The 72,089-nt window shown below is 39.5% G+C and overlaps 3 protein-coding genes across 4 annotated transcripts; 1 reads left to right on the forward strand and 2 right to left on the reverse strand.

Moving 5' to 3' along the window:
* Nucleotides 1-4,337: 4,337 nt before the first annotated feature.
* LOC114253601 (acyl-CoA Delta-9 desaturase-like) lies at nt 4,338-34,309 on the reverse strand. 2 transcript variants are annotated; one of them, XM_089728416.1, is made up of 5 exons: nt 34,099-34,309; nt 8,318-8,448; nt 6,978-7,183; nt 5,457-5,642; nt 4,338-4,589 (listed from the first exon to the last, which is right to left on the reverse strand). In XM_089728416.1, exons 1-5 carry the CDS (start codon nt 34,223-34,225, stop codon nt 4,340-4,342), a joined length of 900 nt encoding a protein of 299 aa, XP_089584542.1. In that variant the 5' UTR covers nt 34,226-34,309; the 3' UTR covers nt 4,338-4,339. The 2 variants fall into 2 exon arrangements, with proteins under 2 accessions (XP_089584542.1, XP_089584541.1); XM_089728415.1 differs by lacking the exon at nt 34,099-34,309 and adding an exon at nt 8,936-9,071.
* Nucleotides 34,310-36,274: 1,965 nt separating this feature from the next.
* LOC114253602 (acyl-CoA Delta(11) desaturase-like) lies at nt 36,275-42,911 on the forward strand. Its single transcript, XM_089728417.1, has 5 exons — nt 36,275-36,595; nt 37,809-37,939; nt 39,769-39,974; nt 40,306-40,491; nt 42,468-42,911. Exons 1-5 carry the CDS (start codon nt 36,460-36,462, stop codon nt 42,715-42,717), a joined length of 909 nt encoding a protein of 302 aa, XP_089584543.1. The 5' UTR covers nt 36,275-36,459; the 3' UTR covers nt 42,718-42,911.
* A 5,713-nt stretch (nt 42,912-48,624) lies between these two features.
* Nucleotides 48,625-56,340, reverse strand: LOC149502860 (acyl-CoA Delta(11) desaturase-like). The gene is made up of 5 exons (XM_089728217.1): nt 56,193-56,340; nt 55,485-55,615; nt 54,147-54,352; nt 52,803-52,988; nt 48,625-51,986 (listed from the first exon to the last, which is right to left on the reverse strand). Exons 1-5 carry the CDS (start codon nt 56,326-56,328, stop codon nt 51,737-51,739), a joined length of 909 nt encoding a protein of 302 aa, XP_089584343.1. The 5' UTR covers nt 56,329-56,340; the 3' UTR covers nt 48,625-51,736.
* Nucleotides 56,341-72,089: the final 15,749 nt, after the last annotated feature.

A 72,089-nucleotide genomic window follows, 5' to 3' on the forward strand; every position in this document is an offset into this window, starting at 1 on the left:
AGACTCTCAAGATTTGCTGGATCTTTTTGTTAAACGTAGCTCCATAAAGGGGCAAATAACTAAATTTCGGAACTATTTAACTCAAACAAGCTCAAAAGAAACACTATTTTCTCTTGAACTTGCTGAATTGACACTTAAGCTTAGCAAATTTGAGTCACTGTCAAATCGATTTGACGACTTGCAGACTCAGATAGAGGTTTTGAATTGTAGTGATTTGACAAACGAGGTTGATGAGCGAGATGACATTGAGCAGTTATTTATGTAATGTAAACATGACGAAAGTAATTACAAAGATCTTAACTCTAGTCAGTCATCAGCTCAGTGTAATATCGATCATCATGATGTTTTAGGATTTAAATTGCCCCAAATACAGATTGCTAAGTTTGACGGATCATACTTCCGTTGGCTTGAGTTCCGTGACACGTTTTTGAGTTTAATTCATAACAATGAGCGAATTGCTCCAATTCATAAGTTTCATTATTTAATTTCATACTTAACGGGTGATTCAGCACGCATTATTACTAACTTCGAAGTTTCTAGTTCCAACTATAAAAATGCTTGGCAATTATTATGCAGTCGTTATGATAATAAGCGTCAATTGATAAATCATCATTTAAATTCATTATTAAATGTTCAACAGACAACTCGTGAGTCTGATAGATCTTTAAGATTTATGGTAGACCACATCACTAAAAAATTAAGGGCATTGTCTAGCCTAGGTCAGCCTACCGACAAATGGGATGTCCTCATAATTCACATGCTCAAAGCTGGACAGCCACACTCTTTTGAAATGGGAGGAGTGTCGGGGCGCGTTGGATGATGTACCGAATTTGGAACAATTTTAAATTTTTTTAATTAATCGTGCTGACGTCCTTGAGTCTATAAATCGTAATTCTTATAAATCAATACATTCTAAGTTTACTACTTCTAATACTAATAATAAGCAAGATAAGCCATATACAAAATATTTTGCTTGCACTAGCAATAAAACCACTGCTCCTGAAAATCTTATATCGTGTGTAGTGTGTCAACAAGGTCATCGAATCTACAACTGCCCTACCTTCATTAGTAAGAGCGTAGAGGAGCGTATAGCCGAAGTACACAAATTAAAACTATGCACTAATTGTTTGAGGCCAGGTCACAAGGTACAAGCTTGTCGTCTCGGTCCGTGTCTTAAGTGCAAAGGAAGACACAATACTCTCATACATAAACCAGTAGATACTGTACCTAACAATATATTCACTTCCAGTGCCTTGTCCGTGCCAGTTCTAAACAAAATACAAATCAAGTTTTGTTATCTACAGCCTTAATCGAGGTGGCTAACCAGACAGAAAAGGTTCGCGCCCTATTAGATTGTGGAAGCCAGTCTTCATTCATAACGGAGACACTTAAACAGAAGCTGTGTTTACCGTCAAACTCAAACTGCCTTGTCAACATTATGGGCATAGGCCATCATCATACCGGTAAGGTCACAGAGACTTGTGTGGCGCAATTGAGGTCAATAATCAACCAGTTCAACGTCACATCAGGCTTTTTAGTATTACCACAAACAACAGGTCACATACCTAAATTACCTATAGACACTACACAAATACAAATACCTAATGGCAACCAATTAGCAGATCCAAACTATCACCAACCAGCGCCGATTGAAATACTCATCGGTGCCGATCTTTTCTGGGAGATTCTTGGCCGCGAGACTCACTTTCTCGGTCCTAATAATCCAAAGTTAAGAAGCTCTGAGTTTGGTTGGATTATTTCGGGTCCTATGACGACAATCACTACATCACACAAAAACAAAACAGTACAATGTAACCATTCCATAATATCAAACAGACTTAATGATGACTATATTAAAATTCACAATGACCTTACTAAATTCTGGGAACTTGAAGAAGTTCCACTAAGATCCAAATTGAGTGAAAGTGAGAAGGCATGTGAACCTCATTTTCTATCCCATACTTTCCGCTTAGAGTCCGGTAGATTCTCAGTGAGTTAACCTCTAAAGGAATCACCCGACTGTCTTGGACAGTCATACAACGTAGCCAAATTACGATTATTGAATTTATAAAGACGCTTTCCTCATGACATTTCGCAGATTCGTGTCACGCTGGAGCAGGCCAACTGAGGTGTTCTGTGATAATGGACGCAATTTTGTAGCAGGCTCTAAAGAAATAAAGCATTTTTTCAAAATAAACTCTAAATCTTTATCTGATTCTGCAAGTGAGGATGGAATAAAATTTGTATTTTCTCCAACTTACGCTCCTCACTTTGGCGGAATCTTTGAGGCCGGAATAAAATCCGCAAAATTTCGCATCAAGCATGGGTAATTCACACTTAACATTCGAAGAAATATCTACTCTTTTCGCACAAGTAGAGGCTATATAGAATAGCCGTCCATTATGTTCTATGTCACCCTCTCCTGATGACCTCCTTTGCCTGACTCCTGGGAGCTTTCTCATTGGCTGGGCTCTCACTGTTCTTCCTGCGCCTGTGGTGGAAGACTGCAACTACAATAATTTGCAACGCTACGCTCGATTACGGCAAATATATCAACATTTTTGGCAGTGCTGGCAGCGTGAATATATTGCTGAGCTTCAAAAACGCCACAAGTGGAAGACCAATTCTTCAAAACCAAATGTAGGAGATTTAGTACTGTTGCAAGAAAATGATGTTTCTCCTCTCTGCTGGAGACTTGGACGCATATCCAGACTATTTTATGGTCCAAATGATGGAGTACCTCGAGTCGCTGACGTCAATACTTCTAGAAGCTGCGTGCGCTGCCCTGTGGTTCGTCTGTGTGCCTTGCCTACCGCAGAAGAACTAGAGGGTTGAAACCCGAAGAATCGACTTTCAAGGGGGGGAGGATGTTAACGCCTACGAAATTTTACTGAGCAATATTGAAATTTTATTTATGTTTACCTACACCACACACTTCAATTAATGGCCGTGCCAAGCTCACTTGTTCGCAACGTATTAAATTAACAAAAACCTGTATAAAGGAAATACAAGCATAAAATCGATTATGGAAGTTTTATTGAAGAAACCCAAGCATCCAACAACATCTACAACGCAAATGCTCCACCCACCTTGAGATATAAGTTCTAAGGTCTGAGTATAGTTACAACGGCTGCCCTAACCTTCAAACCGAAACGCATTACTACTTCACGGCAGAAATACGCAGTGTGGTGGCACCTACCCGCACGGACTCGCAAGAGGACCTACCACCATGCTCCATGAGTCCAAGCATAATAGTATGCTTGGACTCATGAAGCTAAAACAAGCTAGAGGACAGATGGGGTTCCTTAGAAATTTGGTTATAGTATTTATGTAATGGAATCTTAGGCATGTGGTGTGGGCAGAACACCAACCAGATGGTCAGATCTAGTAAAGAAAGCGATTGGTGGTAGTCTATGCCATGCGGTCCATACCATACATGACCGAACACTATGAAAAGTCAAATGCGGTCGCGATCCTCAACAGTGCTGGGAAAGATTGGACACGGAAGGCGAAGGATCGTTCATTGTGGCGGACTATGGGAGAGGCATACATCCAGCAGTGGAGAGATACAGGCTGATGATGATGGTTTCTCTACTATACTCATGGGAAAGGATTGAGCACTGTCTTTAAATGAAGTAAATGTTATATCAAATTAATTGTAAGAATACTGATAGTTATTCTATTTAATAACTAGCAGATCAATACTATCACTCCTCGAAATACCAAGCGTTAGCACTGGGAAGACCACAATTGTCCGCCTATGATGCCAAAACGATTATATGATAAATTTATAGCTAATTTGACTTTATAATGAGTTTCAGTAACTTAAATTTAAAATATCTTTTATTTTATTTTTTGAAGTTGTAAATAATGTTTGATGTAATTAATATAATAACATCACTTAAGCTTAATAATAGAAAATTTACAATTTGTCCCGTTAATACAGAATTGATGTAGGATTTGTACTGAATTTCTATACTTCTTTGTGCTTCTACCGTAACTACAGGAAGTCGGATATTAGAAAGATATTTTTTTTTGGCCCCAACAATTTTATAATATTTTATATTAATTATTTTCAACAAAAATAAAATAAAAAGGTTTTTGGAAAAAAAAGATTTAAAAGTTGAACCGGCTCAATGCTTTATTAAATAATAAATAGATACCATTAAATATTATTATGTCTGCTTTTTTTTTTCTACCTAAGCTGATAGATAGCCTTGAGAGGCTATGTATGTTGTTTGCTTAGTCACAAGTTGCTACGAAGGATGTTCTGCGCAAGTTAGAAATTTCTGAAAATGCCATATATAGTTTTGAAAATCACACAAAAATCGGTCAAAGTTTAATTGTGAGCTTTAGACCCATCACCCCCTAGCTTGTCTCGAGCCGCCTTGATCATTTCAGGACTGGCTTGCTTGAGGTCATACGTCCAACCAATCTTCTCGAATGTTCTGATTATCTTTGTGGATAGATTGAAGAAATCCATAGTCTCTGCTGCACGAAAGTCGAATGGGAAGACATGATGAAAGTTATGATAGCCCTCGCCGTACGTCAGGACCGAAACTAGAATATTCTCTGATGCTTCAATATTTCTGAGGAAAAGTAATATAATAAAAATACTGCTGAATCGGTATTATCGTACGATTTTCATCTAAATTACTAATGTAGTTATTTTACATTGAAATGATTCAGATTTTTTCTTTAATTATATGAAAACTAACTGAGGTGTAACTATACGGGTAGATACCATCCCGCCTGCCGCAATTTAATCGTGCCTTGAGAGGTCTGAAGGGTTTTTCAGAAAATCGACTTTGTCTCAAGCTGAGTGGCGGATTTGACGTTGTTATGTCTATGGGCTCCGATAATCAGTTTGTATCAGGTGGGTCGTGAGCCCGATCACCTTTCTCCTCCGCCAATTGTGTTCCTCATCCTGTATCGGATGGTCCTGACTGCCTCCATCCGTGGCCTTCGTCCTCACGATGTTCTTGCATCTCATCCTGTCATTGGTGGACGTGGACGTGGACGAGCTCAGGACCCACCTGATGTTAAGTAGTTACCGGAGACATCTACAGCGTAAATCCGCCACGCACCTTGAGACATGAGTTGTAAAGTCTCACGTACAACGGCTGCCCCACCCTTCAAACCTAAGCGAATTACTGCCGAAATAGGCTGGGCATTTGTACCTACCCGTGCGGACATACAAGACGTCCTTAGTCTTGAGTTAATACGCAAATTTTAATTTTGCAGGTTTGATTTTTATTACACGATTTTATTCCTTCACCGTGGAAGTTAAACGTGAAAATCGAGTACGTGTTTCATTTGAAAAATTGGTATCTACCGGCGGGATTCGAAGACCGATGCATCGCTACATACGAATGCACCGGACATCTCATCTTTTATGCCACGGCGACTTCAAAGCTACAACGAATTAATATTTGGTTAAAGGTAGGCTTACTCACACATTGTAAGGTTTATAGCCGTACATATGAGCCAAACTGTTAACAGTCAGTTCAGAATGTAGCACGTAGAGATACCGCATGAAGCATTGCCAGGCAACAGCGCACTTCCAATGTTCCCCGATCAAGAAGATGTTCATTAATGTTGGTATCAGAAAACAGAATAGGATTGTTAATTGATTGTGGTATCTAAAAAGAAAGAAACACCTTTATCACATTTGCGTTTATGTACTATGCCTGTATGTATTTTTTTACATAAAAAATAAGTAATGCAACTTCGGCTACTCCCATATAGTGCATGTTCATAGTGCATAGTATAATATTCTAAATAGTTTTAAACAAAAATCTCGTTATCGTGTTGTAGAAGTACCGTGTTATATGAGGGTTTGGGGAGTTTTTTTTTTATTGCCGTGCCGGCAGACGAGCATACGGTCCACCTGATGGTGAGTGGTTACCGTCGCTCATGGACGTCAGCAATGCCAGGGGCAGAGCCAAGCCGCTGCCTACCGTTTAATACTCTCCACAAGCCTCTTTTGAAGAAGGACATGTCATAGCGCTCGGAAAACACCGTGGAGGGGAGCTCATTCCATAGCGGGATGGTACGTGGCAAAAAAGACCTCTGGAAATGTACTGTGGATGACGTAGTGGCTCCAGGTAGTATGGATGAACTCTACTCCGGTGGCGGGCGGTGCGGTGGTAAAAGCGAGATGTCGGTATCATTTCGAACAATTCCTCAGAGCACTCCCCCTGGAACATACGGTACAGAATTCAGAGGGAACCGAAGTCCCTCCACAGACCCAGAGGTTCCAAACGATCCGTAAGAATGAGATTATCGACAATCCGAACGGCTCTTTTCTGTATGGAGTCAAATGGAAGTAGCTGGTATTTGGGAGCCCCAGCCCAGAGGTGGGAGCAGTACTCAGTACTTCACGCGAGGCCGGACTTGTGTTTTGTAAAGCAAAAGTCTTTGTCCAGGCGTGAAGTACCGCATCGCTCTATTGAGGACTGCCAGCATTTACCCCTTACTTTTCATGTTAGAGTGGAACTGTGTTGTAAAATATCGTGTTAAAGGAGGGCTACCTGTATTTTGGAATATTCAAACTAAACCTAAAGCAGGCTTTCGCACGAAATCCCCAAAAACCATTTGTGTCTTCTTTCATGAAATGACATATTTTGGTATATCCAAAGCCAACATTGGCTTGACTCTTGATCTTGTGGCGACTTTTTCATACCACTTGTGTCATAGTTTGTTAGTGTATATTTGTATCTACAATAAACTATTTAAAGCAGTACATATTCATACTCACTGTGTAAACCATCCTTCGTGTCAGCGCCTACCTAATACAGCTAGAAGCAGAATTAATACAACTACTTCTACAGTGGTACTTCTACAATCTTTTTACTGGAAAATTCTCCTAATTTCTATCTATCTTTTAAGTTTATTGGCAAACATATTCCTTATTATTATTATAACATCCAGGACACAGGTTATATATAAATTTAAAGGTAAAAGTAATATCATACTTATGTTCAAACATCAAATGAGAATCCCTCTCTATGTCACTCATGTCAATCAGCTTTCCCTTCGTAAGGACACTTTCGTTCTTCTTCATCATCAGCCATCCTATGTGAGAGAAGAAGAAGCCTCGGTTCACGTTGTGAGGGTCGGCATCGGTGTCGGCGAACTTGTGATGGAGTCTGTGATCCCTCACCCAGTTGTATATTGAATTCTACGGTGGGAGACAAAATTGAATATTACTTACTTACTTTTAGCATACATATACGAAGTTCCACTGTAATTAAATGGAATTAAGAGCCATGGCTATCGAGCTTAAGTTCATTACAATTATTTATTTGCAGTCCATTGTACACACAATCAAATTAATTATGAATATGAAAAAACACAGTTCTCTTGTCACTTTCACAGAACTGCTGATGAAAAGGACATTAGAAAATATCCATTAAAATCTATATGCATAGAGATCCACTAAAAGAAAGGTCTGCAAAATTATAAAACAGCATAAGATATATCAAGAATGATGCTACTGTAATGAGTTGTAATAATACTTATTTATCTGAAGGATTGTGGGCATACCAGACGAGTAGCACACGAGTTTCCAAATCATTTAACAACTATTTAGCCACTGAAAGAGCTCGTCTAGCTTATATTATTCTTGTTACAATAACTTCAACAATTGATTTTGAAAACCAATAAACAAAAAAGCACACTATATTGCTACCCGAGTAAAAGGATGCCGTAGTAAAAATCAATAAATCTTATTTTCAATTTGGTGACCGCTGTTAGAATATGAACTGAAGAAAACACTAAAATTATATTTTTTCAATTCTTTTTTCTATCAGCCCACAGACGTCCACTACTGAACATAGGCCTCCCCCAAGCCTCGCCACAAAGACCGGTCCTGCGCTGCTTGCATCCAGCGGATCCCCGCGAACCTCAATAGATTGTCGGTCTATCTTGTGGGAGGCCTACCCGTGCTACGTCTTCCCGTACGCGGTCGCTACTCCGTATCGGACGTCTTAATGTTAGAAGATTCTATACCTCTTCTTCATTGTTCCCTCACTGTTGAGGATCGCGACCGCATATGACTTTCCTCCATAGTGTTCGGTTATGTGTGGCATGGGCCGCATGGCATAGACTACCACCAATCGCTTTCTTTACCAGATCTAACCATCTGGCTGTTGTTCTGCCCACACCACATGCCTAAGATTCCATTACATAAATACTATAGCCAAATTCCTAAGGAATCCCATCTGTCCTCTAACCTGTTTTAGCTTCATGAGTCAGGTTTCAGCTTAGGCACTCTATTATGGTTCAAATAAGATAAAAACTAGATGGCAGTTACCTGGCCACTGCTGCAGAAGCAAGCCATCAAGAGAAACTTCATGGGTGCTTTGGCTTTGTACGATCGATGCGTCCACAACCTATGCACACCGCAAGTAATACCTGCTCCAGAGACAATAATCATAGAGTAGGCTGAAACAAAAAAAATACGTTTGTTGCTGTGAAAATTAAATCTTTGGGAGAAAGAAAAATAGTCTATAAGGCATTACAGAGAAATTAAGACTTTATGCTTATAATATTTTTTGTAAGAAATTTCTTAATATTATTATTTAAGGTTTAAAAATCATAAAAGGTTTTTATTTGAACTTTAAAAAAAGCAAGGATGCCGGTCTTGAATCACGAAATATTGTGGGTACTCTTTCCTTTTTAAATTAAAACTTTGATGATACTGATGAAAGATGTCTGTTTATATTTATATATATATATATATACAATAACAATAAAAAAAAAACTTTCTGAATAAAAATGTTTTTTTTTTCGTATTTTCAAATTGACGACTGATCAACCTCTTCTAAGAAAAATAAATAACGAAATCGTACAGCGACATCAGCCGTATTTGCACATTGCGTTGCCCAATCCACAAACGAATTGGCTAAAAAATAAATCAAGAAACACTTACCAAATAAAAATGTTCCTAATTTTAGGGGAAATGCATATTTGCTACACCAATAAAAACCAAAAATATGATAGAACGAAATCACTAATAATGAATCCCATTTAATTTTATTTTTGAAGACAAACATTTTCTTGAACATTTTGCTCCAAAATTCTCATTCTGCGTTTTGTTTCACGCATTTTATACATAATTTAACTTGCATTAGGGTTCCACAGTGCGAACATACTACACCGTCTAACACGTACGTGAAACGCTACACACTATATAGGTATATAATCCATTAAATCATTCATAGCACGCTACAATGTACATATCTGTCAATTGTTTCTATTAAATCCATTAGTTTGTATTTAGCGGTAGTGATTCTAAAGCATCCTAAAAACATCATCATCATCATAGTCGGTTGCTCTTGGCAGAGCAGTCGTGGTCATGTGGAATTCTTGTTTATTAAAGCCTTGACAGATGTTATCCATAGTTTGGGAACTGAGGCTTGGCGCACGCACTCGTAAGGTGGGGTTTCAGTAAGGTCTTTCACCTGATCAGTCCAGCGCATGGGGATTCGTCCACGAGATCTCTTAGAAATCTAGTCTTTAAAATACAGAATAATAATAATAATAAACTTGACAGAATGAATTTGACTCACTCGTTGGTGCAGTATTTAGCGGCCCTGAATATTGTGCCGAGGATAGCGGATTCGAGCAAATATTGTGTGCTGAAAAAGCTTGTTTGCTCTTTGTTTGGGAGTTTATTATCTATATATATATCGGCGCAACCCTGCTATTATAGTAAAGAAAACGATTGGTGGTAGTCTATGCCATGCGGCACATGCCACACATAACCGAACACTATGGAGGAAAGTCATATGCGGTCGCGATCCTCAACAGTGAGGGAACAATGAAGATGAAGTATAGAATCTTCCAACATTAACAGATCCGATACGGAGTGGCGAACGCGTAGGGGAAGACGTAGCACGGGTAGGCCTCCCACAAGATGGACCGACGAGCTATCGAGGTTCTTGGGAATCCGCTGGAGGCAGCAGCACAGGACCGCTCTTTATGGCGAGTTATGTTCAGTAGTGGACGTCTGTGGGCAGATAAAAAAAAGAATCGAAAAAAGAACTAGACCAAATTAAGGACCTCGGGTTCGGGCAACCAAGTGAGTACAGTAGTTAGTTAAATTTCTATTTATTTAAATTAATATAGGTAGTGTAAATAGTCAAGTTATTTAATAACCACTCAGTCAAGTTTCTATAAATAATTTAAATAAATTAGCGTCGTAATTGTATCAGCCAATTGGAGATGTGTAATACAGATTATAGTTGTGGACACGTTTAATTACCTCACTCATAGGATTAAATCCTTTTAACTCAAGTAATTATAACAGATTAAGTAAAAGATTAGATAATTCATTATTTTTGTATTATAGTGTGGAAAATCCTTAATTTATTTTATTTTTCCTCTTACAATAGTTTAGAACCATATTTTTATTTAGTTATTATACCAAGCCATTACGAATGATTTGACTAGTAATGTTACAACATTTTATAATGTACATTTTATTTTTGACATTTTATAATTTACAGTTCCTGTAATAAAATACCTTGTGAATTTAAACACACTTTATATTTGCACAATTGGACAAATACCCACCAAGGTCGGTTGTGTCGCTTACGGTAGAAGCCGATAGAGCACAATCACGTAACTGCTAGTCAAACATCCGAATCCGAAACTGAGTTCGACGCATTATATTCCTTCGGTTCCTCCTCCTCGAGAGCGGAGGTCTTAACCCTAATGATCACGGTGACATCATAAATATGTGCCGCGTATTCGATAAGATTTAGTCTATTTCATCTCTAGTCTTTCCGTCTGGGCTTTGCCAGGTCCATATTCTGAGGAGCCCTTTCTTGAAGAACGAATTAATCAAGAAAAGTCCCCGCGACTTGAGAAAATTTACTAGCATTCGCCCTCGGGTATTTCTAGAGCCAACACCATGGGGTCCTAATACAGGTTCTCTGCATTCTCGTATTCCTACTTTCACGTTGAAATCCCCCTTCACTATTGCATAATGGGTCTTGGTGGTCCGTTCAATGGATTTTACGATATCGTCGTAAAGACCCGTAGAACACCTGGTACATCGCTCAACATGAATGCACCGGACTTCTTATCCGTTAGGCCACGACAACTTCAAAAGTGGAAAAGTGAGTCTTAATTACTGTCACTAGGGACGACAATAATGTTGAAGAGAATGTCGTCAGCGTCATTATTTTAAAAACACCATGAAATCAGCCGTCTATCCGTCATATCTGATCCCTTTGTACATGCGTCCACCATCGATGCGATAAAAATTAAAGAAGTTCTCTTTTGTCTAAGTTCGTGCCTTGCTGTAGTGCATGTTTTATTGGCTGCAGTGCTCCCACTTTACATGCTCGGGACACGAGAAGGAAATGGGCGGTGTGACCGCAGCAATACGTTATCAGAACATTCGGAAACCGCAACGTTTCAAGCTTTGCGTTTTGTAAACATGTTTTCGGGGAACAATGCTATTTAGTTATTTTGTTTTCTAGGTGGAGATGCCATGATGAAATTTGTATTAATGGCGGTCGAGCATATTATGAGGTAGATTTCATTGCTCTGTTTAATTCTCTTGTAATACAAATATGCGTTCCTCATTAAATGGTGAGACAGTAAATTAATAATACAACTGAAGGCTACACCTCATTCTTCAACGGTTCATATGGCATTAATATGATATCAACGAAGTTTGGTAACCAAATAGTAGTAGGTACCACCACCGTGCCTATTTCTGCCGTGTTGCTGCAGTAATGCGTTTCAGTTTGAAGGGTGGGGCAGCCGTTGTACTGTTACAAGTGAGACATTAGAACTCATGTCTCAAGGTGGGTGGCGGCATTTACGTTGTAGATGTCTATGGTCTCCGCTAACCGTTTAACATCAGATGGGCCGTGAGATCGTCCTCCCACCTAAACAATAAAATAATAATAATAATAAACTCGTGTACCCATTTAGAGGAGCAAAAAAAGGATGAAACCCATCCTTGTACAAAATTCCGTTAAAAGCTTCCTACTTCACGATCGTGTGCTACCAGAATATCATTAAGACCATTTCTTTGAAGTTCATTCTAGTGATTCCCAAATTGAGTTCATTCACACTCGTGTCCCGCCCGACTTTAATGTAATATCATTGACAAAGTTACTCTTGGACCTTTGCTTATTGGATTTCTTCATGACCTAGTTTTAGTTCGCTCTAAATCGGGAATATACGACTGCTTAGTATACTGGGCACGGGTTATAAGGGCCATATAGAATTTTGGGGGCTATTTGATTTGCAGGGTTTTAATAAAAATCGTTTTTTTTTGAATATATATATATTGTTAGAAGATGATGATGACATTGGAGGCGTGGCCTAAGTGACGTCAAGGATGGTGTGATGTCAGGAGGGCGCGTGGCGAGATGTTGTTGGAGGGGCGCGTTTGGGCTCGAGGCGCGTTGGCGCAAGGCATCGTTCTCTTTTGCTTGCGACAGTCGGGACGGACGGACGTTCACATCGTTGCACAATCGTTGTATTTTATTATTCAAAGTTATTATTGTCAAAGTTTAGTTGTTGTCAAGATTTAGTTGCATTTTGTTAACCTTAGTTAATTTACATTGTTGGTTATAATTAAAGTGATTTCTGTCTAGGTTATATCGTTTATATTTTTTTTTAATAGTAAAGTTAGGGTGTTGATAATATCAGAAGTGGGATACGCATAAAGTTTTCATATCTTTGTGTGTATCCTTAAGCCTACTGTGCTATTCTGAAACATTGTTCTAAAACAAAGTCGAAATGTCAAAGTCAAGTACAGGTAGAGGTAAAAATAATAAAACACGTGAACGTTCTCCGAATCCTGGACTGTACCAACAACTTCAAGCGATTGTATCTCGCCTGAATGCGTTGGAAGACAATTCAAGGTCTGGTATAGCGACTGTTGTTGAGAGGCAGCCTGCGGTGGAGTCATCGGGATCGGCGGGCAGTGCTGTGGTGCCGTGCGTGGTTCTGGCTTCTGAGCAAAGCACGACACCGCCATTGGTGCCTACGCCGGTTCCACGAGTTTCCGCTGACGATTGCGTCGCTGCCGAGGTAGCCGGTAAAATTGTAAGCGCAATTAATGAATTGAATCTGGTAAGGCCGAACCATATTTATATATCAAACTTTGATCCCGATTTAAATGATATTAATGTTTGGTGTGATGAAGTTGATCATGCACGTGTCATTTATAGGTGGACCGATAGGGAGTGCTTATCTCATATTGGTAATTGCCTTATAGGCGATGCTCGTGTGTGGTTAAATGAATGGGTCACCAATGACCGTAGCTGGTCTAATTTTAAACGCGAGTTTAAGCCGTTGTGTCCCCGTCGGGTAGATGTTGCAAATATCCTTTTTGATGTTATGAAAACCGATTCCAACAACTATCCTACATACGCGGAATATGTTAGGCGATCTTTATTGCGTCTTCGCATAGTAAATGGACTTAGTGACGAATTAGTTTCAGCAATAGTGATCCGGGGTATCGTTGATCCACAAATTCGTGCGGCCGCTACAAACGCGAGGTTATTGCCTAACGATTTAGTTGAGTTTTTCTCCATATATGTAAAACCTACACCTCAAACAAAAACAAATCATAATACTCGTACTGTCGCTGGTCGCTTTCATAATACACAATTCTCATCACGTAAAAGAGAGCATAGTTCTAGTAGAACCGGTTGTTACGTATGTGGATCATTTGGCCATAGACAAGTGAATTGCCCTAAGCGAACGAGAAAACGTTCGCCTACTGTGAATGATAGATTCACATCTGTACCTGCTGCCAGCTCCTCTGTGCAGAAGCCTGAACCTTGTTCTTTTTGTAAAAAGCTGGGCCATAAAGTAGAGCAGTGTTTCTTTAAGCAGCGTTCTGAAGCTCGTGGAAAATCTAACGTGAATTTTTGCCGTGATACTGTAAATGACTATAGAAAAAATGATATAGCTACTGCGATCGTACAGGGTGTACCAGTCGATATCCTGATAGATAGTGGATCCACGGTCTCGCTTATGTCTGAATCAATTGTAAAACATTTTCAATGTAAACGAGTACCCTCATTTTGCGTGTTACGAGGAATTGGTGACTGTGACACTGAATCTCGCTATTTTACTACTTTGACAGTTGAGTTTCCCGAAATTACGCTAGAAATAGACTTTCAAATTGTTAGTGACAAGTTCATGAATACCCCAGTCATAATCGGTACTGACGTTTTGAATCGGGAAGGTGTCACGTATATTAGGAAAAAGGGCATACAGCGCTTAACTCGGGTAGAAAAGGTTTTTACTGCTGAGACAACTGAACTTAATTCAATCCCTACCGTGAATACTTCATTAACAGGTGAAGAAAAAAATAAATTATTAGCTTTGGTACGAAAATTTTCAAAATACCTTATAACTGGTACCGCGGCCAGTACTGTTACAACTGGATCCATGCAAATTCGACTCAGCAATGAAACTCCTATTGTTTACAGACCTTACAAATTATCATTTAGCGAAAAACTTCGCGTTAGAGAAATTATTAAGGATCTTCTTGATAAAGGTGTGATTAGGGAGTCTGAATCGGAGTTCTCGAGTCCGATATTGCTAGTTAAGAAAAAGGACGGCAGTGACAGGATGTGCGTGGACTTTCGGGCTCTTAATGCGAATACTGTGAAGGATCGCTATCCATTGCCGTTAATAGACGATCACATTGACCGGTTAGGTAGCGCAAAATATTTTACAAGCCTCGATATGGCCACTGGTTTCCACCAGATTCCTTTAGCAAACGACTCCATTCACAAAACCGGCTTTGTGACACCCGAAGGTCATTTTGAATACCTTAAAATGCCCTACGGGTTAGCCAATGCCCCGGTTGTTTATCAACGTATTATAACTAATACTCTGAAAGCCTTTAGTGAGACAGGGAGGGCTTTAATATATATCGATGATGTTTTAATACCTAGTCAGACCATTGATGAAGGCCTAAATACTCTGCGTGAAATCTTTGAAACACTAACTAAGGCGGGCTTCTCGATTAATTTAAAAAAATGCAAGTTTCTTGCTAACGAAATTGAATATTTGGGCAGAACTATCAGCAATGGTCAGGTTAGGCCGAGTACGTATAAAGTAGAAGCATTGACAAGAGCCCCGAAGCCTGGTAATGTTAAACAAGCTAGACAATTTTTAGGTCTAGCGGGTTATTTTCGGCGCTATATTCCTGCATATTCGTTGCAGACAGCTTGTATTTCTAATCTGTTTCGTAAAGGTGTTGAGTTTAAATGGGGTGATGAACAGGAACAAGTACGCCAGTATATAATTACGCGTTTAACCAGTGAACCTGTCCTCAATATATTTAATCCATCATTATTAACAGAAGTACACACTGATGCTTCTTCTCGAGGGTATGGAGCTGTTTTACTTCAGACTCATGGGAATAATAATAAACGCGTGGTGGGATATTTTAGTAAAGTTACCCAAGGCGCCGAACCACGCTATCACTCCTATGAGCTGGAGACACTCGCTGTGGTCAAGGCTCTGCAGCATTTCAGGCACTACCTCATAGGTATACATTTCAAGGTAGTTACAGACTGCAACGCTTTGAAGCTTACCCAACGTAAAAAAGAGTCGCTCGGTGGTGGATCTACTTACAAGATTATGATTTTTCGTTAGAGTATCGTAAGGGCGCTGTGCTATCTCATGCCGACTATCTAAGTCGTAATCCTATAAATGTTTGTGAAATTGGTAGACCGCATAACTGGGCACAGATAGCACAGAGTGCTGATGAAGAAACTCGGAATTTAATACAAAAGTTACAAAACGGTGAATTAGATGAGACACGCTATGTAACTAAAAATGATGTTCTTTATTATAAATTTGATTCTGTTGGCCAACCTAGTAAATTATTATGTTATATTCCAAGAGGACATCGCCTCAGTTTGTTACGAATCTTTCATGATGAGCATCATCATATTGGAGTAGATAAGACGCTTGATCTAATATTAAACCATTTTTGGTTTCCTAGTCTAAGACAATTTGTTTGTAAATATGTACGCCATTGTATAGTATGTCTTTCACACAAAAAAATACCACGTCAACCCTTGCAGCCGATCGAGTCGTGGAAGAAACCGGACGTACCCTTTGACACGGTACATAGTGATGTCTTGGGTCCTCTTCCCGAATCGAACGGTTACAAATTTGTTGTCTTGATAATTGACGCTTATAGTAAGTTCTGTCTACTAAATCCTATGCGTAAGCAGGATGCAACAGAGTTAAAATTAGTATTTGAAAACGCTGTATCTTTATTTGGTGCACCTAGGCAGATTGTAACCGATAGGGGTAGAATGTACGAAAATAGATCATTTAGACAATGGGTATCAGACGTAGGTAGTAATTTATTCTTTATAACGCCAGAGATGCACCAGAGTAACGGTCAGGCTGAGAGATATTGCAGAACAGTTCTTAACATGATTCGTGTGGAGGTAAATTTCAGAAACGAAAATTGGTCAGAAGTTTTGTGGAAACTGCAGCTCACCCTGAACGTTACGAAACAAAAGTCCACTCAATATTCACCTTTATATTTGTTAATTGGTAGCGATGCTGTGACGCCCGTCATTCGTTCCGTTGTACGCGATGTGGCTCTAGAAGGAACAAGTGCCAACAGAGAAACCTTACGCGAGCTTGCCCGACAAAGAGCTTCTCAACTGCTGGACAAAAACCGAAAACAGCAGGACACTCGAGTAAATGAACGGCGCAAACCCCCGCGTACTTTCCATGAAAACGACGTGGTCTTCGTGCATAAGACTAGCCAATCTGTTGGAAAGCTGGATTCTGGTATGCGTGGCCCGTACAAAATAGTGCGTGCGCTGCCACATGGACGTTATGAACTGAAGCTTCTTTCTGGCTCACTTGGGAAGACCACGGAAGCTGCTGCCGAATTTATAAGTGCGTGGCACGGAGAGTGGACGCCGGATGTGTGCACCGCATTTTTCGAGTGTGAGCATAATTTGTAACAGTAATTGGGTTTGTTTCTTTTTGTCATTTAACTGGCATAAATGAAGCCGGTCTTTACTACTTGTTGGTCATCCTGAGGGCTCTGACAACTATTTTATTTTGAGATATACTGCGGTCACTGTCTCGGGCAACCTGAGGGCTCTGCCACTGTATACATTAGCTTATTATGAGATATACTGCGGTCACTGTCTCGGGCAACCTGAGGGCTCTGCCACTGTATACAATAAGACATTAACTTATTTTGAGATATACTGCGGTCACTGTCTCGGGCAACCTGAGGGCTCTGCCACTGCATAAATTAACTTATTTTGAGATATACTGCGGTCACTGTCTCGGGCAACCTGAGGGCTCTGCCACTGGAAGAATTTGTGAAGACATGCTACGGAAATTGTCACTGAACAACAACTTCCCAACGGTCAGCAACATAATATTGCATTTCTGTGTGTCATTTTTAATGCAAACAATCTATTTTTAGGTGATGAGAATAGCTCTGAGGAAGGTATTGTCGCCGGTCCATCACACCACCATGACGACATAGTACCTCTAGACGGACCTATTAATGCGGGCGAGGACGCTCCGCCGTCAGGAGAGGCCGTGTTAGAAGATGATGATGACATTGGAGGCGTGGCCTAAGTGACGTCAAGGATGGTGTGATGTCAGGAGGGCGCGTGGCGAGATGTTGTTGGAGGGGCGCGTTTGGGCTCGAGGCGCGTTGGCGCAAGGCATCGTTCTCTTTTGCTTGCGACAGTCGGGACGGACGGACGTTCACATCGTTGCACAATCGTTGTATTTTATTATTCAAAGTTATTATTGTCAAAGTTTAGTTGTTGTCAAGATTTAGTTGCATTTTGTTAACCTTAGTTAATTTACATTGTTGGTTATAATTAAAGTGATTTCTGTCTAGGTTATATCGTTTATATTTTTTTTTAATAGTAAAGTTAGGGTGTTGATAATAATATATATACTAGCTTTTTATTATTGTTCTTGGATCTTGATCTCTAGAAATATAATTATTTAAAGAAATTTATTGAAACAGGTTTACAAATACATTTATACAAGTAATAGAACTTCGCCCACTAGTTGTCGTGCTGAGTGGTAGTGTGTAGTTTGCTGCTCGTAGTTTATATTAATGTAATTAAATTGTTTAGTGTTATTAAAGTTTAGAGTTTGTGTCTGTTGTGTGGGGCCTTGGTCTTCAAACTCGGGCCCTCTCGTTTCTGCTTGGGTCTACGGCCATTTAGCTTCGCGGCCATTTTGAAAAGTATCGGATCTCTCGCTTTCGGATTGATGCTTTTGTTGGCTGACTGTGAATTTGGAACAAACTGTGAGTGTGTTGGACTTATTCTTCGTCCTAATTCTTACACAATAAGTGCGCGGCGTGTAGTGTTCGAACTCTGGAGCCTGCGCGTGGCGATTGTGTGATCCGCTCGACGGACTGCGGTGCAATGACGTACAGTAACTAAAATTATGCATCTTACTGCTTATTTATTTGTGCTACTTGCTTGAACATTTTGCATCAATTGCTTATTGAGCTATATTTGGGAAACATTTAACAATGCATTGTGAGGGTTGCACTACAAAATTATGCAAGGAAAAATTTAAGTGCAATAAATGTGCTTCAGAATACTGCTTTGATTGCCTGAATATTGCTCCCGCTTCAAGGAAACAATTAAGCGCTAAGCAAATTGCGTCTTTAAGCTGTCCTTCTTGTCAAAACGTTACGAAACGTAAAACTAACTGCAATACTCCGATCCACAAACGTCCTGATTTGAATGACACTGTCAATGCTTCTTCCTCTTTTACTTCCTACGACTCGACTGCAGTGGATGCTTCCTCGGACATGGAATCGATCAGCGGACAAGTGACCTTGGAGAGCATAGGGCAGCTTCTCGATATGAAACTAGCGCCTGGCTCTTCGTTCATGACTCATTTGCGATCCTCGCTTAGGAAGGATATCACAGAAATGGTGTCTCAGGAGGTTAATCGTGCTGTTGAGGGCTTGAGAGTGGATTTCTCGCAAACGACGGATTTCATGTCTGCTGAGCAGAAAAGTATCCGATCCAAAATTTGTGATAAGGAAAAAGAAATCGAGTTACTCAGACTACAACTTAATAAAACCGGGGAATCTTTACACAGGCTTCAGAATCGAGTTTCTATGGTGGAGAAAATTTCTCGAGACCTCAATATTGAGATTCACGAAGTTCCGGAGAATAATCATGAGAACCTTAATCACTTATTTAAAAAACTTTGTGAGTGTTTGAGTGTCAACATATCTGATGCAGATATCAAATCTTGTCGTCGAGTTGCTAAAATGAATCCTGACTCGAGAAGGCCAAGAAATATACTAATCTCACTGTCATCCCAGCGTCTTCGTGATGAGGTTCTATCTGCAGTTACTAGGTATAACAAGTCTAATTCAAAAGATAAGCTTGGAACCGCTCACGTCGGCTTAACATGCGCGGTTTCAAGGATATATGTATCTGAGCATCTTTCTCCTGAGGCTAAGGAACTTCATAGCATGGCTAGAAAACTGAGCAAAGAGAAAAATTATAAATTTGTTTGGGTTCGTTTTGGTCAAATTTATATTCGAAAGGACGAGAAATGTCCCGCAGTTCATATTAAAAATATTGAAATTATTAATAAACTGAGAAACGAGTAATTGCAAATAATTGTGCTATTGTATTTAATTATTATTATTTTTTCTTTCTTTAAAAACTTCTGTTATATTGATTATTAAGTATTTAGTTAAGTAGTTATATCTTTATTAATAATTAATTAGTGTATAGCTTTAATATTAACATAATTTTAATTATGCTTTCAATATATTACCAGAATGTATATAGGATGCGCAGTAAGCTTGTAGACTTTCGTTTGAATCTACTTACCAATAAATACGATGTAGTATGCCTGACGGAAACGAATCTTATTAAGTCAGTGTTTGACGGAGAAGTGTTCGACTCGCGTTATGCTGTCTTTAGGAGAGATCGTGTGGATTCCTCCTCTCATAAAATTGAGGGAGGTGGTGTTTTAATAGCAGTCCAGAAAAAAATTGAGGTTATTCGTCAGGCATCTTGGGATAGTAATATGGAGGATGTCTGGGTAACTCTGTTTATGAAAGGATCTTCGTCGCATCTTAACATATGCGTGTGTTATTTGCCTCCAGATTTAAATTATGATAAGCTGAATGAATTTTATTCTAATTGTCAGAAAATAATCTTGAACGATCATCCTGATGACGACTATTTGTTATTGGGAGATTTTAACCAACCAGATTACATCTCAGCCATGCGTGTTGCTTCTCCCTCAAAACTTAATATTTGTGCTGGAGATCAGCCTTGTACCAGTGGGAAACTCTGCTTACTGGAAGAGTTTATGATTTCTTGCAACTTAATACAGTTTAATTACATACAAAATAATATCGACCGCATTTTAGACTTAGTGCTCTCACATCTTATTAATGTTAAAGTTGGTGATGTAGAATCAATGAGTAGGTTGGATAAGTATCACCCAGCGATCATAATAAGCTTATCAGCCCAGCCAGTCTCAAGAAGTTTGGCAAAATGCAATAATAAACAATTAAATTTTAACAAATGTGATTACAATAAAATAAAAAATGACCTACGTTTCGTGGATTGGAGCATGCTTTTATCATCGTCATCGGATATTAATAAAAATACACAAATATTTTATGATATGTTATTCGAAATAATTGCTCGCCATACACCTTTGACCTCGTATAAATATAATACTTACCCTGTTTGGTTTAGTAAACCTCTAATTAATTGTATAATAGAAAAAAATAAGTATCATAAAATGTACAAAAAATTTGAAAATCCACGTGATTATGATGTGTTTTCAATGTTACGTCATCGTTGCAAAATGTTGACCAAAGAGTGCTATAAAAGATACATTGCAAGTACAGAAGAATCTTTACAGAAGGACACTAATGCATTTTGGAGATTTATTAACAACAGGAAAGGTCACGTTTCTATACCAAATGTGGTTACTTATGCTGGCGACTCCGCTTCTAACGGTCAGTCAATAAGTGAACTGTTTTCACGGTATTTCGGCTCTGTTTTTGTTAATGATCACAATCAAGATGATTTTCTCAATCATAGCTGCACGGAAATCGATAACCATATTTCTTCCATACTAACTCAAGTTTCAATAAGTGAGAGTGACATACAACGGAAAATTAAACAGTTAGATGGAAAGAAGGGTCCGGGCCCCGATAAACTTCCTCCTTCTTTTATTAAAACATGTGGAAAGGAACTTTCTGTTCCGCTTAACATTATTTTTAATAGTTCTCTTAGATCTGGTACTTTTCCAAGTTATTGGAAAACTGCGCACATTATTCCTATACACAAAAGTGGTGATAAATCTTGCTGTGAAAATTATAGACCCATTAGTATATTGTCGTGTTTTGCTAAACTGTTTGAGTCGTTAGTATATGTTTATCTTTACAACCATATGAAACCATTGATCTCTAGCCGGCAGCATGGTTTTGTTAAGAACCGATCTACGATTTCCAATCTCCTTGAGTATAAGCATTACCTGTGTCAAGCTTTTGCCACTAGAGGACAGGTTGATTCTATCTATACGGATTTCTCTAAGGCTTTTGATAAAGTTTGTCATCGATTACTTTGTCGCAAGTTATTTTCATACGGTGTTCATGGAAATTTGTATCGATGGATTTGTTCGTATCTGGAAAATCGAAGTCAACTGGTGGCATTGAAGGGTTTTGTTTCTGCTCCGGTGCAGGTTGGTTCTGGTGTTCCCCAGGGATCCCACTTAGGACCCCTCCTTTTTATTATTTTTATTAATGATTTGATTGAGAAATTATCTTGCAGTTGTCTTTTGTATGCCGACGATCTAAAGGTCTATAATGTTATCTCCCAGACATCCGATTGTCTCGCCTTACAAAAAGATTTGGACATTGTATCGGAATGGTGCAAGGTCAATCACATGCATTTGAACATAAATAAATGTTCCATAATTACGTTCACTAATAAAAAACATAAAATCATTCATACATACACAATTGAGGGCGAGACACTAAAAAGACTATTCATAGTTAAAGATTTGGGTATCTACTTCGATGAAAAACTTTCATTTAGGGAACACTATGAACAGATTACTTCTAGGGCAAATAAGTTATTGGGGTTTGTATTGAGATCAACAAAAGACTTTAAGAATCCTCGGAGTGTTTTGTATCTGTACTTCAGTTTAGTGAGAAGTGTATTGGAATACGGCAGTCCAATATGGTCCCCTAATTACAGAGTGCACATTAACACTATTGAGCGTGTGCAAATGAAGTGTTTAAGATTATTAAGTTATCGTATACAACCAGGCCGCTCTGAACTTAAATACGAGCAAAGACTATTAAACTATAACATGCAGTCACTAGAAGATCGACGTACATGCACTGATCCGATATACTTATATAAGATAATTCACTCTCTGTTGGATTCGCCTGAACTGTTATCTCAGATTTCACTAAACATTAAATTTAGTGCTCGGAGGGTCAACCAAAACATTTTGTTTGCATTGCTAATTTACAAAAACAATATATCTTACTATAATCCCATTACCCGAATGTGTCGTACCTATAACGAACTGGCAAGGTCGTCACCTGAGTTAGATATTTTTACTTGTAGGTTAGTTTCGTTTAGAAAAATGTTCAAGGGCATCCTCCAATTGATTAATAGGTAGGTTAATGTAATTGTTTAATGTATTATATTGTGATTTTTTCTTTTTTTCCTTACATTATTCGTTAGATTAGTTTTTGTTATTGTGTTGTTTTGTCATAATTGTAAGGAACATTGTTATACAAATTCAGCACTATATGTCTTGTTTTGTCGTGCGCACATAACTTATGTTGCAAGCCAGATTTTGTTTCTTTTTATTTGTGTTTTTTATGTATCTTTAGCTTGTGATGTGTATTGTGAGCCTAATAAAATAAAATAAATAAAATAAAATAAAAAATAAATACTTTAAACTGTAATATTTACATTATAAAAACATGACTATCAACATTTTTTTCCAGATGTTTGCCTAAATAAATATTTTCATAAATGGACTTAAAATAACTCCTGGTGTAATATTATATAAAAATATACTAGTTTTATTATAACTTAACTTTGATGAAACAGCAATTTTTGGAACGATTGCTCCAAATAAACAACATTATTACTTTTTTACGAAATATGAAATAGCAGTGGATTTTAGCGGTAGGTACCAAATTAATATTTTCTTCAAAACAAAGACAAAATGATTAGTACGGTTTCGAGTGATTCCCCGAACCCTAAATGTTCGATGTCTTAGAGGTTAATTTTTGTAACTAACTGACAAATCAGTCTGCAATTAATTTTAAAACATACCTCAGACATCTTGCACAAGTTAGTTTTTTTTAATAATATTTATTTAAATATTTCAAACAAATATTTAAAAGTAGTTCTTCTGACTAATATGGTGTGTCCGTAACCCAGTTTCTTGAACAGTAGTAACAATAACATTATTTCTTATTGATAAATTGATGTGAATTATAATTATTACGAAAGAATACTAGTTATTTCTTTACACAAAAAAAATGGTACTAATATTTACGATGGTTTATTTATAAATAAAAAAATAATGAGTGTCCGGCACAAAAGTCTGATTCATATTCACGCGCTTCACTCGAACGTACCCAGCGAAATACGAAACATCAGGCGACCCCTCCCCGCGCTGGCGGTAGCCAGTGGCTCGGCTGACGTGGTCGCGACGTGACGTGTGGCTGGTTCGTGTCGTCGCGAAGATATAAAGGTAAATATCTGATTCATATAGCCTTGGTACACCTGTGTTTCTGATTAGGATGTTCGTTTTTATAATTAAGGTAAATGGTTTTCAAACTTGAATCTGCGGGAAATATAATGCCATTGGGGAACAGAAACCTCTGTATAAATAACAATCCTTAATTGCATACGTGTGATGATTTATCGATGTTAATGGGCAAAATTCTGAATGATATGTGTCTGATTCCTAAGGTAAAATACCATATTAATCAGAATGTCACACATATTGTTAATGAAACGTTACATTGGCACGCTACGCTTGTAACAAGTCATTTCGTATGAACCTAATGTTATTTACATGTCTAAAAACAGTAGCTGTAAATTTCGCAGCAGTCCTAATAACCTCAAATATTGTGATAATTGATATTGTCAAGTGCCATATCATGCCGTGATTGACTAGATTTAGATGTTATGATAAGCATCATGTGCATTTACTGTGATTTTAATAAATAATTGACTGATTTTTCTAACTAGAATTTCATTTATATCCCTGATTCATATGACCCCAAAAAAATTAAAGTTAATTATCTCGGAAACCATTTTATCAAAAAGTGTGCCTTTTTCAGACATTGTATCTTAGGTTATCATCTTTCGTAAAAATGTGTTTTATAAGCTTAAAAAAAATTAGGCCATATGAATCAGACAAATAACGCAATTTCGGAGAATCACGCTTTCCTCCTTTTTTGTCAATAGATTTTCCTTTTCTTCGCTTTGTAGTATTCAAAATCTATTTTTTTTTCAAAAATCCAGTTTGTTCCAGAGTCACTAACAATAAAATGTAAATCTTCAGTTTCTATTGATTATACATTACTCAAATTTTGTTTATGGGTTATTGGTACAGTAGTCATTAAGAGGAATTTCTACAATAGCACATAACAATGTCATGATTTATTCAATTTGTTCATACTTATAATGTTACTGTACAATATTGGCGGACTTAATGACTATTCAGTTCGCTTACTACGGAATTCTATTAGTTTATAGGGCTTTGAACCTATGAAGTTGCCGTTGTAGCCGTTTGCCGTTTCAAATTCAGTCGTTAATTTAATAATCAGTGTTTTGTTTTCACTACATTGGTTTCTTTTCGTCGATATGGACACGATAAAAATACAATAATTATGAGAAATACTAGCTGACCCGGCAGACTTCGTAGTGCCTCAATCGATAAATAAAAGACCTAAACTTTGGTATAAAATAAACTTAAAACAAAGTGAATCGGACCGACGAGGGACACATCAAAGGAAAAACAAAATTGTTATTTTTATTTAATTCCGAGCATTTTCATATTTATCTACCTTTTAAACCTTCTCTGGACTTCCACAAATAATTCAAGACCAAAGTTAGCCAAATCGGTCCAGCCGTTCTCGAGTTTTAGCGAGACTAACGAACAGCAATTCATTTATATATAAGTATATATAGATGACGAGTTCCGTAACGGTAGTAATGCTGCACAAGCGGCTCATAACACTAATGAACTAAACGGAATGAACACCACAAGCGAACGCATGATTCGTTATTGGTTTGAAAGCTTCCGATGTGGAAATTTTGATTTAAAAAATCAACCTCGTGGTTTCCGGAAAACTAAAGTCAACAACGTCAAATTAGGGGCAATTTTTTTTTTTTTCCTACCTTTGCTGATAGCCTTGAGAGGCTATTTCAGCTTCACCCTAACGTTAGTAGGTGAGCTTGCGGGGCTCAACCGGAGAGTTGCTAACATTGACCCTAGCAAGAGCAGTGCTTCGCAGAATCTACCACCGGATCGGAAACGCGACCCACTGAGAAGATCCGGCGAGAAACTCAGTGGGCTGTGTCTATGGGTTAGTTCGCTCGTCGAGCCCTTCGTCGCAAGCGACGGGTTCGACGAGGACGGTGACCGGTGCTTGTGGTGCCTAAAAGCACCGTTAATGGATCAGGAGGATCCGTAATAACGTGCTTTGGGCGACGTCGACGGTTTACCATTCGGTCTACTGGGTCGGGTATGTAATTTCCAGCGGCTACGATGAGAGGGTTCTCATGTCGTGCCGCCTTCTCAAAATGGCGCAGCGATGCCGACTGCAGATACTTACTAACTGAATCGAGCTCCAGGTCATCGTGGAGATCCACGTTCCTAAGGAACCAAGGCGCTCCGACGGCTATCCTGCAGAATCGGGATTGAATAACCTGAAGGGATTTCAAGTGGGTTCGGGCTACGTGAGCGAACACTATGCTTGCATACGTCATAAACCGTTGTGCCAGACTTTGTCGAACGCCTTCGCGATGTCGAAGAAGAGGGCGCCGGTTGGAATTTGTTTACGCCTATTTAGTCCTATCAGAATGTGCTCCGTGAGGCGGTGCACTTGTTGTACGCACGAGTGTTTAGAGCGGAATCCGAACTGTTCGTCTATGAGAATTTTGTTCGCGGTAACAAAGTCCCAGAGGCGTTTCCTAAGGAGCCGTTCGTAAATTTTACCTATCGTCAGGAGGAGACTAATCGGACGGTAACTAGAAGTTTCGTTTGTCGGTTAGCCCGGCTTATGTATACCGATAACGTCCGCTTCTTTCCACACCGCGGGAAAGATGCAGTGCGTCATAGCGGCATTTAAAATTGTAGCCAACATTACTATCAGTTGGACTAGCAAGAGTTTTAGCGCGCGGTTGCGGATGCCGTCGGAGCCGGGTGCCTTCCTAGGTTGGAGGTTGTGGATCGCGTCTCTAACTTCGTCAGTGGTAATGGGGGGTAACGCGTCCGAGGGCGGCAGGGAAGCTCTGCGCTCGACCTCCCTGTCGACTAACTCGGTGTGTTCGGGGTCCGCGTGTTGAGTGCTGGTGGTGCACTGCTCTTGCAGTGCATCGGCCAGCAGCTCAGCCTTGTCATCGTCATCGAATGCCGGTGGTTGGCCTGAGGGGCCTACGAGGGGAGGCATAGTAGCGGTAGTTTCGGATTTGAGAGTCCTAGCTAGTCGCCAGTATGCTTAGTGGGAGGGCGCGAGTTGTTCTAAATAACTATGCCAATTATCGTTTCGCGCGTCGCTTAGGCGGGAGTAGACTTCGCGTTGTAGACGACGCATCCGAATCCGGTTTGAATGCGTGGGAAGACGATCGTAGGCCCGGATTGCCGCGTTCCTAACTCTTAAGAGATTCCTAAGATCGGGGGACAGTCTGATGCGGTGGAAGCTGTCCTCCACATCGACTTCTTTTGAAGATCTAATGATCGCGGAAGAGATGTGATCGGTAATGATGTTTATGGGTTCGACGGTGTCCTCGGGGGATAGATTCGAATCCGGGCCGTAAGGGAGGATTGGCGGAGCGGCTTCGGCTAGGCACGTGCCCAGCTTATTCCAATCCACCATGGTCCTCGTAACAGAGACTGGGTTGTGAGGGCGATCGAGCTGCATAACGACAGGTCGGTGGTCTGAGTCGAGCTCTGACAGTGCTTCGATGGAACGTAAGCGCAGAGTTACGTTCCTAAGCAATGCCAGGTCTATAGTGCTCGGACGGAGCGCGATGTTATACGGATAACATGTTGGAGTTGGGGGACCGACTACTTCAAAGGTGAGGTCGTCTATAAACGCGTCGAGACGCCTACCGTTAACGTTTGTACGATGGCAGTTCCACCTAGTGTGGTGGCAATTTAAATCGCCTGCCAGGATGACAGTCTCCCATGCCGAACAGTGACTCGATGTCACTGCTCAGTAGGGGCTTGTCCGGGGGGAGATAAACGGATGCTATGACAATCGGCTGGTGTCCCGTCAGCGAGATACGGCACACTGACGCCTCGATATGTGAGAGCGAGGGAGTATCGAGAGGGACAACGTGCAGGGCCCGCCTATAGTAAATGGCAGTCCCGCCTTTGGAGGCGGTGAGTCTGTCATTCCTAACCATGACGTAATTCGCGACATTCGGGCCACGATGCGAGGGCTTCAGGCGGGTCTCCTGCACTAACAAGATATCTACAAGATTGTCGCGGAGGCATTCGAAAATTTGATCGCGTTGCCGCGCGAGTCCGTTAGCATTGTAGAATGCTAACGTAAGGGAATACGGTTTTTCTCTACCTTTTTGCGCCATTGGTTACCGGTAAAGATTTTTATAACGTGCGGGACACGGACCCGTAGACGTCCATGTGATCGAAAGCGGCCGTGAGCCGCTGTTCGGGGGTTACCGACCTACGTATCGCGTCTGCGAACGATTGCAGACGGTCGAAGATAACCGCGGTGACGAAGTCGCGCACGAGCGCGAAGTCGTTGACGGCAGAGGGTTGCGGGGGACGGAACGCGGGCGCGGGGCGAGGTGCGAGCAGGGGCTGGGGCGCGGGGCGTGTCGCGAGCGGGGGCGGGGGTGCGGTTTCCGTTCCCGCCTTCGTATACGGCAGCGGTTTTTTCCACGCTGAGACCGTGGGAACTGCAGCCGGCACGAAGGCGGGTTTCGGCACTGAAGGCGCCGAAGTCTTTGGGCCTAGGGGCAATTGTGGAAGCTAACGGTACTTAATCTAGCGCTGAGCCGGCAATAGCTATCAACATCATCATCATCATTATCCTGCCCTTCTCCCAGTTACCTGGGGTCGGCGCAACATGTTTTCTCTTTCCATAATCTTCTGTCATATAACATTTCTTCGTTCACCCCCCTCTTACCCATATCGTCTTTCACGCAATCCATCCATTTCTTCTTAGGTCTACCTCTTCCTTTATATCCTTCCACATTCATAGTGAACATTTTCTTACCAACCTCATTTTCATTTCGTCTCATCACATGTCCATACCATGACAAACGCGCACTTCTCAGCTTCTCTGTCACAGGTGCCACTCCACTTCCTTCAGACTTCCTCTATCTACAGCTATCAATATAAGCCTCAAAACAAAATTGGGCCATTTACATCAATATGGCGGGTTAAAAAAAAAGCTTGATTAGTGGTTATGACAAGATAGAGCCTTCGATTCGCCTCGAAGGCTCCGTCGGCTGGACGTCCTTGGGGTGAGCCGCGCCGTCTGGTTGTAGTGTTGACCGCGGTAGCCCCCCTACCTCATCCGGGTTCTGACCTCGGAGGGGATCGGACGTCGGGTGTAAGAGTGCAGGGAGTCGTTTAGTGGGTGGGTCCTAAAATCCTTGGGCCCGCGGTCTGCTCACAACACCATGCAGATCGTTGAATCTCACATACCCCGCGCGCCCCTTTTGCGCGGGGACCTCGTAGGAGGTTCGGCCCTCTTCGATCGATCGCCAGCGCGACGAATACGTTAAGGTAGCTCTTCCATTGCGACACATGAACTAAGTGATTTTGAGCCTCATTGCAACATTTGGTGAAAAATTATTTCTTTTAAATCGTAATCGTATGCGGTGGTAGTTAGACCCTGGTTCAGCACCTTGGCACCATCCCAAACGAAAATTTTCCCCAAAAAGGCTGGATCACAATCCTCCGTGTCCTCCACACTATGCCCGGTTGTGTCTGTAGCGTACTTCTACGGATAACATGACACCACCCAAGCTGTGTCCGGTAAATCATCATCTTTCCTTGACAGCTTTACCAAATACCACATCAAAAATGTATTATTATTCAATGGTCCATGGTCGGAAATTTTCACTAATTACAGTAGCGTTTCCGAATCGATCCCGCGGGATGGTTTCTTTGTTAAGTAGACGTCATCGGAAAATTTTGCGTTGACCGACAATGCTGAATTACTCATTCGCTTAGTGAACGTCTAAGATTTATATTTTCATTATTATAACATCTATCTCTCTTTCATTACAATCCTGATATCCTCCTCCTCCGTGCGTTGTATTCCTCAGTTCTGAGGGTCGTGACCTTTACTGAGCACTTTTGTTAGGACTATGTTCCTCCATTCACTTCTGTCCTCCGCGCAGTGGATAGCTACATTGATGCTGGAATCCAAAGTCGTCTTAATCTGATCGGACTTCCACTTTGCCGGTGATGAGAAGTCTTTCGAGATTATCATCCTTTTTCCTCGCAACGTGACCGAAAAACTCTAAATCCTACGTAGGCAAATTGTGGAGAGTCTTAATAAGACACCTAGTTCTTCCAGGATTGATGCGTTTGTCCGATGCGCCGTCCAGAAAATCCGCAGCATTTTCCTCCAGCACCACATCTCAAACGCGTCGATCCGACTTCGATCAGCCTTCTTCAGAGTCCATGTCTCCGCCCCATATAAGAAAATAGAAAACACAAGACTTTTTACAAGTTTACGCTTGGTTTTTATGGAGATGTTTCTATCGGACCAGACGCTATCAAGCTGAGACATGGCACTTTTTGCTATCCCGATACGTCTTCGAATCTCAGGCTCGCACGATCCAGTATTCGCAATCCTGGAGCCTAGGTATATGAATCTTTCCGTTGTTTCAAGATGCAGTGACCCCGTGTGCTCCAGTTTGTTCACACGGTCTATTACCATCACTTTTGTTTTGGATCGGTTAATGGCAAGACCAAGTTCGAGGCTAATTTTTTCAAGCTTGCTCATGAGAGCAGCCATCTCGCTTTCATTAGCCGCGAGGAGAATGGTGTCGTCGGCGTATCGGAGGTTGGTCAATTTTACTCCACCAATGGTAACTCCACCATCCCAGCCTTCACAAGTCCGTCTCATGATATACTCTCCATAGATATTGAAAAAGACTGGAGATAATATGCAGCCTTACCTTACGCCCTTCCTAAATTTAAAGGGGGCAGATATTGTTTCCTCCACTCTAATGATTCCCTGGTTATTAATGTACAGTTTGTGTAACAGTAGGACCAGATGTTGCGGTACTCCCAAATCTACTAGTATTTTCCACAGGTGATCCCATTTGACGCAATCAAAGGCTTTACTGTAGTCAATAAAACACATGACCATCGGGGTGCCAAACTCATACGACCTCTCGATAAGCTGCCTAATATTGAGGATTTGTTCACGCGTTCCCTTCCCTTTAACGAAACCGGCTTGCTCCTGGGGAATTTGCCAATCTAGGAAGTGGCGCAAGCGGGTGTTGAGAATGTACAGTAGAACTTTGCTGCGATGGGAGACAAGGGCTAGCGTGCGGTAATTGTCGCACTTCCTAGTTGACCCTTTTTTATGAAGCGGCAAAATGATCGACTCAGTCCAGTCATTGGGCCACTCGCCATGTTGCCATACGTAATTGCAGATGCTATGCACTGCATTCACACCCCTATCTCCCAGTGATTTAATTATTTCTGCCATGATGTGATTCGGTCCTGGAGCTTTATTACTCTTTAGTCGAGAGATCTGATATAAAACCTGATATCCTGATATAAATATAAATAGATATAAATAGAATCCTGATATAAATCGATAATACATCTATACATAAATGATAAAATGGATGTTGATATCGTAGCTTTATGATGCTTGGGCATGGAAAATTTTTAATGAGGTTCTCGAGGATAGAGCAAGATGTAGTAGAAAGTAAACAACAGAAGTGTAAGAGGCTCAATTCTCCCAAGATGTAAATAGTATTAAATAGTAATGAGAGTAGAGACAGGAAAAAGAATGTACATTCGTGTCATCATGTGCCTGTATTTCGGACGCGAAGCCATCGTGTTTTTCTATCTGATGGATATGATATTATGTAGTATTTTGATAATGTGAATATTTCGACTGGGCGCTCAGAATGACCATTACAAAGAAATTAGCTAATTGAGAAGAAAAAATGTATCATATTTTTTTGTCAACCATTCGTGAGTGGTCACGATCGCTCATAGATGACAGTAATGCAAGGTAGCCAAGCCACTGCCTGCCACTGAGGATTGACCTCATTCTCATTTTGACTTAGCACATGACATCATCTAGTAGTGCTTGTTCATAACACGTAACCACCTCAATAGACCGCTAACCTGGGCTGAACGCTTTCAATAAAAACATTATTTGGATTCACAAAAGCACGGGAATTTGTAAAGTTATACCCAACGCACCATCATTGGCTGATAAAAATAACAAACAGAGTATAATTCGAATGGATTTTTGAAGCAGTACATGTTATTCGCGTAACCCTTACCCGCTTATGTTTGACACGGGCGCCAGAGCAAATATGGCCGCCGATCGCCATTAAAACTGTTTGTTTGGGGCGCTTTATACGTTATTGTGGTTTTATTTTATAATTTTTTGCTACTGTTCTCAGCATCCATATAATGGCTTGTGCTGTGTCGAACTATTGTTTTATTTTTTTTAATATAATTCATATAACGGTTCGCGCGTTGAAGATTTCAAATAAAGTATTAAAATCAGGTACTATAACACAACGATATATGTTAAGTGGTTACTGGAGCCCATAGACATCTACGACGTAAATGCTGCCACCCACCTTGAGGTATAAGTTCTAAGGTCTCAAGTATAGTTACAACGGCTGCCCTACCCTTCAAACCGAAACGCATTACTGCTTCACGGCAGAAATAGGCAGGGTGGTGGTACCTAACCGCGCGGACTCACAAGAGTCCTACCACCAGTAATTACGCAAATTATAATTTTGCGGGTTTCTTTTGTATTACACGATGTTATTCCTTGACAATAACACAACTTATTAAGAACATACAAGCTATGGTCTGTTTCTGTGCGACGCTAAAAGAGTTGTTTTCTGCCAAGTAGTTTTGATGAATAAAACAAACAATATTCTAACACAATTGAGTTTTCAACTTCACTGTTCAAGAGGCCTGTAGTATTTATGATTTGACAGCTGCATAAGACAGGTCATGAGATGATCTATCCATCAGCATTAAGATAGCACTTGAACTATAAACAAAATACTCCCTATTATTACAAAGAGAACCTACTGGTATAATGATAAAAGATCAACTGACAACCCTTATTGAAAGTGATCGTTTCAAACACAGCTACTTACAAACAAAAGAGTCACATTTGTGGCTATTAAGAATTCGCGTCACAACCCTAGCCACAACATAGATATCATAATAAAAGTATGCGGTATGTGGACGTGTGTTTGTTTCGTGTACACGATCTTTATACGTAGATGCGTAGACATTTTTACGGTTTACTTGGCATTAAGCGTTTGCTAAAACCTTGAGAATATTTTTCAAACATTCATTGTCACAGCACAAATTACTCGTAACATACTAACAAAGAAAAAAAATTAAATTTAAATATTTTTTTCGATTTAATAAAATATGAATATATAAGTATGGCCTGGAATTGTTTTGTAATGAGAGAAAAAGAAACTAATATCAGTTGTTCTAGTTACGTAACACGGATAATATGGAAGATTAGGAAAAAATGAGAAGATGATATACCTATATTATGTTGAACTGTTTGAAAAATGTATAATGTAAAAAACATAGGGAAAGACAACCAGTGTACTGTGTGGAACACAACAATCTTATAAGATAAATATTATAAATAGCAAAGTCCAACATTAGACGCAAGAAAATATATTTCCTTTGATTATCTTCGAGCTATAATAAAATCTTTCGACCAATATTTAAAGAGAATGGTTATGCATAGATGAAGCCGTTAAATGTATTGCGCAATTATACTCATGTGTCATAACCGAATATTAGGTAGGTAGATCGTGGGCTCATCTGCACAGGACATGGGCCACTCTTCATACATTGCACGGCCCACTAAACGAAGTTCAAGGACAGTAATGAAATTAAGTTTAAATAACAGACTATATATCCCTTTTATTATAAACAAATTAAAATCAATATTGTTCATGGGAAAACAGAGATATTTAAAAAATAAGATAAGCTAAGATAATATTAATAAAATATAAATGATTTATTCTAATCTTTTTCTATTTGAAGTCGGTTTTTGTTAAAGCATGTTTATTTATATAAGGTAGAATCATTATAAAAATTTAAAAAACAAGGCTGAGAAGCCGCAGCTTCGACATATTTTAGGCAATTAAACGTGGGAATTGAAGATAAAGAAACAGATGGCGAACTACGATAAGGGAAAAAAAACTGTTTGTCTTGAGACGAAAACAAGATTATGATTCTTATAGAGTTGAAATTAAATTAAGGCAATCAACTATGTGAAATAATACACATTAGATTAACTAAAATTGGATTAAGATTGAGTAAAATATAGCGGGTGCGCAGCACCAAAACAACCCACCACTCGCTATTCCTTTGAATTGCCAATTTGGGATAATAAGCAGCCCCGCCAACCCCTAAGGACTGCAGAGGTAGGTACTGGGAAAAGACATCAGTGACCAGACTCAATGGCCCGAATGTACGGTCTGACTTTTATTAATCAACTAGAAGCGGGCACACAGGTAACAGAGGTCGCGCGACGCCGTCCCGTAATTAAGTAGGTTAAGGATAGGAATGTCTCTCACTTACTTGTTGCTGGCTTCCGAATTATCGACAGCATGCCGATACAAAAATTCGCAATGAAGCATAGCCGCAACGAGGAAAGAAATTGGTCAGCACTATCACAATACACACGCCTGTCGCCGGCATTCGTCATTTGTGTTGTGATCTAACGGGTCGTCGCTTCCCCTTGCGGGATGGGCCTCGGAGCGACCCCCTCTACCCGGGCTTGAGACCGCCTGCCTAACGAGGCAGGGGTGAAGAATTTACTGGTGTGGGTCCATATATGCAGGTTTGAGTAGTGGACGGGTCGATTTCTTCTTCAGTCTTCCGTCTTCTTTCTTCTGTCTTGAATCATCATCTTCATCGGATTCCGCAAAGCACGAACACGCTAAGGATCCACGAAGCACTAGTGAACCGGGCTCGTGTGTTGTGCGGGTCAGGTCGGGTCGTCGCGTCCCCTTACGAGAGCGCGGAATGGGCCTCGGGGCAACCCCCTCTGCCCGGGCTTGAACTCCCTGCCAACGAGGCAGGGGTGATAAGTTGCAGGTTTGGATGTATAAAATGATCGGTAATAGTTTGACGGGTCGATGAACTCTTCTCTTCAATTCTTCTTTTTTCTATTCTCTTCATTTTTTCCTCCTCCGGCCTTTTTCCTTGATGCACAAAAGTAGCTCGTATTTATAAGTAGTAGAACAGCGAGGCAGTTTGTTCATTAATTTTCTTGAATACCGTCTTAAACAAGTGTTGACTTGCGTTGGACTTATAACCTTTCAACAATAATCTTAACATTGAGAAAACAGTTCACTTTAACTAACTAAGTAGAAGGGGTGCGCCGATTTATGTATATATAATATATATACAGATAATAAAACGAACTGATAACAGAGTTGGATGAAATTTCTGAAACATAGAAGAGCTACTGTCAATTGTTATTCCAGTATTTACAGAAGACGCTTATATCAGAACGGAACGGCCTCGGTACGCTCGGATGACGTTCTCTCTAGTAACTTCTATCCAAGTGCTGGGGTTCGACAAGGTTGCGTTGTATCGCAGCTCTTATTCAATGCCTACACAGAGATCATAATGCGCATCACTTTGGAGGATGCGACAGATGGTGTAAGGACTCGACAGATGGTGTAGCAATTGGGAGGTATAGGATTGCAAACTTGCGATACGCGGATGATACCACATTGTTTGCAACTAATGCGCAATGCATGAGGGAGCTACTGTTGAGAACGGTACGTGTGAGCCTTGAGTTTGGATTGAGGATTAACCGCAGTAAGACCAAGGTGATGATTGTCGAACTCGCCGTATCTGAATCAAATGGCGGATTGCGATGTGGTCCAATCCTACATATATCTTGGGGCTTTAATCTCAAATAATGGCGGATGCGTGGACGAAATCAAAAGGCATGGCTGTCACGAGGTCGGCGATGGACGGGCTGAGGAAACTATGGAGAAATAGAAACATAACTAAAACCACAATGATCGGGCTCGTTAGAACACTAATATTTTCAATATTTCTATATGCTGCTGAGACGTGGACCGTGCGAGATATGGAAAGGAAGAAAATAGACGCTCTGGAAATTTGGTGTTGGAGAAGAATGCTTGGAGTTTCGTGGACCGACTTTCGTACAGATGTCTCGACACTTCCGGAACTCGGCATCAAGTAGCGTCTATTTGCTATAGTACAGTCTCGAATGGTAGATTTCTTCGGACACGTTTCGCGACGATATGGCCGGTCCATAGAACGCCTAGTTATACAGGGAAGGGTTGATGGTACAAGACCACGCCGGAAGACACCAATGCCGACCAAATTTAAACTGCAGTGGAAGGTCCCCTAAATGAGTGCAATAGAGTGGCCTCAAGCAGGGAGAGATTGCGGGACATCGTGAGATGCATCAAATCTGCCCCTTCCAGCACTACATGACGATCACGACCACTCTGTCAAGAGTGACACGATTGAGAAGAAGAAAATAGATAATAAGCTCCTAAACAAAGAGCAAACAAATCTTCTCATCACACAATGTTTGCTCGATGTAGGAAAAGAACCCACGACCCTCGGCTCAACCGTCAGAGCTGCTAACTACAGCAAGCACCACCGAGTGATTCAAATTCATTCTGTCAAGTTTATTATTATTATTCTTTATTTTGGGATGCTTTAGAATGACTACCGCTAAATACAAACTAATGAATTTAAAAGAAACAATTGACAGATATGTACATTGTAGCGTGCTGTGAATGACTTAATGGATTATATATATTGTGTAATGTTTCACGTACGTGTTAGAAGGTTTAGTATGTTTGCACTGTGGAACCCTAATGCGAGCTCAAGTTAATATGTATAAAATGCGTGAGATCAAACGCAGAATGAGAAATTCAGAGCAAAATGTTCAAGAAAATGTTTGTCTTCAAAAATAAAATTAAATGGGATTCATTATTAGTGATTTCGTTCTATCATATTTTTGGTTTTTATTGGTGTAGCAAATATGCATTTCCCCTAAAATTAGGAACATTTTTATTTGGTAAGTGTTTCTTGATTTATTTTTTAGCCAATTCGTTTGTGGATTGGGCAACGCAATGTGCAAATACGGCTGATGTCGCTGTACGATTCCGTTATTTGTTTTTCTTAGAAGAGGTTGTTCAATCGTCATTTTGAAAATATGAAAAAAAAAAACTTTTATTCAGATGAGAATTACAGGTCTCAAATTATAATGTATTTTTTTTATTATTATTGTAATTGTATAAATAAAATATAAACCTACTGAACTGCAAGGGTATCTGGACAGCATTGTTCAATATTGATACCTGTCTGAATTTTTATATAGTACATCAGATAGTAGTAACATGTCTAAAAGTACTGCTACAATGTATAAGAAATAGTTTATTTCTGGATCATACCTGGATATATCATATCCTCTGACTTAAATAAAAACAGTCATCTCTCATTATCAAAAGTGATAAAGTTTCTTTTGAAAAAGAAAAGGTGACCACAATATTTCATGATACAAGTCACAGGCCTTGTTTATTTTAAATATTCAAAGAAAAAATGGTGTGCGGAAAAGAAGTGAAACTTCTTCCGCACTCTCTATGGTCGAGTGGTTCGCAAGACGCTTTGTCTATTTTTTCACCCTCGTTCTTCCGAAATTGTATCTTTTCTTTTTAGCCGTAACGAATCTGTCTGAATTAAATTTTACTCTTAACGCACCTAAAAAAATTTCACTTCAAAAACATCAGAAGTGCATTTCTTATTCTCCTACAGAAGAAAAAAAAATCATAATTTTTAAATATTGGAAAACTATTAAAAAAATCTTTCAAAATAATATAATAATCTATATAAATAAAAATGAATTGCTGTTCGTTAGTCTCGCTAAAACTCGAGAACGGCTGGACCGATTTGGCTAATTTTGGTCTTGAATTATTTGCGGAAGTCCAGAGAAGGTTTAAAAGGTAGATAAATATGAAAATGCTCGGATTTAAATAAAAATAACAATTTTGTTTTTCCCTTTGATGTGTCCCCCGTCGGACGGATTCCTTTTGTTTGTTTGACGTTTATTTTATACAAAAGTTTAGATATTTTATTTATCGATTGAGGCACTACGAAGTCTGCCGGGTCAGCTAGTATGTTATAAAAATTTGTTCACGTAATGTCTTTCTTTCTCTGTGATGTTTAAACGCCTATTTTCCTTTCTCCTAGAGATTTCAATTGACAGCAACAAACTTTTTTTTTTGTTTCAGCCTACTCTATGTTTATTTTCTCGGGATTAGGTATTACTTGCGGTGTGCATAGGTTGTGGACGCATCGATCGTACAAAGTCAAAGCACCCGTAAAGTTTCTCTTGATGGCTTGCTTCTGCAGCAGTGGCCAGGTAACTGACACCTTGTTTGTTTTTTTTTATTTGGATCATAATATGCTTCGACTCATGAAGATGAAACAGAGGAGAGATGGGGTTCCTTAGAAATTTGGCTATGTTATTTATGTAATGGAATCTTCCAACATAATTTTAGACAAACATAACATTTTTGAAGTCGTCGTGGCCTAAAGGATAAGACGTCCGGTGTATTCGTATCTAACGATGCAACGGTACTCGAATCCCGCATGCGGGTACCAATTTTTCTAATGAAATACGTACTAAGCAAATGTCCACGATTGACTTCCACGGTGAAGGAATAACATCGTTTAATAAAAATCAAACCCACGAAATTATAATTTGCGTAATTACTGGTGGTAGGACCTCTTGTGAATCCGCGCGGGTGGGTACCACCACCCCACCTATTTTTCCGTAAAGCAGTAATGCGTTTCGGTTTGAAGGGTAGGGCAGCCGTTGTAAGTATAGTGAGATCTTAAAACTTATATCTCAAGGGTGGCGCATTTACGTTGTAGATGTCTATGGGCTCGAATAACCACTTAACACCAGGTGGGCTGTGAGCTCGTCCGCCCACCCATCTAAGCAATAAAAAAAAATTTAAGACGCCCGATAAACTTAGAAATTTGCATTTGATCACATGTCAAGGACCGATGACAACTATACTCGTAATAACTATATTATAACACGTTTAGTGCTTTCTTCAGTTTTTATTCCTAGCAATAATCAAAGAGTCTAAAATAATAGGACGACAATAAAAAAACCTGATCTTAAATCGTAAAATTATTTTTAGTTGTATTATTACACTTTCGTCTTATATTCTAATCAAGATCACCAAAATGAAAATAAGATTAATTGATTTTTACTTCGGCACCCTTTTACTCGGGTAGCAATAAAGTGTGTTTTTTTGTTTATTGATTTTCAAAATCAATTGTTGAAGGTATTGCAACAAGAATAATTTAAGCTAGACGAGCTTTTTCAGTGGTTTAATAGCTGTTTAATTAATGATTTGAAGACTCGTGTGTTCCTTTTTTTTTTTTATTGCTTAGATGGATGGACGAGCTCACAGCCCACCTGATGTTAAGTGGTTACTGGAACCCATAGACATCTACAACGTAAATGCGCCACCCACCTCAAGATATAAGTTCTAAGGTCTCAGTATAGTTACGACGGCTACCCCATCTTCGAACCGAAACGCATTACTGCTTCACGGCGGAAATAGGCGGGGTGGTGGTACCTACCCGTGCGGACTCCCAAGAGGTCCTACCACCAGTGATTACGTAAATTATAATCTTGCGGGTTTGATTTTTATTACACGATGTTATTCCTTCACCGTGGAAGTCAATTGTGAACATTTGTTGAGTACGTATTTCATTAGAAAAATTGGTGCCCGCCTGCGGGATTCGAACACCAGTGCATCGCTTCATACGAATGCACCGGACGTCTTATCGTTTAGGCCACGACGACTTCGTTCTGTCTAACATCCTTGAGATAAAGAAGTATTATTACAACTCACTACAATAGCATTATTCTTGATATGTCTTATGCTGTTAATTTTGTAGACCTGGCTTTTAGTGGTTCTCTATGCAGATTTTAATAGATATTTTCTAATGTCCTTTCCATCAGCAGCTGCCTGTCTGGAAGTGACAAAATTACTGGGTCGTTTCATATTGATAATTAATGTGATTGTGTGTACAATGGACTGCAAATAAATAATTCTAATGAACCTAAACTCGATAGCCATGACTCCTAATTCCATTTAATTACAGTTGAACTTCGTATATGTATGCTTAAAGTAAGTAAGTAAGATTCAATTTTGTCTCCCACCGTAGAATTCAATATATAACTGGGTGAGGGATCACAGACTCCATCACAAGTTCGCCGACACCGATGCCGACCCGCACAACGTGAACCGAGGCTTCTTCTTTTCCCACATAGGATGGCTGATGATGCAGAAGAACGAAAGCGTCCTTACGAAAGGAAAGCTGATTGACATGAGTGACATAGAGAGCGATTCCCATTTGATGTTTCAACATAAGTATGATGTTACTTTTAACTTCGACCTTAGATTTAAGTTGTATCTTGGATGTGATAATAATAAGGAATATGTTTGCCAATAAACCTGCAAGATAGATAGAAATTAGGAGAATCTTCAAGTAAAAAGATCAAGAGTCATGCCAATGTTGGCTTTGGATCTTCCGAAATATGTCACTTGATGAAGGAAGACACCATTCAAAAAGATTTTGTGAATTTCACGCGAAAGCCTGCCTTAAGTACAAATAACATAGTGCATTATTTAGGGGAAAAGTAGCTTATAAGATTTTCCCTACATAAACGCAAATGTCATGAAGGTGTTTCTTTCTTTTTAGATACCACAATCAATTAAAGATCCTATTCTGTTTTCTAATACCAACATTAATGAACATCTTCTTGATCGGGGAAGATTGGAAGTGCGCTGTTGCCTGGCAATGCTTCATACGGTTCCTTTGCGTGCTACATTCTGAACTGACTGTTAACAGTTTGGCTCATATGTACGGCTATAAACCTTACAACGTGTGAGTAAAGCTATTTTTATTCGTTACATTTTGAACAAAACGATTTTAATATAATAATATTGCATATATTATTATGAGTGAAGAAACTATTGCCAAAGCGGAAGGAAAAACATCGCGGGACCGTTTTAAGACTACGCTATAATATAATAGCATATAGTATGTAGCTCATAACACAACAATATCGCACACCATACATTGTAATGAACACGTTTACATTGTAGTGTACTATATATTATTGGCTAAGTATTATATAAAATACCGAATACAACAACTGAAATGGAAATAGACTAGACATTTAATTCGAGATAAAACAGAAAAATGACCCAAAGGAGTGACAGAATGGTATCCAAGATATAAAAAGCGAAATAGAAGAAGACAGCAACGTAGATGGGAAGATGACATCAAAAAAGTGGCAGGAACGACTTGGATGAGAAAAGCGCAGGATAGAATATTATGGAGAACCCTTGGATAGGCCTATGCTGTACAACAAGACGATCAAGAAACCGGTGTCAAATAATAAAACTAGAGAATAAGTGTATTAAACATGTAACTTATAGCAATGCTACATTTTACCTACAACGCTGCACTGTGACGCGCTCACTCACGCAACAATAACCACGAGAAATCTACTATCGCCACCCCACTACAACGTCAACGATCACTATTTAAGAGGCCGCAGCGCGCCAGTAATGTTGCCCACTGAGTTTCTCGCCGGATCTTCTCAGTGGGTCGCGTTTCCGATCCGGTGGTAGATTCTGCGAAGCACTGCTCTTGCTAGGTTCAGTGTTAGCAACTCTCCGGTTGAGCCCCGTGAGCTCACCTACAAACGTTAGGGTGAAGCTGAAATAGCCTCTCAAGGCTATCAGCATAGGTATGAAGAAAAAAAAAGTACGCCGTTTTTCCAGAAGCTTCGATGTTTGGTACCAATTTCGGAACCCCTCAATATAGTTTGCTATCTTCGTTCTAATTGCTATTTGGTTATTTTTTATTGCCCTTGAAGGCAGACACCAGCATACGGCCCACCTGACGGAGTGCGATAGTCCCGCAGTCCACTCGTCTGCCCAAGTTTGATCTGAGCGGTAGCCCCGCAGCCGTCAGAAAAAGCATCAGCTAGGAGGTTAAGGAACGCGGTAACCCCGCAACCCGTTCCAAGAACCACCCTTAGGAATTTGTACGTTTACCTTAATATCTACGTATCCGTTTGTTTTGTACAATTTGTTACATGAACGAATAAAGTTCCTGTTTACTCAGACATCAGTTATTTTAATTCATCTGGCAACATCATAAACTTAAATTAGATTGTTAATAAAGGCTTATCTTATCTTATCTTATCTTATCTTATCTTATCTTATCTTATCTTATCTTATCTTATCTTATCTTATCTTATCTTATCTTATTATAGGCTCAGTGGTGTAGATTGGGAGAGGCCTATGTCCAGCAGTGGACGACTGTGGGCTGTTGATGATGATGATGATGATACTATATGGCACTATAGTATAGCGTAGTCTGAAAGCAGCTTGATTCCACCGTCCGCGATACTCTCCGAGTGACAAACGACAGGATGAGAAGGCAGAATATCGTGAGGACGAAAGCGACGCATGGAAGCGGTCCGGAACCTCAGATACGAGGAACACAATTGGTGGAGGAGAAGGGTGATCGGGCTCACGACCCACCTGATACAAACTGATTATCGGAGCCCATAGACATAAACACGTGAAATCCGCCACTCAGCTTGAGATAAAGTCGATTTTCTGAAAAACCATTCAGACCTCTCAAGGCACGATTAAATTGCGGCAGGCGGGATGGTATCTACCCGTATAGTTACCTAAGTTAGTTTTCATATAATTAAAGAAAAAGCCTGAATATTTATAATGTAAAATGACTTTGTGTGACTTTTTTTAATGTAAAGTGTTTTAGATGAAAATCGTACGATAAGACCGATTCAGCAGTATTTTTATCATATTCTTTTTCCTCAGAAACATTGAAGCATCAGAGAATATTCTAGTTTCGGTCCTGACGTGCGGCGAGGGCTATCATAACTTTCATCATGTCTTCCCATTCGACTTTCGTGCAGCAGAGACTATGGATTTCTTCAGTCTATCCACAAAAATAATCGGAACATTCGAGAAGATTGGTTGGACGTATGACCTCAAGCAAGCCAGTCCAGAAATGATCAAGGCGGCTCGTGACAAGCTAGGGGGTGATGGGTCTAAAGCTCACAATTAAACTTTGACCGATTTTTGTGTGATTTTCAAAATTATATATGGCATTTTTAGATATTTCTAACTTGCGCAGAACATCCTTCATAGCAACTTGTGACTAGGCAAACAACATAGCCTCTCAAGGCTATTAGCTTAGGTAGGAAAATAAAACAGACATAATAATATTTAGTGGTATCTATTTATTATTTAATAAAGCATTGAGACACTTCAAGTTTTAAAAGTTTTTTTCAAAATCTTTTTATTTTATTTTTGTGAAAATAATTAATAATTATAGAAAAAAAATATTTATTGGAGCTTAAAAAAGATTCTTTCGAATATCCGACTTCTTGTAGTAACGGTAGAAGCATAAAGAAGTATAGAAATTCAGTGCAAATCCTACATCGATTCTGTGTCCAGGGACGAATTGTAAATTTTCTATTATTAAGTTTATCTGATGTAGGTAACTATAATAAATTATACATTATTTACAACTTAAAAAAATAAAATAAAATAAATTTAAGATTAGACTTACTGAAACTCATTCATAATGAAGACAAATTAGCTAGTTATCATATGATCGTTTTTGCATCAATTTCGGTCTTCCCAGTGCTACCGCATGGTATTTCTAGGAGTGATAGTACTGATCTGCTAGTTATTAAATGGAATCACTACCAGTATTCTTACAAATAATTTGATTTAACATCTACTTAATTTAAAGACAATGTTCACTCCCTTCCCATGAGGAGAGTAGAGAAAGCATACTTTTTGTAAAATAATTATTCACTAGTGGTCGCCCTGTGGTCGAAGTTCGACCATAATTAATTAAAATTCAAAGTTTGAACATTATTATGGTTCTATTGTCACATTTCTATAATCATCATTGTTCTACAATTACAGCTTTCTCCAAGGTTTCTAATGTTAATAATTATTATGTCATGACACCATGCAAATCAGAAAATATATTTTATACTATTGACATTAATTGCATGATAAAAAATAAATGTATTATTAAGACAAAACCTAACAAATACTATTTAGGTAGCTACAATTTTAGACAAGTAGCAAACTCGCTACATTATTTTTTACACATTTATCTAGCCATGAATTTGGCTAATTGGCAACCTACTGCTTCTTTAGAGCAGAAAAAAAATATGACATCTATTAATTTGGAATCCGTTCCAAGTAATTTAAATTATATACTAAGACAACAGAGTTTACCTCTTGCAGTAAATATGATCACAGCCCACACAGACACAGCCCATCAACAAATAATATTTCTTTGAAAACAACTGTGATCAACCTGGTGCATCAGAACTTACAAAGTTTGATGGGTAAAGAACTTGAAATTGATTTGTTCCTAGATTATAATAAAGTCAATGTTCTATGTATTACTGAACATTGGCTTAAAAAATATGAATTAAATTGTAATTTAAAAAATCACCAGGTTGTAAGTTCCTTCTGCAGAGAGAATGCTATACGAGGTGGCTCACTGATCATTTTTAATAAAGATTATAAATGTAAGGAACGTAGAGACATTGTGAGCCTCTCTGTGGAACGGATTATTGAAATGGCATGTGTAGAGCTTGAGCGATTCATTGTTGTAAGTGTGTACAGGCCCCCGAATTCGTTATATGATTTTTTTGAAAATATAATGGAACGTGTTTTATTAAAGCTTTCTGTTTCTAATAAACATGTTTTTATTTGTGGTGATTTTAATATAAATTTATTAGAAAATACAAATGCCACTATTAGATTCAGAACATTGTTAAAATCATATAACCTTAGCAATTTATTTTCAGAGCCCACAAGAAAAACTAGCACATCGGCAACCTGTATAGATAATATTTTCACAAACGTAAAACCTTTGCATAAATATATTATTAATCATTTAAGTTCAGACCACAGTGGACAATTCTTATCTTTTAAAATTAAATCTGTTTCAGATGTTAATAGTACAAGAAAGATACCGTTTGTTCCTATTAATATTAGACGTTTGGAGAAGCTTAGAGGTAAAGTTTTGGCAAAAATTCCGAATGTTTGTTATAGTGAAGATCCTAATGTTCATTACATGGATTTATTTAATGTTATTAATTCTGAATTTAGTGCCATCTTTACTTCTAAAACTCTGATCTTACATAATAAAAGATCATTCAATGAATGGGCGACTGTTGGAATTCACAAAAGTAGGCAGAGATTATACGATCTCTATCATAAAAAATCATATAATCATAATAAGTCATTTCATGAGTATGTCTCTAAATATTCCAAGCTGTTTAAAAAAGTCTGTACATTGGCCAAGTTTTTTTTTTTTATTTTATTGCCCCTGCAGGCAGACGAGCATACGGCCCACCTGATGGTGAGTGGTTACCGTCGCTCATGGACTTCAGCAATGCCAGGGGCAGAGCCAAGCCGCTGCCTACCGCAAAGTCATTGCACTTAGGCAATCTTATAAAAAATGCACCTGACAAAATTAAAATGACTTGGAATATCATTAATAGGGAGACTGGGAATGTCAGAAACAGCAATGCTGAATTCACTTTAAAAATCAATAATCGAATAATAACTTCTCATCAAGAAGTGGCCAGTGCCTTTGAGCACTACTTTGCTGATATCCCAGCTTCTACTACAAAATCTTTAATTTCATCTCCTATCGTCGCCGAATCATTACTGCAAAATCATGTTGATAAATGCAGTGTTAACTTTAAGTTCACAAATATTGATATAAAGGACATAATTGATAATTTCAAGCTCATTAATATTAAGAAAACTGGTGATTTATGGGGAATTTCAATTAATGTTATAAAATCTTTGGGAGATATATACGACAAAGGGAAGATCTTCCACCGAGCGGATGATATTGCTCGGTAAACCGACGGTCCAAATGTTGTTGTTCGGAACTTGTATATATGCGCTTTATCTTGAAAATGTCGTAAGCGAGATTCAGGCATCTGTCAATTATCTTGCGTTGTATGATGGCTACCCGCCACATCACTCCCCTCCGAGTCTGGAGGTCGTGTCATTTTTAGTTATCGTTGTCCGTGCTGAAATTAGTTTGCAAGTGCCAGTGCTGCTCGAAGTTTGCGGTGAGTCGAAACTGAGCTTGAATGCTGCGTGATTGTCGTCAGTGCTGCTCGAAGTCTGCGGTGAGTCGAGACTGAGCTTGAATGCTGCGCGATGAGGGAGTGTAGGTGCGTGCCGTAGGGCCAGGAAGAGCGGTGAGTCGGCTGCGATGGTCCTGTTGAGGCTGCGATGCTGGCTTGCTGTGGGACGACTATCGATGACTTGCTTTTATCTGCGAGAATGCGGGAATTGTGGTAGCCGAAGTTCTTGATGCGCTGATGATAAATTGTGAAGGCTGCAATTGTTCCGTCGCAGGTCACCAGTTTGGGAAATGCTGAACGACGAAAGGAAGATCTTCCACCGAGCGGGTGATATTTGCTCGGTAGACCGACGGTCCGAATGTTGTTGTTCGAAACTTGTATATATGCGCTTTATCTTGAAAATGTCGTAAGCGAGATTCAGGCATCTGTCAATTATCTTGCGTTGTATGATGGCTACCCGCCACAAATCCATTATTGATATAATCGCACCTTACCTTGCTACAATATTTAATGACTGTATTGATGGTGGTGTGTTTCCTGATCTAATGAAATATAGTAAAATAATACCTTTATTTAAATCTGGTAGTACTTTTGACCCCTCTAACTTTAGGCCCATTTCAGTACTACCTACATTGACTAAAATTTTTGAAAAAAAATTTCTGGAACAACTTTTGAACCACTTCAATTCCAATAACCTGCTTCATAACAAACAATATGGATTCACTAGAGGTCGGTCAACTATTGATGCAGGTGTAGATCTCATTAAAAATATTTTTCAGGCTTGGGAAGAGTCGCATAATGCCCTTGGGGTATTCTGCGACTTATCTAAAGCTTTTGATTGTGTTGAGCATAATACATTGTTGAGGAAATTACACCATTATGGTATTAGGGGCGTTTCATTAGAACTTATTAAATCTTATTTATCCGGAAGAATCCAAAAGGTAGACGTTAAAGGAACGAGATCTTCCGGTGTCTTACTTAATATGGGTGTTCCTCAGGGTTCCATATTGGGTCCCTTCTTATTTCTTGTGTATATCAATGATTTACCAAAGTTTATTGAAACCCGTCACGAGGTCGTATTATTCGCTGATGATACATCCTTATTGTTTAAAATTAAACGACAATTGGAAGATTAAGTATGACGATGTGAATGATGCTATCTCGCGCGTAGTACATTGGTTTAGTGTTAATAATCTGTTATTAAATAACAAAAAAACAAAATGTATAAAATTTACCACACCTAATGTTAGACAAGTAGACACTAATATCATTGTAAGTGGAGAGACACTGGGGCTTGTTGATTCGACAGTTTTTCTTGGTATAACAGTTGATTCCAGGCTGCAGTGGGGTCCTCACATATGCAAGTTAGCGAATAGACTTAGTTCTGCAGCGTTTGCGGTAAAAAAAATACGAACGTATACTGAGTGTTATATCCTATGGCATTTTGCTATGGGGCAATGCTGCCGATGTCGAAACGATTTTCATCCTGCAGAAGAGGGCTATTCGTGCTATTTATAATATGCACCCGAGGGAATCCTTGAGGGCCAAGTTTAAGGAAATCAAAATTCTAACTTTAGCATCCCAATACATTTTTGAAAATTTATTGTACGTGCGTAAAAACATTGTAGAATTCCCCAGAGTCTGCGATTTGCATAATGTGAACACTAGGAACAAACATAGGCTTGCGTTGCCGGCGGCTCGAATTAACAAAATAAGCAACTCTTTCAGGGGGCTGGGTGTACAACTTTTCAACAAGATCCAACAAAACGTTCAACTACTACCTGTTCATAGATTTAAGAAAACTGTCAAGGAACGTTTGTGCAACAAGGCATATTATAAAGTTAAGGATGTTTTACTAGATGGCACTAAGTGGGAATGAGGCGTTCGCTCCTGGCCTTTTCATTTTTCATTATTATTATTATTATTTATTTGAATTGTATTTTTTTGACTTGTTTTTTCGTATAATGTAAATATGTTTTCTTATTTAAAAAAAAAGAAGAAAATATTTGATAAAATCCAAAAAAAAAAAAAAAAACCCGCTGAGTTTGTTTCGCCGGTTCTTCTCAGGACTGTGGCTTTTTTTGGAACCGGTGGTAGAGTTAACATTTTCATTTATATTTTGACATTCAACAAGTGTGTTTTTGATGACATCCAAGTTGAAATAAATGATTTTGAATTTGAATTTGAATTTGGATTCTCAAAAACACGGGAACCTGTAAAGTTGTACTGAATGCACCATCATTCGGTGACTAACGTAAGAAACGATATAATTGTATATAATTGATTGATTACATCGCTGACTCTGCGTACTATGAGTCGAATACAAAGTAATTGGAATATGTACAGCGGGCTTCATATTCGTCGTTGTGCCTGGTACAAAGTACTAACTCAATTCGAAGATACGTAACTGATTGACGTCGCCTACCAAACATCGAGTTTGAATTCTTTCATCGCCTTCATATGCGACAACCGTGTACATTAGCCGTAGCCACGAGCACATCTAACAAACTAAAAAAAAACGACTAAATATCAAAATAAGAAACAAATCACAAATAATTAATCGCATAGAATCGGGGCAAATACTTGTAAAAAATTGTACAAAGATTAGATAAACTTTCTGTGATATGTCCAAACATGATGCTGTACATTATTTGTTTTTCTTAAAAGAGACTACTCAGTCGTAATTTTGATATTACGAAAAAAAGACACTTTTGTTCAGATGAGAATTACAGGTCCCAATTTATAAAGTATTTTTTTTATTATTGTTGTATAACCGTATAAATGAAATATAAACCTGTAGTAGTAACATAACTGAAAATAATGCTACAATCTTTAAGAAATAATTTATTTGTGGAGCATAGCCGAATAAATCATAATAATATCCTCTGACTTAAATATAAAAAAACAGTCATCAGTATCATCAAATGGGACAAAGATTTATTTTACAAAAGGAAAGAGTAACCACAATATTTCGTGATAAAGACCCGGCTACAAGCATCCAAGCAATAAGCTTTATTTTAAAAGCTCAAAGAAAAAACTTCGGAATTGCATTTATTATTCTACCACACAGAAGTAGATAGGATTCATGATTTTTCAACTTTCTATAATATTAAGAAATTTCTTACAAAAAAATATGATGACAATAATAATAAAGCAATGCCTAACAGTAACGAAGCAACCGGTACTGCGGCGCTGATCTTCCGCCGGCACCTACGGAGTGACGTGCACACCAGCATCAGACCGACCAATCGTTATGTCAAGCACATACTGTTTGAATTTAGATTTTTTTTTTTTTTTTTTATTGCTTAGATGGGTGTACGAGCTCACAGCCCACCTGGTGTTAAGTGGTTACTGGAGCCCATAGACATCTACAACGTAAATGCGCCACCCACCTTGAGATATAAGTTCTAAGGTCTCAGTATAGTTACAACGGCTGCCCCACTCTTCAAACCGAAACGTACCACTGCTTCACGGCAGAAATACGCAGTGTGGTGGCACCTACCCGCGCGGACTCACAAGAGGTCCTACCACCATGCGCCATGAGTCCAAGCATAATAGTATGCTTGGACTCATGAAGCTAAAACAAGCTAGAGGATAGATGGGGTTCCTTAGATATTTGGTTATAGTATTTATGTAATGGAATCTTAGGCATGTGGTGTGGGCAGAACACCAGCCAGATGATCAGATCTGGTAAAGAAAACGATTGGTGGTAGTCTATGCCATGCGGTCCATGCCACACATGACCGAACACTATAGATGTAAGTCACATGCGGTCGCGATCCTCAACAGTGCTGGGAAAGATTGGACACGGAAGGCAGAGGATCGGTCATTGTGGCGGACTATGGGAGAGGCATACATCCAGCAGTGAAGAGATACAGGCTGATGATGATCATGATGATGATGGTTTCTCTACTATACTCATGGGAAGGGATTGAGCACTGTCTTTAAATGAAGTAAATGTTATATCAAATTAATTGTACTGGTAGTGATTCCATTTAACAAATAGCAGATCAATACTATCACTCCTGGAAATAACAAACGGTAGCACTGGAAAGACCAAAAATGTCCGGCTTATGATACAAAAACGATCATATGATAACTAGCTGATTTGACTATAACTAGTCAGGTCATAAGTATTGTCACACAGTAAAAACTTTTCATTTAGAATGCTGGCCACAAAAAAGTTTATTGAATTCGAATTTCGAATTGTTCATGAAAATAAAAATGAATCCTTTTAGAATCTTACTCATTTTTAAATATGGAGTGGACGTTTAACGAAAACCGTGTTGCAGTTATTGCGTTGCATCGTTGCGGTTACGCGCCAATTCAAATTTTTAACATACTGAAAAATTTGAATATAACCAAAAGATTCGTTTATCGTACCATCAAACGATACAATGAAGACTCTAGTGTAGATAACCGGTCAAGAAGTGGTCGCCCTTGGTCTGTTAGGACTCCAGCAGTGATAAAAGCTGTGAAGGCGCGAATTTAAAGAAATCCCAAACGTAAGCAGAAACTGTTGGCCCTTCAGATGGGGTTAAGCAGAACCACGGTGAAAAGGGTGTTAAATGAAGACTTAGGGCTTCGGGCATATCGAAAAAAAACAGGACATCGTTTGAATGCTCGTCTAATGGACCTGAGACTGAAAAGATGCCGCGCTTTGTTGAAGCGGTACGCGGGAAAAAAATATAAATATATAAATAATAAAAAATTTTACCGTAGAAGAGAGCTACAACAAACAAAATGATAAGGTGTACGCACACAGTAGTGAATAAGCGAGCAACCGTATTCCGCGTGTCCAACGAGGTCATTTTCCATACTCGCTCATGGTATGGTTGGGAGTTTCTTATTGGGGCTTAACAGAGGTACATTTTTGTGAGAAAGGTGTAAAAACGAATGCAGTTGTGTATCAAAATATAGTCCTGACGAACCTTGTGGAACCTGTTTCTCATACCATGTTCAATAACAGGCACTGGGTATTCCAACAAGATTCGGCGCCAGCTCATAGAGCGAAGAGCACACAAGACTGGCTGGCGGCGCGTGAAATCGACTTCATTCGGCACGAAGACTGGCCCTCCTCCAGTCCAGATTTGAATCCGTTCGATTACAAGATATGGCAACACTTGGAGGAAAAGGCGTGCTCAAAGCCTCATCCCAATTTGGAGTCACTCAAGACATCCTTGATTAAGGCAGCCGCCGATATTGACATGGACCTCGTTCGTGCTGCGATAGACGACTGGCCGCGCAGATTGAAGGCCTGTATTCAAAATCACGGAGGGCATTTTGAATAAACTTTAGTGTCATAAGAATCTACGTTTTGTTAAGTTCATTTTGGTATATGAATGGTTACATAATGAATAAACTTGTTTCAATTATTTTACATTAAACATGTGACAGAATTTATGACCTGACTAAGTATAATGAGTTTCAGTAAGTCTAATCTTAAATTTATTTTATTTTATTTTTTTAAGTTGTAAATAATGTATAATTTATTATATGTAGTTAACTACATCAGATAAACTTAATAATAGAAAATTTACAATTCGTCCCTGGACACAGAATCGATGTAGGATTTGCACTGAATTTCTATACTTCTTTGTTCTTCTACCGTTACTACAGGAAGTCGGATATTCGAAAGAATATTTTTTTAGCTCCAACAATTACTTTATTTGCTATAATTATTAATCGGTTTCAACAAAAATAAAATAAAAAGATTTTGAAAAAAACTTTTAAAACTTGAAGTGTCTCAATGCTTTATTAAATAATAAATAGATACCACTAAATGTTATTATGTCTGCTTTATTTTCCTACCTAAGCTAATAGCCTTGAGAGGCTATGTTGTTTGCCTAGTCACAAGTTGCTACGAAGGATGTTCTGCGCAAGTTAGAAATATCTAAAAATGCCATATATAATTTTGAAAATCACACAAAAATCGGTCAAAGTTTAATTGTGAGCTTTAGACCCATCACCCCCTAGCTTGTCACGAGCCGCCTTGATCATTTCTGGGCTGGCTTGCTTGAGGTCATACGTCCAACCAATCTTCTCGAATGTTCTGATTATTTTTGTGGATAGACTGAAGAAATCCATAGTCTCTGCTGCACGAAAGTCGAATGGGAAGACATGATGAAAGTTATGATAGCCCTCGCCGCTCGTCAGGACCGAAACTAGAATATTCTCTGATGCTTCAATGTTTCTGAGGAAAAAGAATATGATAAAAATACTGCTGAATCGGTCTTATCGTACGATTTTCATCTAAATCATTAATGTAGTTATTTTACATTGAAATTATTCAGGTTTTTTGTCTAATTATTTGAAAACTATCTGCGGACTAGTAAGTCGACTTAATGTCATAAAGTGACTGGTGATTTTCACGTGGTGATGTCTATGGGCTCCGATAATCACTTTGTATCAAGTGGGCCGTGAGCCCGATCACCCTTCTCCTCCACCACTTGTGCGCCTCATAATAATATATGATGGTCCTGACCACCTCTATCTGTGGCTTTCGTCCTCACGTTGATCTGGCATGTCATCCTGTCATTGGTTGACGTGGACATGGACGAGCTCAGGGCCCACCTGATGTTAAGTGGTTACCGGAGACATCTACAGCGTTAATTCGCCGCCCACCTTGAGACATGAGTTGTAAAGTCTCACTTCTATCAGTGCAACGACTGCCCCACCCTTCAAACATAAACGCATTACTGCCGAAATAGGCAGGGTATTTGTACCTACCCGTGCGGACTTACAAGACGTCCTTAGTTTTGAGTAATTACGCAAATTTTAATTTTGCAGGTTTGATTTTTGTTACTCGATTTTATTCCTTCACCGTGTCACCGTGGAAGTCAATCGTGAAAATCGAGTACGTGTTTCATTTGAAAAATTGGTATCTACCGGCGGGATTCAAAAACCGATGCATCGCTACATACTAATGCACCGGACATCTCATCCTTTATGCCACGGCGACTTCAAAATTACAACGAATAAATATTTGGTTAAAGGTAGGTTTACTCACACGTTATAAGGTTTATAGCCGTACATATGAGCCAAACTGTTAACAGTTAGTTCAGAATGTAGCACGCAAAGGAACCGTATGAAGCATTGCCAGGCAACAGCGCACTTCCAATCTTCCCCGATCAAGAAGATGTTCATTAATGTTGGTATCAGAAAACAGAATAGGATCTTTAATTGATTGTGGTATCTAAAAAGAAAGAAACACCTTTATCACATTTGCGTTTATGTACTATGCCTGTATGTATTTTTTTACATAAAAAATAAGTAATGCAACTTCGGCTACTCGCATATAGTGCATGTTCATAGTGCATAGTGTAATATTCTAAATAGTTTTAAACAAAAATCTCGTTATCGTGTTGTAGAAGTACCGTGTTATATGAGGGTTTGGGGAGTTTTTTTTTTATTTTTTATTGCCGTGTAGGCAGACGAGTATACGGCCCACCTGATGGTGAGTGGTTACCGTCGCTCGTGGACGTCAGCAATGCCAGTAGCAGAGTCAAGCCGCTGCCTTCTGTTTAATACTCTCCACAAGCCTCGTTTGAAGAAGGACATGTCATAGCGCTCGGAAAACACCGTGGAGGGGAGCTCATTCCATAGCGGGATGGTACGTGGCAAAAAAGACCTCTGAAAATGCACTGTGGATGACGTAGTGGCTCCAGGTAGTATAGATGAACTCTACTTCGGTGGCGGGCGGTGCGATGGTAAAAGCGAGATGTCGGTATCATCTCGAACAACTCCTCAGAGCACTCCTCCTGGAACATACGGTACAGAATTCAGAGGGAACCGAAGTCCCTCCGCAGACCCAGAGGTTCCAAACGATCCGTAAGAATGAGATTATCGACAATCCGAACGGCTCTTTTCTGTATGGAGTCAAATGGAAGTAGCTGGTATTTGGGAGCCCCAGCCCAGAGGTGGGAGCAGTACTCAGTACTTCACGCGAGGCCGGACCTGTGTTTTGTAAAGCAAAAGTCTTTGTCCAGGCGTGAAGTACCGCATCGCTCTATTGAGGACTGCCAGCATTTACCCCTTACTTTTCATGTTAGAGTGGAACTGTGTTGTAAAATATCGTGTTAAAGGAGGGCTACCTGTATTTTGGAATATTCAAACTAAACCTAAAGCAGGCTTTCGCACGAAATCCCCAAAAACCATTTGTGTCTTCTTTCATCAAATGACAAATTATGGTATATCCAAAGCCAACATGGGCTTGACTCTTGATCTTTTTACTGGAAAATTCTCCTAATTTCTATCTATCTTTTAAGTTTATTGGCAAACATATTCCTTATTATTATTATAACATCCAGGACACAGGTTATATATAAATTTAAAGGTAAAAGTAATATCATACTTATGTTCAAACATCAAATGAGAATCGCTCTCTATGTCACTCATGTCAATCAGCTTTCCCTTCGTAAGGACACTTTCGTTCTTCTTCATCATCAGCCATCCTATGTGAGAGAAGAAGAAGCCTCGGTTCACGTTGTGAGGGTCAGCATCGGTGTCGGCGAACTTGTGATGGAGTCTGTGATCCCTCACCCAGTTGTATATTGAATTCTACGGTGGGAGACAAAATTGAATCTTACTTACTTACTTTTAGCATACATATACGAAGTCCAACTGTAATTAAATGGAATTAGGAGTCATGGCTATCGAGTTTAGGTTCATTACAATTATTTATTTGCAGTCCATTGTACACACAATCACATTAATTATCAACATGAAAAAACATAGTTCTCTTGTCACTTCCAGACAGGCAACTGCTGATGGAAAGGACATTAGAAAATATTTATTAAAATCCATATGCATAGAGATCTACTAAAAGAAAGGTCTGCAAAATTATAAAACAGCATAAGATATATCAAGAATGATGCTACTGTAATGAGTTGTAATAATACTTATTTATCTGAAGGATTGTGGGCATACCAGACGAGTAGCACACGAGTTTCCAAATCATTTAACAACTATTTAGCCACTGAAAGAGCTCGTCTAGCTTATATTATTCTTGTTACAATAACTTCAACAATTGATTTTGAAAACCAATAAACAAAAAACACACTTTATTGCTACCCAAGTAAAAGGATGCCGTAGTAAAAATCAATTAATCTTATTTTCAATTTGGTGATCGTGATTAGAATATGAACTAAAGAAAACACTAAAATTATATTTTTTCGATTATTTTTTCTACCAGCCCACAGACGTCCACTACTGGACATAAGCCTCCCCCAAGCCTCGCCATAAAGATCGGTTCTGCGCTGCTGCATCCAGCGGTTCCCCACGAGCCTCAATAGATCGTCGGTCCATCTTGTGGGAGGCCTACCCGTGCTACGTCGTCCCGTACGCGGTTGCCACTCCGTATCGGACGTCTTAATGTTGGAAGATTCTATACCTCTTCTTCATTGTTCCCTCACTGTTGAGGATCGCGACCGAATGTGACTTTCCTCCATTAATGTTCGGTCATGTGTGGCATGGACCGCATGGCATAGACTACCACTAATCCTTTCTTTACCAGATCTGACCGTCTGGCTGGTATTCTGCCCACACCACATGCCTAAGATTCCATTACATAAATACTATAGCCAAATTTCTAAGGAACCCCATCTGTCCTCTAACCTGTTTTAGCTTCATGAGTCAGGTTTCAGCTAACTCTATTATGGTTCAAATAAGATAAAAACTAGATGGCAGTTACCTGGCCACTGCTGGAGAAGCAAGCCATCAAGAGAAACTTCACGGGTGCTTTGACTTTGTACGATCGATGCGTCCACAACCTATGCACACCGCAAGTAATACCTAATCCAGAGAAAATAAACATAGAGTAGGCTGAAACAAAAAAAAAAAAGTTTGTTGCTGTCAATAGAAATCTCCAGGAGAAAGGAAAATAGGCTTTTAAGCATCGCAGAGAAAGAAAGACATTACGAGAACAAATTTTTATAACATACTAGCTGACGCGGCAGACTTCGTAGTGCCTCAATCGATAAATAAAATATCTAAACTTTTGTATAAAATAAACGTAAAACAAACAAAGGGAATCCGTCCGACGGAGGACACATCAAAGGGAAAACAAAATTGTTATTTTTATTTAAATCCGAGCATTTTCATATTTATCTACCTTTTAAACCTTCTCTGGACTTCCGCCAAAGATGTCTGTTTATATTTATATATATATATATATATATATATATATAATAACAATTAAAAAAAATACTTTATAAATTGGGACCTGTAATTGTTATCTGAATAAAAGTGTTTTTTTTTTCGTATTTTCAAAATGACGACAGAACAGTCTCTTCTAAGAAAAACAAATAACGAAATCGTACAGCGACATCAGCCGTATTTGCACATTGCGTTGCCCAATCCACAAACGAATTGGCTAAAAAATAAAACAAGAAACACTTACCAAATAAAAATGTTCCTAATTTTAGGGGAAATGCATATTTGCTACACCAATAAAAACCAAAAATATGAAAGAACGAAATCACTAAGAATGAATCCCATTTAATTTTATTTTTGAAGACAAACATTTTCTTGAACATTTTGCTCAAAAATTCTCATTCTGCGTTTGATCTCACGCATTTTATACATATTAACTTGAGCTCGCATTAGGGTTCCACAGTGCGAACATACTAAACCATCTAACACGTACGTGAAACGCTATACACTATATAATATATAATCCATTAAATCATTCATAGCACGCTACAATGTACATATCTGTGGAGAGGCTTTTTGGTGAGCCAAATATTCTGGGGGAGATGAAGGCACAGAGGCTCGGATGGCTCGGGCATGTAGTACGTATGGAGCAGGATCGGGCTGTGAAACGGGTGTACGCGGGTGTACCGGAGGGACGCCGCCCCGTAGGGAGGCCCAAGTACCGCTGGTGACGCTGTGGAAGGAAATTTACGTGAGCGCCAAGTGTCGGACTGGCAAGGTGTTGCGCAGCGCCGGGATGAATGGCAAAGTTTATTGTCGGAGGGCAAGACCCACTTCGGGGTCATAGCGCCAGCTCAGTAGTAGTAGTAGTTACACATTTAAACCCGAAGAAACACTAAATAGACAAAATAAAACAAATCACACAACTTCACTCTTCGCGTTCTCGCCAAAAAGTCCCCAAAATCACATTAAGAATTTTTCTCCAGCTACCCTCCTAAAAATTATTTTTTCTTTACAGTTCCTTTTAAGTTTAGTTTTAATACCAAGATTTCCTTTTATTCGTCGTACCGACTGACAACCCATACTTTCATAAGTCCTTATATATTAGTAACCTCACCCACACTTAATTAGTTTACTAGTGTTCATGTATCATTCTCCTTTTAATATTATTGTATCAATACTGGGCGAAGTAACTACTTAGTTAATAGTAATTTTACCGTTATCAGGATTAGTCTCACTTTACTTATATTTTTATCTTCTATTATAGTTGTGGACACTAAATCCATGTTCAATTACCTCACCCCTTCCTTTTAACTCAAATAATTAGTTAAGTAGAAAGATTAGATAATTCATTATTTTTGTAGTATATTGTGGAAAATCCTAAATTTATTTTATTTTTCCTGTTACAATGGTTTAGAACCATATTTTTATTTATTTATTATACCAAGCCATTACGAATGATTCGACTAGTAATGTTACAACCTTTTATAATGTACATTTAATTTTTATATTTTACAATTTACAACATAATGTAAAAAAAACTTTGTAAATATAAACACACTTTATCTTTGCACAGTTGGAAAAATAACCACCAAGGTCAGTTGTGTCGTCTATGATAGAAGCCGACATTGTAGTACAATAACGTAAGTACCTCTAGTTAGCTTGTCCTAACTGCTAGAATTAAAAAAAATATTCACTAGTGGTCGCTATGTGGTCGAAATTCGACCATCATTAATTTTATAAATTCTAAGTTTGAACATTATTATGGTTCTATTGTCACATTTCTATAATCATCATTGTTTTACAATCATAGCCATAGCACCACTATAGACATATAATATTAAAGACAAACAATATTACTCTATTCTCAATTTGACCACAGAAATTATACAATAAATAAAAGCGTATGTTTTTATTATTGACTAGCCGACCCGGCAGACTTCGTAGTGCCTCAATCGATAAATAAAATACCTAAACTTTTGTATAAAATAAACTTAAAACAAACAAAAGGAATCCGTCCTACGGGGGACCCATCAAAAGAAAAACAAAATTGTTATTTTTATTTAATTCCGAGCATTTTCATATTTATCTACCTTTTAAACCTTCTCTGGACTTCCACAAATAATTTAAGACCAAAATTAGCCAAATCGGTCCAACCGTTCTCGAGTTTTAGCGAGACTAACGATCAGCAATTCATTTTTATATATATAAGTATAGACTTAATGTATTTTTTATGCGTAATTTAAAAAAAAATTGCATTGTGATATATCCTATATCCTCTATAAGTGTTAGAAATTTCATAGTCCTCCGTCCGCGAAATTTTCGTAGAAAGGATACAAGGTTTTTGCTTCACGTATTAATATAGTATTCATATCTGATCCCTTGCTGCATGCGTCCACCGTTAATGTAACAAGAATAAAAACAGCTCTCTTTTGTCTAAGTTCGTGCCTTGCTGTAGTGCATGTTTTATTGGTTGCAGTGCTCCCACTTTACATGCTCGGGACACGAGAAGGAAATGGGCGGTGTGACCGCAGCAATACGTTATCAGAACATTCGGAAACCGCAACGTTTCGAGCTTTGCGTTTTGTAAACATGTTTTCGGGGAACCGGCTAACGTTGGAGTTCCAATGTTATTTAGTTATTTTGTTTTCTGGGTGAAAATGCCACGATGAAATTTGTATTAATGGCGGTCGATCATATTATGAGGTAGGTTCCACTGCTCTGCTTATTACTTTTTTTTTATTGGTTAGAGGGGTGGACGAGTTGACAGCCCACCTGGTGTTAAGTGGTTACCCACTTAGCCCATAGAAGTTTACAACGCAAATGCGCCACCCACCTTGAGGTCTCAGTATAATTACAACGGCTGCCCCACCCTTGAAGCCGAAACGCATTACTGCTTCACGGCAGAAATAGGCAGTGGTGGTACCTACCCGCGCGGGCTCACAAGAGGTCCTACCACCAGTAATTACGCAAACCTCCTATAATACAGATATGCGTTCTTCATTAAATGGTGAGACAGTAATTTTTTAATATAATTGAAGGCTAGACCACGTGCTTCGACGTTTCATGTGACATTAACATGATGAAGTTTGGTAACCAAATAGTATCAGGGGTACAGTGAACTTTTATTGATGGTAGGACGTTTTGTAAGTCCGCACGGGTAGATACCACCACCCTGCCTATTTCTGCCGTGAAGCAGTAATGCTTTTCGTTTTGAAGGGTGGGGCAGCCGTTGCACTGTTAAAACTGAGACCTTAGAACTCATATCTCAAGATACGTGGCGGCATTTACGTTGTAGATGTCTATGGACTCCGCTAACCATTTAACATCAGGTGGGCCGTGAGATCGTCCTCCCACCTAAGCAATAAAAAAAATAAACTCGTGTACACATTTAGAGGAACAAAAAAGGATGAAACCCATCCTTGTACAAAATTCCGTTAAAAGCTTCCTACTTCACAATCGTGTGCTACCAGAATATCATTAAGACCATTTGTCTGAAGTTCGTTCTAGTGATTCCCAAATTGAGTTCATTCACACTCGTGTCCCGTCCGACTTTAATGTAATATCATTGACAAAGTTACTCTTGGACCTTTGCTTATTGGATTTCTTCATGACCTAGTTTTAGTTCGCTCTAAATCGGGAATATACGACTGCTTAGTATACTGGGCTCGGGTATTAAGGGCCATATATAATTTTGGGGCTATTTGATTTGCAGGGTTTTAATAAAAATCGTTTTGACATCAATACTTTTCTCCAGACGTTTGCTTGAATAAATATTTTCATAAATTAACTTAATATAGCTCCTGGTGTAACACAAAAATATAACCAAAGTTTCATTATAACTTAACTTTGATGAAACAGAAATTTTTGGAATGATTGCTCCAAATAAACAACGTTAATACACATTATTAATTTTTTACGAAATATGAAATAGCTGTGGATTTTAGCGGTAGGTACCTAATTAATATTTTCTTCAAAACAAAGACAAATTTATTAGTGCGGTTTCCTTTTTTGCCAATAGATTTTCCTTTTCTTTGCTTTGTAGTACACAATCAATTTTTTTTTCAAAAATCCAGTTTATTCCAGAGTCACTAACAATAAAATGTAAATCTTCAGTTTCTATTGATTATGATCAAATTTCGTTTATGGATTATTGGTATAGTAGTCATTAGGAGGAAGTTCTACAATACCACATAACAATGTCATTATTTATTCAATTAACTGTACAATATTGGCGGACTTAATGACTATGAAATTTATTAATCAGTTCGCTTACTACGGAATTCTATTAGTTGATAGGTAATAATAGGTCTTTACCTATGAAGTTGCCGTTTTAGCCGTTTGCCGTTTCAAATTTAGTTGTTTATTTAATAATCAGTGTTTTGTTTTCACTACATTGGTTTCCGTGTGGAAACATTTGCCGTGTGGTGACGGCATTAGAATACTTTTGTCACCACCCCCATTACCATCCCAGGGGAGACGTAAGAGGCGACAAAAGGGAAAGCATAACACATAATATTTACTAGTGTGAGAGAAGGAAAACTCGAAATTAAACCCTGTACCAACCCGTCTAGCCAGCGTGGTACCAGTAGGCTAATAAACCTCCAAAATGATTGCACACCGCAGAACCAGGCCCCTAGTCCCCGGCGGCCCCGCTATTCCTGGTTACGGTAGCGGCCATGGTAACGGCGGGACAAGGGGTGCTAAGAATCCCCGGCAGAGATCCGGCTACCACCCCCCTTCACAACGACAACTGGCCCTGGTGACATACAACGTGCGCACTTTGAGGTTGGAAGAGAAGCTAATAGAGCTGGAAGAAGAAATAAACCAGTTGCGCTGGGACGTTATTGGTTTATCGGAGATCCGAAGAGAGGGGGAGGATACGAAAACCTTACAGTCCGGCCACTTGTTCTACTACCGGTAGGGAGAACAGAAGTCCCAAGGTGGTGTTGGGTTTATCGTCCACAAATCTCTCATAAACAACATTGTGGCCATCGAAAGTGTGTCGAGTAGGGTAGCATACCTTGTCCTCAAAATCTCAAAGCGGTATTCGCTGAAGATTGTACAGGTATACGCCCCATCGACGTCACATCCAGACGATGAAGTGGAAGCTACGTATGAGGACATTAGTAGGGCCATACGTAACTCCCAATCACATTTTACCGTTGTTATGGGAGATTTCAATGCAAAACTGGGCCGTAGAGGCGATGATGAGTTGAAAGTGGGGCCATTTGGATTTGGGCAGCGGAATCCCAGAGGACAGATGCTGGCGGACTTTATGGAGAAGGAAGGACTCTCTATGATGAATTCTTTCTTCAAGAAGCCGCCACAACGGAAATGGACCTGGTTGAGTCCCGACGATGTAACAATAAATGAAATTGACTTCATCATGAGCACCAACAGACAGATATTCAACGATGTCTCTGTGATCAACAGTGTTAAAACAGGAAGTGATCACCGAATTGTCAGAGGCATGTTGAATATCAATGTCAGACTGGAAAGATCGCGTCAACGCTTGATGAAGTCAACGCTTCGACCGTCGAATGCACAAATCCAAAACCTCGAGAGCTTTCAACTCGAATTGGCTAATCGCTTCGAATGGCTAAACAGCTGCGCATCAGTGGACGATGTAAACAGCAGGCTGGTAGAGACTGTCCGTACGGTAGGGTCCAAATTTTTCAAAACCCACCGTAAGAATAGACCTCAGAAACTATCCGACCGCACCCGAAACCTCATGGCTAGTCGACGTTTGATGACGCTCCAAACTTCAGAGGACGCTGAGTCATATAGGCAACTCAATAGACATATCATGAAGTCCTTGCGACACGACCTACGCTCCTTTAATACTCAGCGTATCAAAGAGACGATTGAGCGAAACCAAGGCTCTAAAGAGATCGCAAGAGACGCTTCTATTGGGCAAAGCCAGCTGACGAAGCTGAAGACCGAAGATGGACGTGTAAGGTCGAATAAGTCAGAGGTCCTGCGGGAGATAGAGAGGTTCTACGGGCAGCTGTTTACCTCGGTCTCAGCTGAACCGCAAGGTTTAGCTGCAGACCATAGAGCCAAGCTAACCCGACACTACACCGAAGACATGCCGGACATCAGCCTGTACGAGATTAGGATGGCTCTCAAACAGCTTAAGAATAACAAGGCACCGGGCGAGGATGGAATTACTACGGAGCTTCTGAAAGCGGGCGGGACGCCGGTACTGAAAGTCCTTCAGAAGCTCTTCAATTCCTCTTTGCTCGATGGAAAACCGCCACAGGCATGGAACAGGGGTGTTGTGATCCTGTTCTTCAAAAAAGGTGACAAAACCTTATTGAAGAACTATAGGCCCATAGCACTGCTGAGCCATGTCTACAAGCTGTTCTCGAGAGTCATCACGAAGCGTCTCGAACGCAGGTTTGATGACTTCCAGCCTACCGAACAAGCCGGTTTCCGAAAAGGCTACAGTACCATAGACCACATACATACGCTGCGGCAGATTGTACAGAAGACCGAAGAGTACAATCGGTCATTATGCTTAGCATTTGTGGACTATGAGAAAGCCTTTGATTCCGTCGAAACATGGGCGGTCCTTAGATCTCTCCACCGGTGCCGTATTGACCACCGGTACATCGAAGTATTGAAGTGTTTGTATAATAACGCCACCATGTCAGTCCGAGTACAGGAGCATGGCACGAAGGAAATCCCTGTAAAGAGAGGAGTGAGATAGGGAGATGTGATATATCCGAAACTGTTTATCACTGCTCTGGAGAATTCCTTCAAGCTTCTGGAATGGCAAGGACTTGGCATCAATATTAACGGCGAATACATCACTCATCTTCGGTTTGCCGATGATATCGTGGTCATGGCAGAGTCGCTGGAAGATTTAGGGCGTATGCTCGGTGACCTCGGTAGGGTTTCTCAACAAGTGGGTCTTAAAATGAACATGGACAAAACAAAAATCATGTACAATGTCCATGTTGCACCCACCATAGTTACTGTTGGGAGCTCTACTCTTGAAGTTGTTGACGAATATATATACCTAGGACAGGCAGTCCGATTAGGTAGGTCCAACTTTGAGAGAGAGGTCAGTAGAGGGATCCAACTCGGCTGGGCAGCGTTCGGTAAACTGCACAACGTCTTCTCGTCCAAAATACCTCAGTGCCTTAAGACAAAGGCGTACAACCAATGTGTGTTACCAGTGATGACTTACGGCTCGGAGACGTGGTGCTTCACTAGGGATCTTTTTAGAAGGCTCAAAGTCGCGCAGCGAGCTATGGAGAGGGCTATGCTCGGCATTTCTCTACGTGATCGAATCCGAAATGAGGAGATCAGTAGAAGAACGAAGGTTGCTGACATAGCCCGTTGAATAAGTGAACTGAAGTGGCAATGGGCCGGCCACATAGCACGAAGAGAGGACGGTCCATGGGGCAGACCGACGACCTAGTAAAAAGCGCTGGGTCTCGTTGGATGCAGGTGGCAATGGACCGGTCGCACTGGAAATCTATTGGAGAGGCCTATGTTCAGCAGTGGACGGCGATAGGCTGAAATGATGATGATGATGACATTGGTTTCTTTTCGTCGATATGCCGTAGTGCCTCAATCGTAGTGCCTCAATCGATAAATAAAAGACCTAACCTTTTGTATAAAATAAACTTAAAACAAAAAAAAAGGGAATCCGTCCGACGGGGGACACATCAAAGGAAAAACAAAATTGTTATTTTTATTTAATTCCGAGCATTTTCATATTTATCTACCTTTTAAACCTTTTCTTGACTTCCACAAATAATTCAAGACCAAAATTAACCAAATCGGTCCAGCCGTTCTCGAGTTTTAGCGAGACTAACGAACAGCAATTCATTTTTATATATATAGACGAGTTCCGTAACGGTAGTAATTCTGCACAAGCGGCTCATAACACTAATGAACTAAACGGAATGAACACCACAAGCGAACGCATGATTCGTTATTGGTTTGAAAGCTTCCGATATGGAAATTTTGATTTAAAAGATCAATCTCGTGGTTTCCGGAAAACTAAAGTCAATAACGTCAAATTAGTGGAAGCTAACGGTACTTAATCTAGCGTTGAGCCGGCAACAGCTATCAACATCATCATCATCGTCATTATCCTGCCCTTCTCCCAGTTACCTGGGGTCGGCGCAACATGTTTTCTCCTTCCGTACTCTTCTGTCATATACCATTTCTTTGCTCACCCCCCTCTTACCCATATCGTCTTTCACGCAATCCATCCATTTCTTCTTAAGTCTACCTCTTCCTTTATATCCTTCCACATTCATAGTTAACATTTTCTTACCAACCTCATTTTCATTTCGTCTCATCACAATATGTCCATACCATCCCAAGCGCGCACTTCTCAGCTACTCTATCACAAGTGCCACTTTCAGATTTACTCTATCAACAGCTATCAACATTAGCCTCAAAACAAAATTGGGCCATTTACATCAATATGGCGGGTTAAAAAAAGCTTGATAAGTGGTTATGGTAAGATATGATCGATCGCCAGCGCGACGAACATGTTATGGCAGCTCTTCCATTGCGAGGAGACCGGCGTAGTCAGTCGGGCGCCCTAGGGGTGGTGCCGCGTGTCTGGTTGTAGTGTTGATCGCAGGAACCTCCCCACTCTGACTGGGTTCTGACCCCGGACGGAGGGGAGTCGTTTAATGCGGTAGGGCCCTAAAATTCCTTGGGCCCGCGGTCTGCTACCAGCACCTTGCAGATCGTCAAGTCCCACATAACTCGCGCGCGCACATACATACCACGTAGGATCGGCCCGCGGCCAGAAAAAAAAACTCTTCCATTCCAAGACCTGAATTAAGTGATTTTGAACCGCATTGCGACTTGCGGTGAAAAATAAATTATTTTAGATCGTAATCGTATGCGGTGGTAGTTAGATCCTGGTCAGCACTTTGGCACCATCCCAAACAAAAACTTTCCTCAAAAAGTCTGGATCACAATCCTCCGTGTCCTCCGCACTATGCCCGGTTTTATCTGTAGCCTGCTTCTACGGATAACATGACACCATCCAAACTGTGTCCGGTAAATCATCATCTTTCCTTGACAGCTTTACCAAATACCACATCAAAAATGTATTATTATTCAATGGTCCATAGTCGGAAATTTTCACTAATTACAGTAGCGTTTCCGAATCGATCCCGCGGGATGGTTTCTTTTAGACGTTAGACGTCATCGGAAAATTTTGCGTTGACCGACAATGCTGAATCACTCAATCGCTTAGTGAACGTCTAAGATTTATATTTTCATTATTATAACATCTATCTCTCTTTCATTACAATCCTGATATAAATCAATAATAAATCTATGCATAAAATAATAAAATGGATGTTGAAATTGTAGCTATATGATGTTTAGGCATGGACAAATTTTAATGTGGTTCTTGAGGATAGAGTAACATAATATAGTAGAGAGTAGATCACAGAAGTGTAAGAGGCTCAATTCTCCCAAGATGTAAATAGTATTAAATAGTAATGAGAGTAGAGACAGGAAAAGAAATATACATTCGTGTCATCATGTGCCTGTATTTCGGACGCGAAGCCATCGTGTTTTTCTGTCTGATGGATATGATATGTAGTATTTTGAAAATGTGAATGTTTCGACTGGGCGCTCGGAATGACCATTACAAAGAAATTAGTTAATTGAGCAGAAAAAATGTATCGCTTTTTTATCAACCATTCGTGAGTGGTCACGATCGCTCATATACGACAGTATTGCCAGGTAGCCAAGCCACTGCCTACCACTGAGGATTGACCTCATTCTCATTTTGACTTAGCACATATCATAGCACTCAGGATAATGATCATCTAGTAGTGTTTGCTCACACGACACCTCCTCAATAGACCACTATTGAGGTCGGAAGAAAAAGGTATTTCACAGTTCAAGTCAGTGGGAAAGTCGTTAATTCAATGGCATTGAAATACTTGTCTTGTATGTCAAGATGAAAGCTGACATTATGTACATGAAGCTGTGTTAAAGCCCCGATAACATACTAAGATCTCATTCGAGATAACGCATATTCCACGCATATATAACTTAATAATCAATCATTATCTCTAGAAGTGGTCATGATTGGGAGGCTGAAAACAATTCTTGTGAACATTCTACCCTAGTCTGAAGAGAGCTGCCTATCCAGTGCTTCCTGAAAGTCCCCTGTGGTCAGTGGCCTCTTAGCTATGCCACATTCATGTGTGATGCTAACTATATACCACCACCTGGGCTGAACGCTTACAATGAAAGCATTATTTGGATTCGCAAAAGCACGGGAATCTGTAAAGTTATATCGAACGCACCATCGTTGGCTAGTAAAAATAACAAACAGAGTATAATTCGAATAGATTTTTGAAGCAGTACATGTTATTCGCGTAATCCTTACCCGTTTATGTTTGACACGGGCGCCAGAGCAAATATGGCCGCCGATCGCCATTAAAACTGTTTGTTTGGGGCGCTTTATACGTTATTGTGGTTTTATTTTATAATTTTTTTACTACGCTTCTCAGCATCTATAAAATGGCTTGTGCTGAGTCGAACTATTATTTTAATTTTTTGAATATCATTCGTATAACGATTTGCGCGTTGAAGATTTCAAATATAGCATTACAATCGAGTATTATAACACAACAATATAATATTATACTAGGCGGCACTGAAAATTTCGGGAATTAACGAAGTGACAGAACATTACTACTTAAAAATGTATTTATTGCTTTTCGAAGTATTTTCCCTGAAATTTGACACCTTTTTTCCATACGATGGAACCAATCATTGAAGCAACCATTCCATTCGGAAGTTGGGGTCTCCAAAATGGCCGTTTTGTAGGCGTCCACAGCTTCTTCAGGTGATGAAAATCTCTGTCCACGCAATTTATTCTTTATTTTAAGGAAAGTATAGAAATCATTAGGGCTTAGGTCGGGGCTGTACGGCGGATGGTCTAATAATTCGGGGCTGTACGGCGGATGGTCTAATAATTCTATGTTTTCTTGCTCTAAAAACTCTTTTGTTCTGTGCGCGGTGTGAGAACTCGCATTGTCGTGATGGAGGATGATGCGGCGGTTGCAGTTCTCTTTACAGAGTTCAGAAACGACCTGTGGCAAACAAATGCCAGCATACCATTCTGCATTAACCGTTCTTTGTCCCTCAAGAGGAATAGTCGTAACATGGCCGGTTTTGGAGACAAACGTGGCCACCATTTTTTTTGCAACACTCCGTGAACGAACATTTTTTGTTGGCTTTAACTCATTTTCGAACACCCAAACTCGTGACTGGTTTTTTGTTTCGGGTTCGTACGCGTATATCCAGGATTCGTCACCTGATACAATGTTGTATACAGCATTTGAGGATCCTGCGTGGAATCTTTCGAGAGTTCTGACGCACCAAGTAACGCGAGCCGCTTTTTGCTCTTCACAGAGCGAATGCGGTATCCATCGGGAAAACCACTTTTTTACACCTAATTTTTCATGCAAGATTATTTGTATTTGACTCATGCCAATGTCTAAAGTTGCCTGATTTTCGCGGTATGTCACATGTCGATCTTCCTCAATCAGCTTACGCACAGCATCAACGTCTTCTTGGGTGACTGCAGTTTTTGGACGACCTTGACGGGGATCATCACTGAGCTTGACACGTCCACGTCGAAACTCAGCAAACCAGCGATAAATTGTGGTTTTGGATGGGGCTTCATCACCAAATGCAGAAATCATCCGGTCACCACACTGTTTTTGTGTTAAACCACTTCGAAAGTCATAATAAATCATCGCTCTTGAATTTTCTCGAGTCAATTCCATTTTCTCAACGACTAAACAAGTTTGACAAAACCTCGTGACAAGACCGAGAATATTTTTTTAAATAAATAAATGGTATTCGATTTTTAAAACCAAGGAGTTTTCAATTAAAAAGATTTTAATATGACAGGAACAGTGGAAATATTCCATTCCCGATACTTTTAGTGCAGCCCTCGTATCTTACCAGTTTTGTCCGATTGGCTGGGCTAGGCCGCTATTAGCTTTGTTACCTCACAGTAGTGTTGGGAAATTTCCTTTTTTTTGTAATTTTATTACAGTGTTTCATAAATTATTACACCTATCGAATCTATTACTGTCTATTTTATAACATCTGTATTTTAGAATAATATTACAACATTTTTTTCCAAATTATTTAGATATTGGCCCAAATTGGTGATTTTAACAGAACCAAGTACGAGCGTGTGCTAATTACAACATGTGAAATGTTTAATGATTGAAATTGCCTGTACATTGGTTTGAGCTACGGGGTGATTTAATGGAAGTAACTATACGTGAGACTTTAGAACTTATATCTCAAGGTGGGTGGCGCATTTACGTTGTGGATGTCTATGGGCTCCAGTAACCACTTAACACCAGGTGGGCTGTGAGCTCGTACAACCATCTAAGCAATAAAAAAAAAAAAAAGTTGGATTTAAAATACGTCGGACTATTGGACTAATGTCTAAAATAATACATTGCTGCAGTGGTTTATACATATGTCTGAGTTGCAGGTTCTAAGATTTTTAATACAGAATCTAAGCTTTTAAGTAGAGGGTTCACGCCAGGGTAGCCGTGATAATGATGAAAACGTTAGTAAGCAGCTTAATTACAACATTTCCTTAATAACAACTGCCAAATGTATCTATTTTTATATTTTCTTTAAGGTTTTTTAAGGGTTTTACATTTTACATGCAACATGCCTTCGAAACAAGAAGCTGTCAAAATTAAACGATCCTTTTTTTATTGCTTAGATGGGTGGACGAGCTCACAGCCCACCTGATGTTAAGTAGTTATTCGAGCCCATAGACCACGCCAGTAGTAGTAAATGCGCCACCCACCTTGAGATAGGTATAAGTTCTTAGATCTCAGTATAGTTACAACGGCTGCCCCACCCTTCAAACCGAAACGCATTACTGCTTCACGGCAGAAATAGGCGGGGTGGTCGTAACTACCCGCGCGGACTCACAGGAGGTCCTACCACCAGTAATTACGCAAATTATAATTTTGCGGGTTTGATTTTTATTACACTATGTTATTCCTTCGCCGTCGAAGTCAAACGTGAACATTAAAATTTTTTTAAGTACGTATTTCAATAGAAAAATTGGTACCCGCCTGGGATTCGAACACCTGTGCAACGCTTAAGACGAATGCACCGGACGTCTTATCCTTTAGGTCACGGCGACTTTAACCATATTTTCCTCAGAAAAATTTCTTTCTCTTTTTCCCGGGCCCTTTCTCGAAACCTGTTGCTCCCTTAATGTCTCCTTCAGACTTTTTTTACTTAAAAACCGACATGAATCATTACATTTAATATTAAAAGGCCGTCTGAAAAATAAAACATTCGAAAGAGACTCCATTCCGGCGTGATAGAAATTCCGAGTTTTCGCCTAAATAAATAGAGGTGTTACTTGAACAAATGCACATCAATTTAGTTACTGCGCGTCATGAGAGTACTTGTGTGGTCTAAGGTATGAGAGAGTGCCTTTTTTTAATCCCATATATTGACAAACGTCTTGAGTAAATCTGTGACCAACGATTACCAATTGACGAGAATGATTAAGCCCCTTACCGCACCAGCCGGTAACCACATACCCGATTTTTACTGGTGGTAGGACCCTTTGTGAGTCCGCACGGGTAGGTACCACCACCCTGCCTATTTCTGCCGTGAAGCAGAATATAGAGAAGAAGTGCACAATGCTAATATTTTTTTTAAAATAATGCATAAAAGATACATTAAATAAATAAAGAAAACATTACACACACTACATACCATGTGTTTGACGCACACACGCATGCATACTATTTATTGTCAAATTTTTGTTCTTGACGTCTGTTGTCAAATTGAGATTAAATATTGTTTTTCATTGTTAATATTTTTTATAGTGTAGCCTTGGCAAAATTTGTGATTATAGAAGTATAAAATACAATCATAATAGTGTACAAACTTACAATTCCAATTAATTATTGTCGAATTTCGACTACTGCGGGACCTCTAGTTATAATAAAAATATGTTATTTTTTGTACGTTATTACAAAGTTAGGTCGTACACTGTGTGCATTACTAATAAAAATCTTACGTTACGGACGTTTTTTTCCCGGTCAGGGTACCCCTTCGCATAGTCCCATAAGGAACTTCGCTCCAAAAGAATGCTTAAATTTTATTTTAGTATTAACAAATAATACGAGAAACGAAATTCAAATTCGGCTATTTATTCACGTTTCATAGATATGCAGTTCAAGGCCAGTTCTCGTAGTGCGTGACGAGCTACGGAAGCGCACAGACTTCATCATTTAAAAATATATTACCGTATAATTTTTTTTTGTTTTCTTTGTATTTGACATCGGCTAAGATTGTTTTTCTTTCGCATAGATAAAAAATGAATAGTATGTACCTAAATATGAATTAAGGTTGTCAATAAAGGCTTCTTTACTTTATCATTAACGTATAGAACGTTATCGATAATCTCGAAATGAATTAACTTTTTTTTTTTTTTATTGCTTAGATGAGTGGACGAGCTCACAGCCCACCTAGTGTTAAGTGGTTACTGGAGCCCACAGACATCTACAACGTAAATGCGCCACCCACCTTGAGATATAAGTTCTAAGGTCTCAATTATAGTTACAACGGCTGCCCCACCCTTCAAACCGAAACGCATTACTGCTTCACGGCAGAAATATGCAGGGTGGTGGTACCTACCCGTGCGGACTCACAAGAGGTCCTACCACCAGTAAAGAACTTAACTTAACAATTTCTTTTAAATTCGCTGTATCTATTTATATATGTCAACGCAAGTCCACGATAATATTAACAAATTATAGTGAGGGGTAGATCTCAGGGGTATTTAAAACTATGGGTTAGTCACCAATATCGAACTTCGAATTTTAATCTTCCTTTAACACAAACAATTTTCAATTTTATACAATAAATACATTTAGACGCGGGCGCACGCTATTCACACTCAAAACGGAAGCGCCCGGAACATAGATTATACACTGTTAAAAAGATCGACATAGATGCTAACTATGTATAGCGAGCGGGCATACGGCCGCGAGAGTGACGTACCGGTCGGTTTGCTACATACTCCCCCTCTAGTCCTGGAGGACGCCCTCGCTCCTGGACTAGCATCTCCTACTGGGCTGAGGGACAGGCGCAAGACCAACCATACCACCAGCTGCGGGAGAAAGACGTGGAGCTTCAGCACATGGCTCAGCATGCCGTGTCGTCATATGCCCTGGAACTCGAGAATCTGTTTCAACATTATTTGGGGGACGACCACGTTTATTTTTAGGCATCACCGGCCGCGGAAGAGCATCACTCTGATTCTCACGGTATAGAGTGAGATCGTTCACATGATATTTCCCTAAAACTTCATCAGGTTTATCAACATGCGCGACGTGGTAAGTAGTAGGGCTGACCTTTTTAACGATGCGATACGGACCATCGCGTTTTGGAACAAACTTAGAAGTAAGGCCCTTAGCGCTCTTACTGAGGACGTGTGATTTGATGAGAACCATGTCACCTTCGTTGAATGTTTCAATGGGCCGTCTCGAACGATCAGCATACCCTTTAGCTTTATCTTGAAGCGTCTCTACACGTTCGCGCACCGCTGAAAAGGAGTTAACAAATTTCCTGAGATAGGGAGTTATTTGGGGAACAAAGTTATCTTTATCTAGAACAGCACGAAGGTCATGGGTGACTTCTGTGGGGGACCTCATCTCTCTGCCAAATGACAAGTAAGCAGGTGACATACCTGTGGTGCGACATTTAGCGTTATTAAGAGCGAACCGAATCACTGGTAACATGTTTGGCCAGGAAGTGTGGTCACATTCCACGAGTTGTGCTAACAAAGTCTTAAGATCTCTGTTTTTACGTTCGGCGGGGTTTGCTTCTGGGTGATAGAGAGGGATAAGGTTTTGCTTTATCCCCAGGATGGACATGCATTGACGCATGACTGCCGAAATAAATTGTACGCCATTATCAGAAACTAGTCGGCGTGGAAGACCAAATCTCATAAAATACTCCTCTATGAGGACATGTGCACACGCCTCAGCAGTAGCTTCCTTCAATGGGAAAAGTTCTGTCCACCTCGTAGCAGTATCTTCTATAAGCAAGATCCAACGCTCCC

The sequence above is a fragment of the Bombyx mandarina genome, chromosome 06, assembly GCF_030267445.1.
Source record: "Bombyx mandarina strain Sakado chromosome 06, ASM3026744v2".
Classification (NCBI taxonomy): domain Eukaryota; kingdom Metazoa; phylum Arthropoda; class Insecta; order Lepidoptera; family Bombycidae; genus Bombyx; species Bombyx mandarina.

Coding starts and splice junctions, on each gene's coding strand:
- LOC114253602 (XM_089728417.1), top strand. CDS start 36,460: ATGTTCAAGAAAATGTTTGTCTTCAAAAATAAAATTAAATGGGATTCA. Junction 37,940..39,768: donor GCTTCTGCAGCAGTGGCCAG/GTAACTGACACC, acceptor CTCCCACCGTAG/AATTCAATATATAACTGGGT. Junction 40,492..42,467: donor GGCTATAAACCTTACAACGT/GTGAGTAAAGCT, acceptor CTTTTTCCTCAG/AAACATTGAAGCATCAGAGA.
- LOC114253601 (XM_089728415.1), bottom strand. CDS start 9,071: ATGTTCAAGAAAATGTTTGTCTTCAAAAATAAAATTAAATGGGATTCA. Junction 8,449..8,935: donor ATTAGGAACATTTTTATTTG/GTAAGTGTTTCT, acceptor TTTTTGTTTCAG/CCTACTCTATGATTATTGTC. Junction 5,643..6,977: donor CATTTGATGTTTGAACATAA/GTATGATATTAC, acceptor CTTTCTTTTTAG/ATACCACAATCAATTAACAA.
- LOC149502860 (XM_089728217.1), bottom strand. CDS start 56,328: ATGTTCAAGAAAATGTTTGTCTTCAAAAATAAAATTAAATGGGATTCA. Junction 55,616..56,192: donor ATTAGGAACATTTTTATTTG/GTAAGTGTTTCT, acceptor TTTTTGTTTCAG/CCTACTCTATGTTTATTTTC. Junction 52,989..54,146: donor CATTTGATGTTTGAACATAA/GTATGATATTAC, acceptor CTTTCTTTTTAG/ATACCACAATCAATTAAAGA.